At 39.7% G+C, this 72,089-nt stretch overlaps 1 protein-coding gene and 1 pseudogene across 1 annotated transcript; both read left to right on the top strand.

Annotated features, from left to right (window-relative positions):
* The first annotated feature begins 26,110 nt into the window (after positions 1 to 26,110).
* C5H12orf54 (chromosome 5 C12orf54 homolog) lies at positions 26,111 to 48,292 on the top strand. The gene is made up of 7 exons (XM_052641518.1): positions 26,111 to 26,175; positions 31,124 to 31,154; positions 31,865 to 31,903; positions 40,120 to 40,152; positions 44,574 to 44,598; positions 46,772 to 46,814; positions 48,154 to 48,292. The coding sequence occupies exons 1-7, from the start codon at positions 26,111 to 26,113 to the stop codon at positions 48,290 to 48,292; spliced, it is 375 nt and encodes a 124-aa protein (XP_052497478.1).
* An 18,236-nt stretch (positions 48,293 to 66,528) lies between these two features.
* On the top strand, positions 66,529 to 68,649 carry LOC128048113 (glutamate dehydrogenase 1, mitochondrial-like; annotated as a pseudogene).
* Positions 68,650 to 72,089: the final 3,440 nt, after the last annotated feature.

Below are 72,089 nucleotides of genomic sequence, written 5' to 3'. Positions count from 1 at the left end.
TCTGATAATTTTAGTCCATTCCTACTCTATTATTACTATTAGCTATTGCTAATTTACATACTTTATAATACTTTATTCTTCTGCTTGCCTTTTTCCTTAATTTCATTTTTTGTCATTTTTCTTTGATCCCTACATTTTTAAAAAGAAATTTAGGTTCTTATTACATACTTCTATCAAAAGAGGCATATGCAAAGAATTTGAATTTTTTTAGTTTATTTTTTCCAAGATTGGTGTCTTCCTCTATCTTTGCATTACACAGCAGTTAGGATGCACTGGATGAAAATAAGCAAAAACTTAAAAGTTTCTTATCACTTGAGAAGTCTGGGAATGGAGTGGGTAATGAAATTTGGGCTTTATTCAGTATTTCCACAACAAGTAGTTATTGCTTCAATGTGACAATGATATTTTTCCCTACCCCTCATAGTCTCACTGTATCTTCTGTAGCTCCTAGCATCACATTTTATACATATTGTTCAAACTAGAGAGGAGGACAAAGAATATTCTGCCAGAGGGTGCCCCTTAGACTCACTGGTTAATACCATATCACAGGAATACTCTTAGCTGCCAGGAAGACTGAGAAGCTGATTATCTAGGAAATGTGAGTGGAATTTCATGAATGGCTTAGATAATACCAAAGTATCCCCTACTGTTGGGTATCTATTAATAAATAAAATGAGAATTTTAAGTGAAAATGCAAAATAATAAAATAGGCAAGAAATGGTCTCCACTTCCATATGGCATGTTTCATTTCTTCCTAATTTGAATATCCTTAGTATGCTAGAATTCTCACTAATACACTTACCTTTCTATTCATCCTTTCTTTTTGCTATAGATTAAGAACTTGAGTACTTCATTGTATTTTGGGGTACCTAATACATAAGATTCTCCAAGCCAGGCTTCAGCAATACGTGAACCGTGAACTTCCAGATGTTCAAGCTGGTTTTAGAAAAGGCAGAGGAACCAGAGATCAAATTGCCAACATCTGCTGGATCATGGAAAAAGCAAGAGAGTTCCAGAAAAACATCTATTTCTGCTTTATTGACTATGCCAAAGCCTTGGACTGTGTAGATCACAATAAACAGTGGAAAATTCTGAGAGAGATGAGAATACCAGACCACCTGACCTGCCCCTTGAGAAATCTGTATGCAGGTCAGGAAGCAACAGTTAGAACTGGACATGGAACAACAGACTGGTTCCAAATAGGAAAAGGAGTACATCAAGGCTGTATACTGTCACCCTGCTTATTTAACTTATATGCAGAGTACATCATGAGAAACGCTGGGCTGGAAGAAGCACAAGCTGGAATCAAGATTGCCAGGAGAAATATCAATCACCTCAGATATGCAGATGACACCACCCTTATGGCAGAAAGTGAACTAAAAAGCCTCTTGATGAAAGTGAAAGAGGAGAGTGAAAAAGTTGGCTTAAAGCTCAACATTCAGAAAACAAAGATCATGGCATCTGGTTCCATCACTTCATGGGAAATAGATGGAGAAACAGTGGAAACAATGTCAGACTTTATTTTTGGGGCTCCAAAATCACTGCAGATGGCGACTGCAGCCATGAAATTAAAAGACGCTTACTCCTTGGAAGAAAAGTTATGACCAACCTAGATAGCATATTCAAAAGCAGAGATATTACTTTGCCAACAAAGGTCCATCTAGTCAAGGCTATGGTTTTTCCAATAGTCATGTATGGATGTGAGAGTTGGACTGTGAAGAAAGTTGAATGCCGATGAATTAATGCTTTTGAACTGTGGTGTTGGAGAAGACTCTTGAGAGTCCCTTGGACTGCAACGAGATCCAACCAGTCCATTCTGAAGGAGATCAGCCCTGGGTGTTCTTTGGAAGGAATGATGCTAAAGCTGAAACTCCAGTACTTTGGCCACCTCATGCAAGGAGTTGATTCATTGGAAAAGACTCTGATCCTGGGAGGGATTGGGGGCAGGAGGAGAAGGGGACGACAGAGGATGAGATGGCTGGATGGCATCACTGACTCGATGGACATGAGTCTGAGTGAACTCCGGGAGATAGTGATGGACAGGGAGGCCTGGCGTGCTGCGATTCATGGGGTCACAAAGAGTCGGACGCAACTGACTAAACTGAACTGAACTGAATACATAAGAACATATTCACCTCTTTTCCTACTTGTGACTAGATACCTCTATATACAACTATTTTCACTCCTTGCTTAAATTTATAGATGCTATGGACTGAATGGTATCTTCACAAAATTCATACACTGCAGCCCTAAACCCCAATGTGATGCTACTTGGAGATGTCACCTTCAGGAGATAACTAAGTTTAGATGAGGTCATAGGATGGAACCCTCACTCATGGGATTAGGGCCCTTACAAGAAAAGACACAGGGGAGCTTCCTCTCTCTGAATCTCTACCACTCAGACTATGGCATTTTGCTACAAAACTTGAGTTAACAGTCCTTCTCAATCCAAGACAAACCCCTCTACTTATGCTTTAGTTATTATTCCATTCGGTTTCCTCTGGGACTAAGCTCCCTCAAACTTGCTATTTTTTTCTAGTTGGTATTAAATTCTTCCTCCCCATTTGTCTTTACATTTAACACTCAGCACATTCAAACTATTTCCTTTATTTGCATGTGTGTTTCCATAACATGGGCTTCCCTGGTGGTTCAGATGGTGAAGAATCCGCCTGCAATGTGGAAGACCTGGGTTTGACCCTTGGGTTGGGAAGATCCTCTGGAGGAGGGCATGGCAACCCACTCCAGCATTCTTGCCTGGAGAATCCCCATGGACAGAGGAGACTGGCAGGCTACAGTCCATGGGGTCACAAACAGTTGGAGATGACTGAGTGACTAAGCACAGCACATATAGTAGTGTATATGTCAGATTTCAGATTTCCATAACATACACTGTTCTCTAAAGCTACTCTCCCTGTCCCATATACCCTAATACACTAAGCTTCTGACTTAATTCTTGCATTTCTTCATATCCAAGTATACTGATGTAAACTATATTATCTGGCAATCATTTCTACATCAACCATTCTTCTGAAGCTTTTCTGTGTGTGTGTGTTTTTTATAATCTCTGAAGCCAGTATGAACTTGTTCTGAAACACCAAGATGCATAAAACATCATTTTCTATATTTTTAAATGTTTTTGTTTTTAATTTATTAAAAAAATTTTTGTTTTTATTATGTACTATTTCAAACATACAATATTGTAAAGTAATTAGCCTCTAATTAAAATAAATAAATTTAAATTAAAAAATAATAAATAAATAACATCCATGATACACCATATATATTTAATAAATCTTAACTTTTACCAGATTTACTTCAGATTATTTTTTAAAAATAGAACATTACAGATTTGAAGTCTTTTTTAAATACCATTTCCCAATCCCTTCCTTCCTACACATATATAATCACCATCCTAAAGTCAGAGTGTATCTTCCTGTGGTAGGCAGAATGGCTCCCCAAAGATATTCAGTCTCTAACTTCTGGAACCTGTGAATACCTTACATGGCAAAAGGTATGCTTTGTACAGACTTTAAAATAAGGAGTTATCATGGATTATCCAGGTGAGCCCAATCTAATAACATAAGCTGTTAAAAGCAGAGAACTTTCTCCCACTGGCATGAGACTGCTGAGGTAGAAATGGAAATCAGAGATTGGAACCATGAAAAGACCCAGTTCATCTTCTCTTGAGGAGGGAATATGAAGAAAGGATGAGAAGTAATGTGACCAGCCTCTAGAAGCAGAGCCTAGCCCCAAGCTGAGAGCCAGCATAGAAACAAGGGCCTTAGTCCTACAATGTCAAGAAACTGAATTCAGCCATCAGTGTGAACCCGGATAAGGATTCATCCCTGGAACTTCTAGAAAGGAAAGTAGCCCTGCTGACATCGCGATTTCTACCTGCTGAGAATCCATCTAGAGGACCCAGTTGAGAACGCTGTAAATGAACTTCTGAGCTATAGGACCTTGAGATAATAAATAGGCATTAGTTTTAGTTGTGAATGTGTGGTAATTTGTCACAGCAGCAACAGAAAACTAATACAACTTTTTTATGCATGCTTTTGTATTTTTTATTAAATATGTGTCTGTGTATTTAAATTCTACATGTCTCCCACTATATGAAACTTCCTGAAATTACTTTTATTCTGTAAACCTGTTGTAGAAATTCATATAGGTCAATATGTAGAAATAATTTACCCATTTAATTGTTAGATATTACTCTGCTGTAAAGATGCACCACATTCTAGGCACTTTTCCAAAAATTAGAGCAATGTGATGACTTTGGGTATGTTCTGGTTTATCTGTAGACTCTATAGGATTTTCTATGCAGAAAAGCACATCTTCTTCAAATAACCTTTTTTCTTTCTTTCCAATTCTTAAATTTTAATTTCTTTCATTTTCTTATCTTATTGCATCAATTGGGAATTTCAATATAGTATTAAATTGCAGAAGTGAAAGTAGCTATCCCTTTCTCATCTTAACTGAATACAAATTTCTAAAATGTATTACTTAAGCAAACTGTGGAAAATTCTGAAAGAGATGGGAATACCAGACCACCTAACCTGCCTCTTGAGAAATCTGTATGCAGGCCAGGAAGCAACAGTTAGAACTGGACATGGAACAACAGACTGGTTCCAAACAGGAAAAGGAGTATGTCAAGGCTGTATATTGTCACCCTGCTTATTTAACTTATATGCAGAGTGCATCATGAGAAACGCTGGACTGGAAGAAACACAAGCTGGAATCAAGATTGCCAGGAGAAATATCAATCACCTCAGATATGCAGATGACACCGCCCTTATGGTAGAAAGTGAAGAGGAACTAAAAAGCCTCTTGATGAAAGTAAAAGAGGAGAGTGAAAATTTTGGCTTAAAGCTCAACATTCAGAAAACAAAGATCATGGCATCCTGTCCCATCACTCCATGGGAAATAGATGGAGAAACAGTGGAAACAATGTCAGACTTTATTTTGGGGGGCTCCAAAATCACTGCAGATGGTGATTGCAGCCATGAAATTAAAAGACGCTTACTCCTTGGAAGGAAAGTTATGACCAACCTAGATAGCATATTCAAAAGCAGAGACATTACTTAGCCAACAAAGGTCCATCTAGTCAAGGCTATGGTTTTTCCAGTAGTCATGTATGGATGTGAGAGTTGGACTGTGAAGAAGGCTGAGCGCCGAAGAATTGATGCTTTTGAACTGTGGTGTTGGAGAAGACTCTTGAGAGTCCCTTGGACTGCATGGAAATCCAACCAGTCCATTCTAAAGGAGATCAACCCTGGAATTTCTTTGGAAGGAATGTACTAAAGCTGAAACTCCAGTACTTTGGCCACCTCATGTGAAGAGTTGACTCATTGGAAAAGACTTTGATGCTGGGAGGGATTGGGGGCAGGAGGAGAAGGGGACGACAGAGGATGAGATGGCTGGATGGCATCACGGACTCGATGGACGTGAGTCTGAGTGAACTCCGGGAGTTGGTGATGGACAGGGAGGCCTGGCGTGCTGCGATTCATGGGGTCACAAAGAGTCAGACACGACTGAGCAACTGAACTGAACTGAAGCAAAAGTTTATTGTAAGCTTTGTAATTACTCTACTATATTAAGAAAGATCTCTACAATTCCCAGTTTGCAAAGACCTTCATAATGAATAAGTGCTGAACTTTATCAAATTCCTTTTTGCACTATTGAGAGAACATACAAAGCCAGAATAAGAGAAAAATACTACCTTTTAATCATTTACATTATTCCTTTTTAACATTAATTCCAAATATCACATTTTAAAAATAGTGTTTGAGTAACCATTGTAAAAGAGATTTACATTTTTTTCTTTGTAAATGAATTATATGAAGCTCAAGGTTATAAACCTGGGGAGGAATAGAGTAAATGGAATTCCCAGGTGGCACAGTGGTGAAGAGTCTGCCAGCCAATGCAGGAGATGCAAGAGACATGGGTTTGATTCCTGGCTGGGGAAGATCCTTTGGAGCAGGAATGGCAACCCACTTCAGTATTCTTGCTTGGAAAATTCCATGGACAGAGGAGCCAAGCAGGCTGCAGTCATGGGGTCACAAAGAGTGAATTATGATTGAGCACGCAGGCACATAACAGTAAATATGCCAGCTGGTTTGGATCTAATGGCTACAACACCACTTCCTCCTCATGGTAAAATTCCAGAATGGCAAGTTCTGACTGAACTTCCCTGGTGGCTCAGATAGTAAAGAATCAGACTGCCGTATAGGAGACCTGGGTTCTGATTACTGGGAGTTTAGTTTTCAAACCATGGTTTTGACAACAAATGTCACAGAAGCAATTACTGGGGTAAAGAGAATGTTGTTACAGATCTGAGAGAGACATGCGAAAAATAGAAATTTTGGACAGATAGTTATCCAGGTTTTTCTTTCAGGATTCCCAGGTATGGGGACAGAGAAACTGAAGAAAATATTTGAGTTGGCAGGGGATCAAGATGGTGGAGTAGAAGAAGGACTGGGCTCATCTCCTCTCATGAGCAAATCAAACAACTACATATAGAGCAACTTTAGCTAAAATCAACTTGGGAATTAGCAAAACGGCTCTTCTTCTTCATCTTCTTCTTTTTTTTTTTTTTTTTTTTTGCATTGGAGAAGGAAATGGCAACCCACTTCAGTGTTCTTCCTTTTTCTTTTAATTTTATTTTTACTTTATTTTACTTTACAATACTGTATTGGTTTTGCCATACATTGACATGAATCCACCACGGGTGTATACGAGCTCCCAATCCTTGTAAAGAAATGTTCACATGTAGTCTGGCAAGAAGAAAAGAAAGTGACCTGGTCAGGACCCACATGTACAATGGGGGACAAAAAGAAGAAAGGGATATCACATGCTAGGGGATCCTCCCTGGGAAGCGAGAGCTTCGAGCTTACATATTAGGCACATCAGCCCTGATGTCCAACACACAGAAAGACGAGCCCCTTGGCTGGATTGAAAACCAGTGGGGTTTACCAGAAGGCTATAAAAAACCAAGGCTCTGCTCTTGAAGAATACACTCACAGATCTGCTTACTTCTGGTCACATCATGAAGGCAAGAGACTGAAATCTGCCTGGGGATCTAACCAAGACCATCTTAGCATGCACCCAGCCCACACTGGGATACTGCTTCAGCCACTTTTGCTTGGGCACTGCTCCCCACTAAAGGGGAGCCCGCTACTGTCAACTAGAGTGTGCACACTTGGAGGGAACAGAGCCAGTCCAAACCACGACCCTGCCTCTGACCAAGGCAGAGGCAGCCATCACCAGCTCATGCATCCCTGCACACAATCTGAAGGGAGTAAGTCTAGCTTCCCTGTGGAGACCACCATCACTGGAACACATGTCCTTGTGTACACCTGGGGGCAGGGCTAGCTTGTAGTGTCCCATCTTCCCCTCCAGCTTCTACCCATCCTCTACCCAAGGTGTGCACACCAGAGTGGGGGAGAAAGTGAAACCAGCAGAGAAATAACTCAGTCCCAAGCCCTCAGGTACTGACCACATCCCAAACATAGGTGCCTGCCATTCCACCCAGGAGAAACCCAGTGACCTCAGGGTGCCTGCTCCAGAACAAACCTAATGAAGTAGATAAATAATTTACCTGGTAAAAGTTCATAGCAATATGGTAAAAAAGAATTCTAACTGAACTGGGTAAAAGAATAGATGAACACAGTGAGAATTTTAAAAAAGAAATGAAAAATATAAAAGGAACCAATGAGAGCTAAAGAAGTAAATACTTGAAATTAGAAAAAAAAACTAAAGGGGATTAATATCAGATTAAGTAATATAGAACACATAGCAGTCTGGAAGACAGAATAATGAAATTCACTGGATCAGAACAGGAAAAAGAAAAACAAACTTTTAAAAAATGAGAATAGTTGAAGGAAACTCTGGGACAACGTCAAGTGAACTAACATTCACATTACATGGGTCCCAAAGGAAAAGAGATAAAGAGGTAGAAAATGTATTTGATGAAATTATGGCTGAGTATTCACTGAACCTAAAGGAAGAAATAAATATCCAGGTAGAGGAATCACAGAGAGTCCGAAACAAGATAAACCCAAAGAGACTCACAACAAGGCATATCATAATTAAAATGGTAAAAAGCTAAAAGATGAAGATAAGATTCTATAGGGAACAAGAAAAAAATAAAAAGTCACATACCAGGGAATCTCCATAAAGTTAAATTTTTCTGCAGAAACTTTGCAGGACAGAGAGAGTGATGTGATATATTTAAAGTGTTGAAGGAAAAAATCTGCAACCTAGGCTACTCTACCACAAGGTCAGGATTCAAAACTGAAGGAAGAGCTTGTTAGACAAGAAAAACCTAAGAGTTTGTCAATACTAAATGGACCTTACAAGAAGAGTTAAAGGGAGGGTCTTCTTTAAGTGAAAACCCAAAGCCTAAAAGAAATAAGAAATTATAGGAAGAGACAAATTCCACAGGTAAAAGCAAATATATACTAAAGGTTATGGATCACTTAAATAAGTTGGTACAAAAATTCAAAGATAAAAATTGTCGAATTAACTATATCTACAACACACAGTTGAGGGATATGAAGATGTAAAAAATGACATCAAAAACACAAAATGTGGTAAGAGGAGTAAAAAACATAGAGCCATTAGAATGTGTCTGAACTTAAATAACTATCAGTTTAAAACAAGTAGATACAGATAGATAAACATATATGAACCCCATGGTAACCACAACTCAAAAACCTGTTAATACAATAGGTACAAACAAACTAAAGAGAGAGGAGGATAAGCATATCATTAAAAAAACATAAGGGAAAAAATTAAAGCAGAAAAAAGAAACAGTTAGGAATTACAAAAACAAGCAGAAAACAAGCAAAATGGCAAGAAGCACATATCAACTAACAATCACTTTAAGTATCAATGAACTAAATACCCCAACTGAAAGACACAGGGTGGATAACTGGATTTTAAAAAATACCCATCTACGTACTTCTTACAAGAGACTCACTTTAGAGCTAAAGACACAAGAGAAAGTGAGGGGATGGAAAAAGATACTCCATGCTAATGGAAACAACAAGAAAACTGGGGTAGCAATACTCATCAGACAAAGTAGACTTTAACACAAAGTCTATAACATGATACAAAGGAAGACATATAATAATAAAGAGATGAATACAAAAAGAGGATACATTAACAATATTCATAAACATTTTTGCACCTAATATTAGAGCACCTGAATATATAAACTAAGTATTAATAGGTATAAAAGGGGAAACTGACAATACTGTACTAATACTGAGAGACTTTAACATCCCACTTACATCAATGGACAGATCATTCAGACAGAAAAGCAATATGGAAACACTGAAATTAAATGATTCATTAGGCCAGGTGCACTTAACAAATATTTATATGACATTATAATAAAAAACAACATAACACACATTCTTTTCAATTACATATTGAATGTTCTCCAAGATAGAGCACATACTAGACCGAAAACAAGTCCCATCAAATTTAAGAGGATATAAAATACATCAAGCATCTTTTCCTATCACAGTGTATGCTACTATAACTCAAATGCATGAAGAAAAATGGGAAACAAACACAAACATGTGAAGACCAAACAACGTATTAGTAAAAAACTGATTGGTCAATGAATAAATCAAAGAAAATACCAGAAAATACTTTAAGGCAAATGAAAATAAAAAGCACAACTTTCCCAAATTTATGGGATGCAGCAAAAGAAGTTTTAAGAGGGAAGCTTGTAGTGATACAGGTATACCTCAAGAAAACAAGAAAAATTTCAAATAAACAACCTACCTGAACATCTAACGGAATTAGAAAAAAAAAAAAAAAACAAAGCCCAAAATCAGAAGAAGGAAGGATATATTAAAGATCAGAGAGGCAATAAATAAAATAGAGACCCCAAAATAACAGAAAAGATCAATGAAACCAAGAGCTGGTTTTTTTGAAAAGATAAAATTAATAAGGCTTTATTTAGGCTCATTAAGAAATAAAAAGAGAGGACCAAAATAAACAAAATAACATATAAAAGAGGAGAAATAACAACTGATATCACTTTAATCATAAAAGAATCTATAAACAGCTATGTGTCAGCCAATTGAACAACCTCAAGAAATGGATAAATTACTAGAAACACACAATCTTCCAAGACTGAATCAGGAATAAGTAATGTGAACAGAACAATCACTGGTACTGAAATTGAATCACTAATCAAAAAACTTCTAACAGACAAAGAACCAGGACCAGACGCCTTCACAGGAGAACTGTACCTAACATGTGAAGAAGTTAATACCTATTCTTCTCAAACTACTCCAAAAAACTGAAGAGGAGGAACACTTCCAAATTCATTTTATTAGGCCACCATAACACTGATACCAAAAGCACATAAAGACTACATAAAAAGAATACTACAGGCCAATACACCTAATGACTATAGATGCAACAATCCTCAATAAAATATTACCAAACCCAGTTCAACAATGTGTAAAAAGGATTATATCATGATCAAGTGGGATTCATTCCAAGGATGGAAGGATGATCCACAAATCAATCAATATGATACACCACATTAAAAAAAAAAGATAGAAATCAGATGATCATGTCAATAGATACAAAAAAGGCATTTGACAAAATCCAACACTCATTCATGATTAAAAAACTCTCAACAAAGAGTATATTCGGAACATATTTCAACAAAACAAAAGCCACTTATGACAAACCCACAGCTAACAGACTACTCAATGTTGAAAAACTGAAAGCTTTTCCTCTAAAAGAAGGATCAAGGATGCTCACTCTGTTTCTATGTAACATAGTGTTAGAAGTTCTAGCTACAGCAACCAGATAAGAAAAAGAAACAAAAGGCATTCAGATTTGAAGGGAAGAAGCAAAAGCATCACAATTTACACCAAAAAATAGAGTCTATATACATATATACAAAACATATATATGTTATATATATATATATATATAACTCTAACGTCTTCACCCCAAAACTATTAGAACTAACAAATGAATTCAGTAAAGTTGCAGGATGTAAGACTAATATACAGAAGTCTGTTACTTTTCTATATAGTAATAATGAACTATCAGAAACAAAGAGAAACAAGAAAACAATTCCATTTACAATCGCATCCAAAAGAATGAAATAGGGAATTTCCTGGTGGTACAGTGGTTAGAATTCACCTGTTAATGCAGTGGACACAGGTTCAGTCCCTGGTCTGGGAAGATCCCACACACCAAAGGGCAAGTATGGCCGTGCACCACAGCTACCAAGCCTGCACTCTGGAGCCTGTGAGTCACAACTACTGAGTCTGCATGCCACAACTGCCAAAGACCAGATGCCCTAGAGCCATCCTCCACAACAAGGGAAGCCACTGAAATGAGAAACCCACATACTGCAACTAGAGAGTAGACCCCGCACTCTACAACTAGAGAAAGCCCACACACAGCAACAAAGAGCCTGTTCATTTCCAAAAAGGCCAAGCACAGCTAATAAATAAATACATAAAATTTAATTTTTAAAACCAGAATTAAACTTAACCAAGGGATACACTAAATCAAAGAAGGAAAAGACCTATACTCTGAAAGCTAGAAGATACTGATGAAGGAAAATAAACATGATACAAACAAATGGAAGGATACTCCACATTCATGAACTGAGAGAATTAGTATTGTTAAAATGCCCACAGTACTCAAAGCAATCTGCAGAATTCATGCAAGCCCTATCAAAACACTCATGACAATTTTCACAGAACTAGAACAAATAATCCTGAAATTTGTGTGGAATCACAACAGACCTCGATAGCAACTTCTGGAGAAAAATGAATAAAGCTGAAGGTACCAGGTTCCCTGAATACAGACTATATCACAAAGCTATATTAATTAAAAAAAAAAAACAAAACAGTACGACCTTGGCAAAAAGATATATGGATCAATGGAACAGAATATAGAGCCTAGAAATAAACACATATACATGTGGTCAGTTAATTTACAACAAATGAGACCAAAATATACAATAGGGAAAAGACAAGCTTCTTCAGTAAGTGGTGTTAGGAAAATTGGACAGCTACATGCAAGAGTATGAAATTAGAACATTTTCTCATACCACATAAAAAGTAAACACATATATACCTATGACTGACTTATGTTGACATATGACAGGTGTTCAGTCTCTCGGTCATGTCCAACTCTTTGAGACCCCATGAACTGCAGCATGCCAGGCTTCCTTGTCCTTCACTTTCTCCTGCAGTTTGCTCAAACTCATGTCCATTGAGTCAATGATGCCATCCAACCATCTCATCCTCTGTCGTTCCCTTCTTCTCCTGCCCTCAATCTTTCCCAACATCAGGGTCTTTTCCAGTAAGTCGGATCTTCACATCAGGTGGCCAAAATATTGGAGCCTTAGCTTCAGCATCAGTCCTTCCAATAAGTATTCAGGGTTTATTTCCTTTAGGACTGACTGTCCAAGGGACTCTCAAGAGTGTTCTCCAGCACCACAGTTCGAAAGCATCAATTCTTAAGCACTCAGCCTTCTTTATGGTCCACCTCTCACATCCATACATGAAGAGTAGAAAAACCGTAGCTCTGACTATACAGACCTTTCTATAGAGCTTCCAAGGTGGCTCAGTGGTAAAGAATCCACCTGCCAATGCGAGAGATGCAAAAGACATGAGTTCAATCCCTGGGTTGGGAAGATCCCCTGGAGAAGGAAATGGCAACCCACTCCAGTATTCTTTCCTGGAAAATCCCATGGACAAATGAGCCTGGCAGGCTATAGTCCATGGGGTTGCAAAGAGTCGGACACGACTGAGCGACTAACACACACATATGGACCTTTGTAGGCAAACCAATGTCTCTGCTTTTGAATACACTGCCTAGGTTTATCGCGGGTTTCCCAGGTGGTGCAAGTAGTAAACAACTTGCCTGCCAGTGCAGGAGATGAAAGAGACACTGGTTCAATCCCTGGGTCAGGAAGACCCCAGGAGAAGGGCCTTGCAATCCACTCCAGTATTCTTGCCTGGAGAATTCCACAGAGAAGCCCTGGGTGGGCTACAGTCCATAGGGTCTTAAAGAGTTGACTGAAGGGACTTCACACACACACACACACACACACACACACACACACACACACACACACAAGGTTTGTCATAGTTTTTCTTCCAAGCAGAAAGCATCTTTTAATTTCATGGCTGCAGTCACCATCTACAATGATTTTGGAGCTGAAGAAAATAAAGTCTGTCACTGTTTCCATTTTTGCCCATCTATTTGCCATGAAATGATGGGACCAATGCCATGATCTTAATATTTTGAATGCTGAGCTTGAAGCCAGCTTTTTCATTCTCCTCTTTCACTTTCATCAAGAGGCTCTTTTGCTTCTCTTCATTTCCTGCCACTAGGGTGATGTCATCTGCATATCTGAAGTTATTGATATTTCTCCCGGCAATCTTGATTCCAACTAGTGCTTCATCCAGCCCAACATTTAGCAAGTTGTTCTCTGCATAGAAGTTAAATAAGCAGGGTGACAATATACAGCCTTGACATATTTCTTTCTCAATTTGGAACCAGTCCATTGTTCCATTTCCTGTTCTAACTGTTGTTTCTTGACCTGCATATAGGTTTCTCAGGAGGCAGTTAAGGTGGTCTGCTATTCCCTTCACTTTAAGAATTTTCCACAGTTTGCTGTGATCCACACAAAGGTTTTAGCACAGTCAATGAGTTTGACTTTGAAAGTCAGCAGGATTTAACTACAGAACTTCCAAAGGACTGGGGAAACAGAGACCCTTGGCAGGCATAAAGAAAACCTTGCACACACCAGGACCCAGGAGAAACGAGCAACCCCTCAAGAGACTGAGTCAGACTTGCCTGTGAGTGTTTGAGAGTCTCTGGTGGAGGCATGGGTCAACAGTGGCCTGCTGCAGGGTCAAGGGCACTGACACCAATCCTGTGAGGTGCAGCATGCTGGCATAAGTTCTTTTGGAGGAGGTCACCACTACTGCCATTACCCCCTATCGTTTGGCCTGAGGCCAAAGGGAACACATCCCCACCCATCAACAGAAAACTGGATTAAAGACTGACAGAAAACTGGATTAAAGATTGACTGAGCTTGGTCCTGCCCTCCAGAGCAAGACCCAGTTCTCCCCACAGCCAGTCCTTCTCATCAGGAAGCTTGCACAAACCTCTTATCCTCATCCATCAAAGGGCAGACAGAATGAAAACCACAATCACAGAAAATTAACCAAAATGTCCACATGGATCACAGCTTTGTATAACTTAATGAAACCATGAGCCATGCCATGTAGGGCCACCCAAGACAGACAGGTCACAGTGGAGAGTTCTGACAAAATGTCGCCACTGGAGAAGGGAATGGCAAACCACTCCAGCATCTGTGCATTGATGCATGACAGAGGCCAACACAATATAGTGAAGTGATTTTCCCTCAATTAAAAATAAGTAAGTTTGGAAAAAAACAAAAAAACTAAAAATGGCTTAAGTCCTAAATGAAATACCAAAGATCATAAAAATTCTAGAAGAAAATACATGCAGTACACTCTTTTACATAAAAACTAGCAGCATTATTAGAGTCTGTCTCCTCAGGGAAGCTAAACAAAAAAAAAGTACAAACAAATGGAATAAATGGGCCTAATTAAATCAAAAGCTTTTGCACATCAAAGGAAACCATCAACAAAACGAGAAAACAACCCACTGAATGGGAGAAAATATTTGCAAATGATATGTTTGATAAGAGGTTAATATCTGAAATATATAAAGAGTTCATACAACTCAAAATCAAAAAAGAAAACCCAATTAAAAAATAATCAGAAGATCTGAATAGACATTTTTTCCAAGAAGACATACATATTGCTAAGAGGCACATGAAACAATGCTCAACATGCTACCCTTCAGGGAAATGCAAATCAAAACCAAAATGAGGTATCACCTCACACCTGTCAGAATGGCTGTCATCAAAAAGACAACAAATAATAAATTCTGGTAAGGGTGTGGAGAAAAGGGAATCCTCGTTTACTGCTGGTGGGGATGGAAATTGATAGAGTTACTACGGAAAAAAAGCATGAAGGTTCCTAACAACATTTAAATTAAAGTAAAAACTACCACATGATCCAGAAATTCTACTCCCGGATATACACCCAAAGAAAATGAAAACATTAATTTGAAAAGATACTTACACCCTAATGTTCACAGCAGCATTATTTACAATAGCAAAATGTGGAAGCAATCAAAGTGTTCATCAACCAATGAATGGATAAAGAAAATGTGGTAGTGAGACACACACACACACACACACACACACACACACACACGAATACTACTCAGTCATAAAAAGGCATGAAATTTGCCATTTGACATATGAATAAACCTGGAGGGTACTAAGATTAGTGAAGCAAATTAGAGAGACAGACAAACACTGCATGCTTTTACTTATATGTGAAATCTAAAAAAAAAAAAAGAAAGAAAGAAAGAAAAAATGAATGACTATAACAACAGAAACAGACTCATAGATACAAAGAACAAACTAGATATCAGTGGGGAGAGGAGTGAGGGGAGGGGCAATATGGAAGGGGATTAAGAAGCACAAACAGTTCAGTTCAGTCACTCTGTCGTGTCCAACACTTTTCGACCCCATGGACTGCAGCATGCCAGGCTTCCCTGTCCATCACCAACTCCCAGAGCTTGCTCAAACTCATGTCCATCGAGTCGGTGATACCATACAACCATCACATCCTCTGTAGTCCCCTTCTCCTGCCTTCAATCTTTCCCAGCATCAGGGTCTTTTCAAATGAGTCAGTTCTTCACATTCAGTAGCCAAAGTATGGGAGCTTCAGCTTCAGCATCAGTCCTTCCAATGAATATTCAGGACTGATTTCCTTTAGGATGGACTGGTTTGATCTTCTTGCAGTCCAAGAGACTCTCAAGAGTCTTCTCCAACACCACAGCTAAAAAGCATCAATTCAGTATCAAAAGTATCAAGAAGCACAAACTATTACATATTAAATAAATAATATACAAGGGTGTAATGCACAGCACATGGAATATAGCCAATTTTTTATAGTAACTTTAGATGGAATATAATTTATAAAACTATCAAATTACTATGTTGTACACCTGAAACTAACATTATAAATCAACTATACTTTAGTTAAAAATAAGGAAGAAAATCTGGAGTTGAGCAGCAGCAGAAGCACATGAACATCCAGCGCACAATTATACAGAAAAAAACGAACAGCCACAAAATTGTGTGCAGATTATAGGCAATACTCTTTCATAAAAAGTATGAAAACACACACACACACACATGCATGCACACAAAAAAAGCCTGGTTCTTTTTCTCAGGTTTAAAATATGTCATTTCTGGTCTATTTGAATGAGTTGCTTGCCTTTCTACTACTCAGTTTTCCTATGTATAGAATACTTAACAATCATAGTAACTGCTTAGTGCATTTTTGCAACTCAGTTTAGTAATTTTTTGCATAATGAGAATAACAAAAATAACTAACACTATTGCATCTTTCGGAGAAGGCAATGACAACCCACTCCAGTACTCTTGCCTGGAAAATCCCATGGACGGAGGAGCCTGGAAGGCTGCAGTCCATGGGGTCGCTGAGGGTCAGACACAACTGAGCAAATTCACTTTCACTTTTCACTTTCAGGCATTGGAGAAGGAAATGACAACCCACTCCAGTGTTCTTGCCTGGAGAATCCCAGGGACGGGGGAGCCTGGTGGGCTGCCATCTATGGGGTCACACAGAGTCGGACACGACTGAAGTGACTTAGTAGCAGCGGCAGCATTGCATCTTTACAATGTGTCACATGCTATTTTAAGTCTTTTACGTTATCTTATTTCTTCTCAAGACATTTATAAAGCATGTAAAGCTCTCAGTTTGAACTGAGGTGTTGGAGAAGACTCTTGAGAGTCCTTTGGGCTGCAAGGAGATCTAACCAGTCAATCCTAAAGGAAATCAGTCCTGAATATTCATTGGAAGAACTGATGCTGAAGCTGAAGCTCCAATAATTTGGCTACCTGATGTGAAGAACTGACTCATTGGAAAAGACCCTGATGGTGGGAAGGGTTGAAGGGAGGAGAAGGAGATGACAGAGGATGAGATGGTTGGATGGCATTACTGACTCGATGGGCACGAGTTTGAGCAAACTCCGGGAGTTGGTGATGGACAGGGAAGCCTGGCATGTTGCAGTCCATGGGGTCGCAAAGAGTCGACATGACTGAGCAACTGAACTGAACTGAAAGCTCTTAGTTAATACTATGTCAGGAGTTATACTCAACAAGGTCTGGAAAGTTTCTGCTTATCTCAACCAAGTAGGAGAAACACATTTACTTAAGCAGTTCAGTCAACAAAGACTGTTGTCCAGACACACTGTAACAAGGTATAAACTTAATATTAACAGCTATAATAGAATACAATAATTTATATCCTAACAGTGTGACAAGACTCTTGTGGGAATTATAAGGAGGGAAAAATATCACTTCTATCAGATGCTCAGGATAATCACTAAGGAAAGATACTATTTGACTCTGCTTTATCTAGATAAGCAAGTCTTAGGAAAAGAAGTAAAAGAAAAAATCGTCCAGGCAAAAGGTAAACAGAGAGAACATACAATGTTTAGATGAAGACCATGGATTTTGAAGTTAAACACAGTTCAACTAGAATGTCTACTCAGCTCCTCACCTGCCTTGTGACCTTGGGCATGCTATGTCTCTTTCTGCTGTTTTCTTGCCTAGAAAATGGATGTGATGATTATAACCTATCATAGATTGGTTGTGAGGATTAAATGAGTTGTGCATCAAGCACATTGTCTAGCCCATTAGTGTTAATATATATCCCTTTAAATTGCCATTCACTGTAAACAGTAAGGGATTCCCAGGTGGCACTAGTGGCAAAGAACCCGCCTGCCAATGCAGGAGACATAAGAGACAGGGGTTCAATAGCTGGGTCAGGAAGAACCCCTGGAAAATGGCATGGCAACCCACTACAGTATTCTGGCCTGCAGAATCCCACGGACAGAGGAGTCTGGCAGGCTAATGTCCACAGGGTCACAAAGAGTCAGACACAACTAAAGCAAATTAAAATGCACGCATGTAAACAAAAAAGTGAAAGTAGTTCAGTCACGTCTGACTCTTTGCGACCCCATGGACTATATAGTCCATGGAATTCTCCAGGCCAGAACACTGGAGTGGGTAGCCTTTCCCTTCTCCCAGGGATTCTCCCAACCCAGGGATTAAACCAGGGTCCTCCTGCATTGCAGGCAGATTCTTTACCAACTGAGCTATTAATTGCTAGATTTAAAAATATATATATTATCAAGCAGAACTAACCATATTAAACACATATATTAATTATAAGATGTGTCTTAATTTCAGAAATACTAAAATATGAAAAATGTGCATCTCAAAATCAAGGAAAGTATATTATCATCATTATGAGGATCATTATGCAATAAATCTTTAATGTAATTCTGTGTATTTAGATATGATCTTATTGATAAAATCATTCCATTCTTAGTGGTTTCTGGAAATTTTGTAGTTCTTAAATCACAACTTATGGTTAATGTTTAGTTTTCTCATTCACGTGGTCTCTCTGTAAATGTTCTCAGCACACAGTGGACATTCCAAAGATCATGGAGTTAATATCTGATCAACTTGGGAGTGGTTGAGGGTGAGAGGTGCTCATCACAGTCCCATCCTAGAGCTCAAAGGAATAAGCATTTGTCTCAATGCCAAATGAATGCCAAAAAAGCATTTTTGCCTGAACTTTATAGCTGATAGCTCACTTTCTCCGTGTGTCTGGCAATCCTATAGAAGTAATCAGTACAGCGGTGGTTACCAAACTTTTGCGAGCATCTGAGTCACATGTTAAAAGCAATTGCTGAACCCCGCCCCCAGAGTTTCTAATTCAGTAGGTCCAGGGGCAGAGCCCAAGAACTTGACTTTCTAACAACTTCCTCGGCAGTACCAACGCATCTGGTCTGAAGACTACTCTTTGAAAACTACTGATGTGGAGAAAGTTGAGCCTCCAGAGCCTCAGCCAGGGGCAATCTTTCTTTGGGGGGCCCTTGGCTCATCTAAATCTCACTCTAGTGGGATGGGTAAGTCTGCCTCAAGGCCCAGAAGACTCGTGTCTCTCCAGCCCGCTGCTTGCTCTAATTTTAGCTCCGTTTTGTTTGGCATTCTCTGCATCCAAAATGACACTGATATATTGTCCTGGGAAGAAGTGACTCTGATCCCATTGAGCATTATTAACCATAGGAAAAGATGACTGGGGAGAGAGACTTCCAGGTGTCCCAGCTGTTGTCACTACAACTGCCCTTGTTGTCCCTGCAGGCTCCGGCAGCTTCTGCTGAGGGAAGCTGCTGAGAGAAGTCTGTGGAAACAGCTTATATCTCACATATCACAGGAAGCTGCTGAGGGAAGTCTATGGAAACAGCTCCCCAGCATCTGAACCCAGGAATTACAGCTTGAGGGTGAGAATGTAGCCTTCCTCATCGAGAGACTTCTGAAGAAATTGGCCAGATGCTCACTTTGTCTTCAGCTTTCTCTCAGCAAAAGTACCAAAATTTAAAAAAAAAAAAAAAAAAAAGAGGGAATGCTCCTGAGGCTTTCCTAAGGAGCCTCAGCCTGACCTGCCATTGCCAATTACATACACAAATTGCCTTGAGCCACACTCACTGCAATCGTTCAGAAGCTAGCTGGGAGAATATTCTGGATTTAGAAAATATCTGTTGACTGATACACAGGAATTAGAACTGTCAAGACCCTGAACCATAAACATGTAAAACTTATAACTCAAATAATTAAGTGTAAATATAGCATTTTATTTGGGTGGAGGGTGTTTGGTCGGAATAGACTTCTCTTTCTCATAATTGTTCACATTCACCTTCTCCTGTTTTGCTGTTGTAACCTTCACTGCTTTGATGACCTTCATCCCTGATTGACTTTGTCATTTACTGCATGGTTCATCCAAGCATTACTGCTTCACTGCAGAACAGCAAGAGCCTTCCCAGGGGGCTCAGTGGTAAAGAATCTGCCTGCCAAAGCAGGAGATGCAGATTCGATCCCTGGGACGAGAAGATCTCCTAGAGACAGAAATGGCAACCCACTCCAGTATTATTGCCTGGGAAATCCCATGGACAGAGGAGTCTGGTTCATGAGGTCGAAGAGTCAGACACAACTTAGTGACTAAATAACAACAGAACAGCTACTCAAGGGCTGGGACCATTCTCCTCCAGTTATTCACTCCCAGTTTCCAACCTAGTGCTCAAAACACATGAGGTACTTAATAAACATTTTAAAAAATAATGAACTAATGTTAACATCAACTTTCTGATCTCTAGTCATTATCGTTTTATCCCTGATACCCTTTCCACAAGTGTACCTCAGTTGCTTTTTAAATTTTATACCATATGTAAAATAGATAGCCAAAGAGAATTTGCTGTATGACTCAGGGACTCAAACCGGGACTCTGTAACAACCTAGATGGGTGGGATGGTGAGTGAGGTTCAAGAGGGAGGGGATATATGTAAACCTATGGTTGATTCATGTGAATGTTTGGCAGAAACCAACACAAATTCTGTAAAGCATTTATCCTTCAATTAAAAAACACATAATTTAGAAAGCTTAGAAAAGATCTCTATCCTCGTGATAACTGCTCTTTGTATTTCAGAAAACAGACTGAGATGGCTCAGCATGGACAAACATACTCATATACTTCCAGTCTTCACCAAAACATGTAAATCTCTAATCAGGTTTAATTCGATTTTTAAACAGATTCCAAGCACTTATTAGAGTTTTTCATATCTTTTGTCTTATTTCTACTGCTGTGCTTTTCCAAAGCATGTCCAAGTATACTGACATTTCCTACCCAGCAATTCTTTTCTTAAACCCTAATTCCTCTGTAAGCTGGTTTTCATCTACCCTTTTCTTCAGGAACTGCATACTATTCATTCACCAAAATCTTATTCTTAGCAAATTTTAACTACCTCTTTGTGGGGTTAAATGGTGCCTGCCCCCCACCAAGAGATAAGTCCACTCAAAACGTGTAAATGTGAAAAAGGGTCTTTGTAAACATAATTATGTTAAGTATCTCAAGATTAGCTCATGTTAGATTAGGGTGGGCTTTAAATGCAATGACAATTGTCCTTAGGAGAGAAGGGGAGAGCCAGACATATCAGAGGAGAGAGTCATGTGAAGATGAAGGCAGAGGTTGGAGTGATGCACCTACAAGCTAAGGAACTCCAGCGGTTTCTGGAAGCTGCTAGAAACTAAAAGAAAAGCACGGAACTCATTTTCCCATTGCGACTCCGGAAGGAAGGAACTTTGCCAACACCTTGACTTCAGACTTCTGGGTTCCAGAACTTTGAGAAAATTTCTGTTGTTTTATGCCACCAAGTTTGTGACAACTTATTACAGCAGCCCTAAGAAACTCATACATCATACAATGGAATACTAATTAGCAATTAAAATAAATGAAATATTTTGCCAGCTTGAAATAAAATTCACATGTAACACTGTGTTCGTGTAAGGTGTATAACATGAGGATTATATATATATATATATATATATATATATATATACGCACATTTTTACATATACACACAACCTAGGTAACATATCTTTCACCTTACATAGCCACCTTTTTGTGTGTCTGGTGGCAACATGCAAGATTCTTTGAGCAATTTTTAAGTACACAATACAGTACTGTTGACTATAGCCATCATGCCGTACATTAGATCTCCAGAATTTATCTTGTAACTAGAAGTTTGTATCTTTTGACCAGTATGACTGCAGCCCCTCACCCCCAGCCCCTGACAACCACCATTCTACTCTGTAACTTTGATTTTAGAATTTTAGATTCCACATATAAGTGAAATCACACAGTATCTTTCCCTGTTTGACTTAATTTCCTTTAGCATAATGCTCTGAAGGGTCATCCATGTGACCACAAAAGGCAAAATTCCTTTCTTTTTTATGGCTGAATAAGAAAGAATGAACTACTGAAATAATAATGTTGAATGAAGTTCAAAATAAAATACTGAATAAGAGTTAATGCAAAAAAAGTGCATGTTGTATAATTTTATTTACATGAAGTTCTAGAAAATCCATACTATAATGAGAGAAAGCATATCAATGGTTGCTTGAGGATGGAAAAGGTGAAGATGACAGACAGGAGCATGAATAAGCATTACAAAGGGGCATAAGGAAACTTTTTGAGTCATGGACATGTTCACTACCCGGCTTTTCTTTTAATTTATTTTTAATTGGAGGATAATTGCTTTACAATGTTGCATTGGTTCCTGGAGTACAACAATGTGAATCAGTCATAAGTATACATATATCCTCTCCCTCTGAAGCCTCCCTCCCACCTTTCCACCCTCCATCCCTATCCAACCCCTCTAGGTCATCACAGGTGGCTTTTAATAATGATTTCATGGATGTACAAATATGCCCAAATTTGCCAAATATGTGCTGTTTATTGTGTGTCAAATATAGTTCAATAAATTTCTTTTGAGAACTAAACTTTTTAATTTAATCTGAATTTAATCTTTGTGTGTGTGTATGAGAGAGATCACGCGTATTAAGCACTGCCAACTTAGTTACTTTTCTCCTTCTCACTCTTGGTGACCATATCATGGCAGAAGAAGGGTTCCTCTCCTCTGCGGGATACCCCTTGTATCCTTACCAATGGTTTCTATCCATTTCTTTGGGAGAAGCCTCTGTACTGTTGATTGGTTAATCATTCAACATACATGTGAGTTGTTTCTATATTCCAGACATGGTTCTTAGCCTGGTAGATATAATCAATACTGAATAAGACAAAAGCTTTCATGGTGCTTATGTTCTATGAGATGAGACATGCAGACAAACAAAACTAATAGGAATTTATATTAATATGGCAAGTGATGATTAAAACAAATGTAAATCAAAATAAAGGGCTAGTCAATGGCAGCAACTGCTGCCTTAGATAGGAGACACAGAAAAACCTCTCTGAGAAAACATCATTTGCACAGAGACCCGAAGTAACCAAGGTCACCAAACTCATGTTTGGGAGAAGAATGTTCTGGGAAGAAGAGACAGCAAGAATGGAAATCATGAGCCAGATGCATGCTGGGCACACTTGAGGAAAAGCAAGGAAGCCAGTGTGACTGGGGCAGAATGAGCAAGATGGCAATGTGCAGGAAATGATGTCTAACGGGTAGGCCTGACTTGGAAGCTCTGTGTATTTTGTTCAAAGTGTGATGCAAAGGGAATACAGGGTTTTGAGAAGAAAGTTATGTAATCTGTATGCCTTTAAAGATGATCATTTTGGCTGCTGCAGGAAAATAATGGACAAATTAAAAGGCTTCAGCAATAGTCCAAAAGAGAAATGATATGGCTTGACCTGGATGAGAAATGACCAGATTCAAGATACAGCCAATGGGATTTTCTGAAGTGAGACAGAAAAAGAGGTGACTTGATGATTCCAAGGTTTTTAAATTAAGCAACTGGATGAATGGTGGCACCATAAAATGTGGTGCAGAGGAACAGGTTTTCAAGGTGGGCAGAATCAAGAATTCAGTTTTAGGTGGTAAAAGATTTGGAGTGTTTAGAGAGAACTAGGAACTTGAGTTAGGCTGTGGCATGTGTCTGGCCTTGAAAGACTAAAAGTTCCTGTGTGTGGAGTCATGGAGGGAGGAGCTCAGACTTCTTGTGAAAACTGATGCAAACAGGGAGGCAGGTCATGATGGGAATGGCCCCAGTGGCCTCTGAGAGGGAGGGAGTAATCTCTAATCAGAGCTTCCAGTGACCAATCTTTTAAGAGTTCATAATAGTAAGAAGGTGGTATTCCAGGAGAGCCTATGGTGGTCTTGGTGTGTCTCATTAGTAGCACTTAAAGCTCTAAAATCTCTTCAAAGCTAGGGGTGGGTAGTATAATAGATCTTCCCTAAATACTGCTGAAGAGAGGTAGGGGCAAGCAATGTCCATGCCTTTATCCATGAATCTACAATGATCTTTTGCTACAGGGCTCGTACACTGTGAGTCCTCTTCATATGTGAGACCTCTCCTCCTCCACTCTGTAATTTCTGCCTGAGGGATAGTCTGGATCTTTTCTGCCTGATGGATAACCTGGGAAGGCTGTGGGGAACTGGAAGGTACCATGTTAGTCCCTGTCTGCCTAAATACACACCACACCACAAGTCCCATTTTATCACAATCTCCTCCTGTTGGCGCAGCACCCTCTCTGAGTCTGTTCTTCCTAGGGTTCCAGTTGCAGGGAATAAGTACGTCCTTGGCCCCTTCTGTTCTCAGATTTCTATACATATTGGGAGATTTCACATGTGTGTGTATGCATGTTCAGTTGTATCTGCCTCTTTGCGACCCCATGGACTGTAACCCACCAGGTTCCTCTGTCCATGGAATTTTCCAGGCAAAAATACTAGAGCGGATTGCCATTTCCTACAGGGGATCTTCCCAACCCACAGATCGAACCCATGTCTCTTGCATCTCCTGCACTGCCAGGCGGATTCTCTACCACTGTGCCACCTGGGAAGCCCCAATTTACATATACAATCACCAAATAGTAACAGGTTCCTCTCAGAGCTGCATGTCTACATCTAACTTTTCTCTAATACTCATTTCCTGCCTTCTTTTTAGCACTATTACACCTATTTTTAATATCTATAGATTAAAACCTTTTTCTGCAGAGAATTGTTTTCATCCCTTCTAAAACTTTACAGCCACAACAATTCACCAATCTTTGCTGCTCTTTCAAGTCAAAGACTTTTGGAATTCAAAACAAAACCATTTCTCTCAAGGTGCTGTGCTCAGTTGTGTCCAACTCTTTGCGACCCTATGGACTGAAGCCCACCAGGTTCCTCTGTCCATGGGATTCTCCAGGGAAGAATACTGGAATAGGTTGCCTTGTCCTACTTCACAGGATCTCTTTGACCCAGGGATCAAAGCCAGGTCTCCCTGCATTGCAGGCTATTTCTTTACATATGAGTTACCAGGACCTACTTCCAAAATCAAAAGACCTAACTCTTTAGACCGTATTTTGAAATTCAAAATAAAACATGGATTCTTCTGGGCTCATTCCTACCATCTCTCAGGAATACAGAATGTCTAAGGCAATGGGTGGAGGTCAATGATGTAACAAAAATTCCCAGAAATTAAAATTTCTCAGTATTATCTCACTATTGTATCATTTGTATGAAATGAAGCCTGGGTTGAGGGTGGGAGGAGAGACTCAGTTGTCTCAGATCTATGAGGTCACAGCTGAAGTCACAGAAGAGTTGAAAAAGGCTAGGTTGATAGGTGAGATGATAGGAAGCTGTTGTGAGATGCGGCTCAAGGAGGAGAAATTCTAGGAGGTTAGGGGTGGGGAGAAGAGCTATTTGGGGTGCCCAGTTGGGTAAGTTTCTGGACATAATTTTCTTATTAGTTCCTGACTCAGATTTGGAGATAGGAAGGATGGGAGGAGGGGTTCTGGGAAGCAACTTCTCAAAGAAGGATTTAAGTCTGAGTCACTGATTTGATCTCTCAGCCCCAAGTGTTTTTGACAGTATCAGCTGTGGGGTTTCCCTCTTGCCTACAAAACGCTTGAAGTCTGGAGCTCACAGACCTCCAGCCTGTGGTGCTACTCTTAGCTGTCTGACTAGGATGGAGGATGGGCTGGGAAATTGTCCATTCTTGAATTTATTATATTACTACTTCCTAATCTTGTCTTAGAGCCACTGTTACCTCAAGCAGCCACTGGCCCACTCCCTACCCCAATCCCAGCCAGCTATTATTTTTTCACTGAGTTTCTCTTTTCTCTACCCACCTTCTAACTGGAATTTCTTTACCTGGGGCAAACACTTCTTCCCTCACACCCTTATCTTTACACATATGTGTACATACACATACACACACATTCACACAAACACACTGACCCATTCAAAATACAGGTGCTTCCTGAACTACTGAGACATCTGTCCTGGTAGTTCTCCAACAGGGAAGTCTCCTCTCGTCATTCACCTGCCCCCTTCCCCTATTCATTTACCCTTCTTCAGGACGTGGAGCTCTCTCCATCTTCAGCTCCAGAGCATTTGGTTTCCCTTCGGACTAATGGCACAGCATGCCTTCCAAGATCAAGAACAAGAGGGAGGAAGGAACTCCAGGCAGCAGAAAAGGTAAATGGGGCTAATGATGACCTTCAAAGGTCCTTAGATTGGATATTCTCTATGGGAGAAGAATCGAGGTCCTCTGTCTCCCATCCCTGCCATGGCTGCACCTATTTCCTGGTTGGGGAAAGTTGGGACTTTCACGTGTCCTTTCTCCTCTCCTTAATGGAAGGAACAAAGCAAGTCATTCTCATTCTAATTAGAAGGTGGGCATCAGTCTGAAATTCCTGTAGGAGGAGTTAGTTGTATATACCACCAAGGGGCATTTATTTATCCCAAGACCAACTTTCTCTAAGACGTTCTTATTTCCTCTACAATGTAAATCAAGGCCAGATGTCCAAAACTTTGCTTTCCTTGTCCTAGGGTACAGAGAAGGGCCAGAATCTGCAAGCAAAAACTGACACAATATTGTAAAGAAGTTATACTCCAATTTTTAAAAAATCTACCTAATGTTTGATTATATTTATAGGACATTCTGAAAATGGTACAACTACACTGAGAAGAAATAGATCAGTGCTTAGTCACCAAGGTCTGGGAGTAATGAAATGCATAGTACCACTATTTCCAAATGTATTGAGATGTTTCTCATCATCAAAACTAAGAATGCAGGAATCAAAAAATCACAGGATTCTGTGTAGTAAAGACATTAAAGACCAAAAAAAGAAAAAGAAATGAGTTTAAAGGAATTCAGGAAGAAAAAGTTAAAAGTATCTTCTAAGATTTCTAGGTGGCATATCTTATTAAGGTGCTCATAACAATTAACAGAGCCTCAAGTCTGAGAGCCACTGAGGAACTGCAAAGCCTGACACTTGGAGGAAGATAGAAACAGGTTCTAAGAATATGAGGAATAGTTATGTAGTTCCACTACAGAACTATGAGGAGAAAATAGTCAGTAGATATGGAGTCACTGAGAGTTCTATTTGGGAAAGCGCATTGTTGTTGTTCCTGTTCAGTTGCTAAGTCACATCCCACTCTTTGCCACCCCACGAACTGCAGCACGCCAGGCTTCTCTGTCCGTGACTATCTCCCTGAGTTTCCTCAAACTCATGGATGCCTTTTAATCCTTTTTGTTGCCTAATTGCTCTGGTTAGGATTCCCAATATCCTGTTGAATAGGAGGGTGAGAGTGAGATTCCCTGTCTTTCCCTAACCTTGTAGGAAAAGCTTTTAGCTTTTTGCCATTAAGTATGATGTTGGTTATAGGTTTGTCATATACAGCCTTTATTATAGCAAGGTGAATTTCTTCTATAACTAATCGTTGAGAGTTTTACCTTGAACGGATATTGAATTTTATCAAATTATTTTTCTGCATCTATTTATAACATTATATGATTTTTATCCTTCATGCTGTTGATTTTGGGCTTCCCTGGTGGCTCAGCTGGTAAAGAATCTGCCTGCAAAGTGGGAGACCTGGGTTAGATCCCTGGGTTGGGGAGATCCCCTGGAGAAGGGATTGGCTACCCACTCCAGTATTCTGGTCTGGAAAATGTCATGGACTGTAGCTTCTGCACTGCAGACAGATTCTTTACTGCTGAGCCACCAGAGAAGCCCGAGTAGGTTGTATATTTCTAGGAATTTATCCATTCCTTCTAAGATATCTAATTTTTTGGTGTATAGTTTTTCATAGTAGTCTCTTTGGTATTAGCTGTGATATCTTTTTATATTTTTATTTAAGTCTTTCTTTTTATTCGACATATTTGTTGTTTGAGTGCTGTTTAATTTCCACATGTTGTTGAATTTTAAGAATTTCCTCAAGAGTGAGATTGCTGGATCATACGCAGCAATATTTACAATGGCCAGGATATAGAAGTAACCTAAAAAAAAGAGAGAGAGAGAGAGACTTTCCTCTTGATTTCCAATTTAATATCATTGTGGTAGGAAAAAATACATGATATGTTATCAATATTAAGTTTGTTAAGCTTGATTTGTGGCCCAGCATATGACCTTGCCTGGAGAATGTTCTGTGTGTGCTTGAGAAGAATGTGTATTTTGTCATTATTGGATGCAGTGTTTCGTATAGATCCATTTTGTCTATAATGCCATGTTTGTTATTTCCTTCATAACTCTGCCTGTATGATCTATTCATTATTGAAAATGGGGTATTGAGGTCTGCTCTTATTATTTTTGTCAGTTTTTCCCTTCGGTTCTGCTTATACTTGCTATATATATATTTAGGTGCTTCAAAATTGGATGTATATATATTTACAACTGTAATATCATCTTGATGAACTATTATATAATGACCTTTGTCTCATATGACAAAGCGTACAGTTTTCGACTAAAAATCTGTTTTGTCTGATATAAATATAGCTAGTCCTGCTGTCGTTTGTGTACCATTTGCCTGAAATATCTTTTCTCATCCCTTTACTTTCAGCCTATGTGCGTGTGATAGCATATAGCTGGATTGTTTTAATCCATTTAACTCATCTGTTTGACTGGAGAATTTAATCCATTTATGTTTAAATAATTATTAATATGTAACTATCAGTAATTACCATTATTACCATGTTGTTGTATTCTATTCTGTAGTTCCTTTGTTTCTTCCTTCCCTTCTTGCTATCTTGTTTTGTGATTTATTGAAATTCTGCAACAGTTTGCTCTGATTCCTTTTTTTAAAAATATACATTTATTTATTTTAATTGGAGGCTAATTACTTTACAATATTGTATTGGTTTTGCCATACACCAACATGAATCCACCACAGGTGTACATGTGTTCCCCATCTTTTGTTTATCTTCTAGAGGTTTACATTACCATGAGACATATCCTACAGTATGTCTTTTTAAGCTGGTAACAGCAACTGCGTACAAAAACTCTACATTTTTTCATTTCCCTTCACATTTTATGTTATTGATATCACTATTTAGACCTCTTTATAATAAGTATCCATTAAAAAATTATTGTATTGATAGCTATAGCTACTTTTAATACTTATAACTTTCACACTAGCATTACAAATGATTTAAGCACCATCCTTACAGTATTTAAGTCTTCAAATTTGACTATATATATTCCACTTCCAATGAGATTTATACTTATGTTTTCCTCCTGCTGTTTAATATCCTTTCAACTTGAAGAACTTCCTTTAGGGTTTGTTGTATGCCAAGTCTAGTCATGACCAAGCTTTTGTTTGTCTGGGAAAGTCTTTATCTCCACTTCATTTCTGAAGAGTAGCTTTGCCAGGTAAAATATTCTTGGTTAGCAAGTTTGTTTGTTTTTGATACTTAGCTTGTATCATCTTACTCCCTCCTGGTATACAAGGTGTCTGCGGAGAAGTACTTTTTTGGGACTTCCCTTGTATGTGGTAATTCACTTTTCCTTGCTGCTTTCCAAACTCTATTTGTCTTTGACCTTAGACAATTTGATTATAATGTCTCAATGAAGATTTCTTGATGTTCAGCCTCCTTGGAATTTTTGAGCATCATGGATCTAGATGTTAACTTCCCTACCAGATTTGGGAATTTTTCTGTCATTATTTCATTAAATAAGCTTTCTACCATTTTCACTTTCCCTGTTCCTTCTGTGGCTTTCAAAATGCCCATATTATGTCATTTGATGGTGTCCCATAGTCATATAGGCATTCTTTACTCTTCTCAGTTCTTTTCATTTTTCTGAATTTCAAATTATTTGTCTTCAAATTCAATCATTCTCTTTTCTTCTTGATCAAGTCTGCTGTTGAAGCCCTCTATTGAATTTTTCATCACAGCCATTGTATTCTTCAGTCCCAAGAGTTTCTGCCTTGTTCTTTTTTTATAGTTTTCATTTCTTTGTTGAACTTCTCATTTTGCTGTTTTCTTGATTTCCATTCATTGGTCATCTTCTCTTGTGGCTTAAAGATTCTTTAATATAACTGTTTAGAATTGCAACTGATCTCCATTCCTTTGAGATCCATCACTGGATCTTTTTGTTCTTTTGGTGGTGTTATGTTTCCTTTATTCTTCATGTTCCTTGAATTCTTGCAGTGCTGTCTCTTTATTTGAAGAAGCAGTCCTCTTCCAGTCTTTACTGACTGGCTTCAAAAGTGAAACACCTTCACCAGTCAGCCCAGCTAAAGATTTTGAGTCTTTCAGGTCTTTCCTATGGGTGCACTCACCTCTGTTTTCTCGTTACCTCTTGAGGAGAGGCTTTCTCTTAATCCCAAAAAGTCAGTCTGGGTACTGAGAGCCTCCTGTTTACTTTCCCCAGAGTATTCAAGATTCTTTCAAATGTTCCTTCTCTCATTCTCACATAGTTGTGCCAGCTGCTGATATCTACATACTGTCTGAAGAGGCTTTCACTTGCTATCTGCAGAGGCTAACATGTTACCATCTCAAGGTTATGTGAAATACTAGGAGCATTTGTCAGTCAGTTGAGGGAAGTCGCCGACAGGTGAGAAGTCCCATAGTGTTCTGGATAACACTCTTTGTGGAGTTCACCTAGCTCTAATAGGTGAGCTGCAGCTGGTTCTGGAGATCCATGCAGTGAATGCCATAAGTGCCCACCCCTTTCTTCTGTTCCCAACTCCCCCAATACTATTCAGCTGTGCCAATCACCTTAGCCATCTGGGTAGGATGAGACAGAAGTGGGCCTCCTAGTCAATGTCTTATAAGCCTGGGAAATCAGAGAGCTAATTCCACTTTCACTTCCCTCATAGGAGAAATCACAGGTTGAGAGGGTCCCTACTGGTACTAAGCTATGCTGCCTTTGGGGAGGAGTGTCTTGGTTGGTGGGGGAGGGGGGAGTGAAACTGTCTTTCTTACCTTCTGCAATGCATCTATTCATGGACTTCTTTTTCTTGAAAGAGGTTTTGGAAGCTCCCCCCTGGACTCCTGATTTCCCAAAAGGTATTTCCATCCATGGATGGTTGTCAAAATTGACGTTTATGCTGTAGATATGAGGGCTGTAACCTCCTATTCTGACACTTTGTTTATGTCACCTATCTAGTGACTCATCAGATTTTTATCACCCTTTCTTTCCAGAAAATCCTTTGAAGACACAATGAGACCAAAGGTGGGTGAGACTTCCAAATATACTGGTTCCTTTGGGCTTGCCTGGTAGCTCAGATGGTAAAGCGTCTGCCTGCAGTGAGGGAGACCTGGGTTCTATCCCCGGGTTGAGAAGATCCCCAGGAGAAGGAAATGGCAACCCACTCCAGTACTCTTGCCTGGAAAATTCCATGGATGGAGGAGCCTGGTAGGCTACAGTCCATGGGATCGCAAAGAGTCTGATATGACTAAGCAGCTTCACTGGTTGGGAATCAAGGTTCCTAGGGAAAGCAGAGGTGAAAAGGATGTGGCCAGGGGGTGGGAAAACTGTCTAACAAGAACCATATCTTGGAAGACTTGGGTGCTGTAGCTCAGAATTCTCTTGACCAAGTGGTGAGTCATTGTGCACCAAGACTAAGTAACATCTTCAATGCCACAGCTACACTAGATGACTTCAAAAGCAGGCAGGCTATATATGAGGGTGTTAATAAGGTAAGTTAGCATAGGAGTCTGCTTATATCTGTTACCCAACTGGCTAGATTAAGAGATGACAAGGGATATGGGCTGAAAAATGACTCAGTGGGGCCGAAGGAGACTTAGGGCTGCCTGACAAATGGCATGCCTTCGAGTGTCCATCTCAACTCCAAAAATGCCTCATATTGTTTCATGATGTGTCAGTTCAGATTCTGGCAGAGTTAAGGTAATGTTCCCAATATGTGTATCTTATTTCAACAGGCGGTAGAATTAACGATCACTGAAACCCTGTGGGATCAGGTGAGTACAGAGGGGTCCTCTTTGACAGCATAGTGAGAGATGAGAGAAGGGAGGGAAGCTTAAGAAAGGAGCACATTTCCTTCTTTCTACATGCGTAATTTGCTGATTGATGATAAGGAATTCCTATCGCACTCCCATCTTGTTCTACTATTCATCTAGTCCCAAATCCTCGAACACTCCTTGCGTCTGTGTATCTCAGTGCCCATTCTCAACATCCACTTCTCCATTGGACAAGCCCTTTCAATTATGTTTTCTCTACCAGCATTGTATAAGCACTGTACAATTAATAATTTAAATCTCATCCACTAGCAAGTACCTTAGGGCAAGTACTGAAAAACCCATATATTTTAACTCTCAGATGAGAGGAAGACAATTAACCATTTTGATATGAAAATTAAAGATCCTAACTCCATTTCTTATTAGAAAGAAATATTTTACCTCCAGAGCCACTCAGATGATATGACAAATTGTCTACCAATAGCCCTAGATTCCTATGGCATAAAAACTAAAGATTTGGCCGTTCCAGAATGAGGTACCTTCAAAATTAACCTCTCAAAAATAAATACGTCAACCTAGAGTTCAGTTCAGTTCAGTTCAGATCAGTCGCTCAGTCATGTCCGACTCTTTGTGACCCCATGAATCGCAGCACGCCAGGCCTCCCTGTCCATCACCATCTCCGGAGTTCACTCAGACTCACGCCCATCGAGTCCGTAATGGCATCCAGCCATCTCATCCTCGGTCGTCCCCTTCTACTCCTGCCCCCAATCCCTCCCAGCATCAGAGTCTTTTCCAATGAGTCAACTCTTTGCATGAGGTGGCCAAAGTACTGGAGTTTCAGCTTTAGCATCATTCCTTCCAAAGAAATCCCAGGGCTGATCTCCTTCAGAATGGACTGGTTGGATCTCCTTGCAGTCCAAGGGACTCTCAAGAGTCTTCTCCAGCACCACAGTTCAAAAGCATCAATTCTTCGGCGCTCAGCTTTCTTCACAGTCCAACTCTCACATCCACACATGACCACAGGAGAAACCATAGCCTTGACCAGACGGACCTCAGTTGGGGAAGTAATGTCTCTGCTTTTGAACGTACTATTTAGATTGGTCATAACTTTTCTTCCAAGGAGTAAGCGTCCTTTAATTTCATGGCTGCAGTCACCATCTGCAGTGATTTTGGAGCCCAAAAAAATAAAGTCTGACACTGTTTCCACTGTTTCCCCATCTACTTCCCATGAAGTGATGGGACCGGATGTCATGATCTTCGTTTTCTGAATGTTGAGCTTTAAGCCAACTTTGTCACTCTCCTCTTTCACTTTCATCAAGAGGCTTTTTAGCTCCTCTTCACTTTCTGCCATAAGGGTGGTGTCATCTGCATATCTGAGTAGACACGTTTAATTTCATTCATTTGAATGAAAAGTTAACTCCATAAAATGACCAATTTCTGCATAATTACTAGTGAGCTGTTGTTTCTGAGGGAAACATGCCAATTGTTTCTGGAGTTCCTGTTTGTAACATGATTATGATGGTGTCATTAGCACAGAAGAGGATTCTTTCCTTCCATCGATTATGGCAAAAAGGTCTATATAAAGACATTAAAAGACATAGAATTTGCTTAAGTCATTCATATATAATTTAAACATAATTTCAATAGGTGGGACATCATTCTGTTTTGATTATTTATATCAATAACCTCAGATATGCAAATGACACCACCCTATGGCAGAAAGTGAAGAGGAACAAAAAAGCCTCTTGATGAAAGTAAAAGAGCAGAGTGACAAAGTTGGCTTAAAGCTCAACATTCAGAAAACGAAGATCATGGCATCCGGTCCCATCACTTCATGGGAAGTAGATGGGGAAACAGTGGAAACAGTGTCAGACTTTATTTTTTTGGGCTCCAAAATCACTGCAGATGGTGACTGCAGCCATGAAATTAAAGGACGCTTACTCCTTGGAAGAAAAGTTATGACCAATCTAAATAGTACGTTCAAAAGCAGAGACATTACTTCCCCAACTGAGGTCCGTCTGGTCAAGGCTATGGTTTCTCCTGTGGTCATGTGTGGATGTGAGAGTTGGACTGTGAAGAAAGCTGAGCGCCGAAGAATTGATGCTTTTGAACTGTGGTGCTGGAGAAGACTCTTGAGAGTCCCTTGGACTGCAAGGAGATCCAACCAGTCCATTCTGACGGATATCAGCCCTGGGATCTCTTTGGAAGGAATGATGCTAAAGCTGAAACTCCAGTGCTTTGGCCACCTCATGCGAAGAGTTGACTCATTGGAAAAGACTCTGATGCTGGGAGGGATTGGGGGCAGGAGTAGAAGGGGACGACCGAGGATGAGATGGCTGGATGGCATCACGGACTCGATGGACGTGAGTCTGAGTGAACTCCGGGAGTTGGTGATGGACAGGGAGGCCTGGCGTGCTGCGATTCATGGAGGTGCAAAGAGTCGGACACGACTGAGTGACTGAACTGAAACTGCTTTGTTACTGATTTTCTTTAGAGAATTTTTTTTTTACTGCCTGATTTTTATTTATTTTAAGGTAACATGTGGTTGATTTTATTTATTTATTTTTATTATTTTTTATTATTTATTTTATTTTATTTTTTATTTTTTTTACTTTACAATACTGTATTGGTTTTGCCATACATTGACATGAATCTGCCACGGGTGTACATGAGTTCCCAATCCTGAAACCCCCTCCCACCACCCTCCCTATATCATCTCTCTGGGTCATCCAAGTGCACCAGCCCCAAGCATCCTGTATCCTGTATTGAACCTAGACTGGCGATTCATTTCTTACATGATAGTATACATGTTTCAGTGCCATTCTCCCAAATCATCCCACCCTCTCCCTCTCCCACAGGGTCCAAGTCTCTTCTACACATCTTTGTCTTCTTTACAGTATTTTAATAAAGATTCTGAAGAAGAATAAATGCCAGATTCACTCTGTGGCATCAGAGATTACCAACATGATTTTTTAAATGCTTCAAAATGTTCTACAGACCACCAAATTTATTGACAATAATTTAAATCAGAATAATGGCCAGCAGCAGAAACATATTCATGGAGCTTTCCTGTCCTTTAACTTCATATATTTGAGAGATTCAGACCCATTATTGGAGAGGTCTGAGATGTTGAAAAGAAAAGAAAAGAATATGAGTTTGTACTTCGATGTGAAGAACTGCCCTTTCTGTGGTTATGAAAAACATAGTGTTTTAACATCATTTCAAGGAAATTAGATCAAATCATTAGAACTGTTTTAAAGAGAACAAGTTGAAAAAAAATCTTCTTTTATAGAAGACAGATTAATCATATGTTTGGTAATGTATGAAACTGTTGAATCTATCAAGAGAGTGTTTTGGGTTCTGAAAACTTCTTGAGTTGAAAAAGAAATACATGTTCATTAAGTCACCAATGGGATTTTGTTGCCTTCAGTCTTCTAACTGAGGCAATGCCATGAGCAGTTACTCTCAGAATTTATAGGATTAAGCCCTGCATTTTGAAATTGCTTTAAAATAGACTTGTATTTAGAGAATGTGAGAGAAAATTATTTTAATTCTATAAAAAGGGATATCTTTTTCACTTTGATGAAATTTCCTTGCTTTCCCAGAAATAGGAAAATGACAACCAAGGTGACAATTCTCAAATATAAAAACACAAGATTTCACTTTTTATTTAAATGGTCTATTAGTGCAGAAGCTAACTATGCTCATTAATAGCCAAAGCAAACTGCTATAAACTTTCACAGAACACAGATATTCACTTGGAGTTTCTGAGACCTTTCCAAAATTATCAGCTATTTCAGCTTCCCAATTTTGACATTCTAGTTGCATACACATTTAAACTGTGATATAGAGATGACAATTAGAGGAAAAGTGATCACTTCTGAACCTATAATAGCAATCATTCATAAGAAGCTAAGCAGAAAAAGACTTTAAATCAAAGACTATGAATTCTTTAAATTAAAAAAAAAGTAAGTGAAAGTCTCCACAGCCTCTCTCCTGCAAGGCCCCACAGAACAACACTATGTAACATAATCAACTTTTTTATTCTCTGTCTTTCAATGACTTTTCTGATAAGTTTTACAGAAAGAAAAAAAACAATTAAAATGTTGTACAAGAATAACTAGTGTTCTTATAATTATTGTATTACTAAAGAGTTGATTATATAATGGTCAGAAAACCATCCTATGGGGAACTAGTACATAACTGGATACTTACAACATAATAAAAGAATATAAAACATATATAAATATATAACAGATTTATATAAATATATGAGATGAATATAAAACTGCAGGTGGTGACTGCAGACATGAAATTAAAAGATGCTTACTCCTTGGAAGAAAAGTTATGACCAAACTAGACAGCATATTAAAAAACAGAGACATTATTTTGCCAACAAAAGTCCATCTAGTCAAAGATATGGTTTTTCCAGTAGTCATGTATGGATGTGAGAGTTGGACTATAAAGAAAGCTGAGTGCCAAAGAATTGATGCTTTTGAACTGTGGTGTTGGAGAAGACTCTTGAGAGTCCCTTGGACTGCAACAAGATCCAACCAGTCCATCCTAAAAGAAATCAGTCCTGAATATTCACTGGAAGGACTGATGCTAAAGCTGAAACTCCAATATCTTGGCCACCTGATGTGAAGAACTGACTCTTTTGAAAAGACCCTGATGCTGGGAAAGACTGAAGGCAGAAGGAAAAGGGGATGACAGAAGATGATATGGTTGGATGGCATCACCAACTCAATGAACATGAGTTTGAGTAAACTCTGGGAGTTGGTGATGGACGGGGAAGCCTAGCATGCTGCAGTCCATGGGGTTGCAAAGAATCAGAGACAACTGAGTGACTGAACTGATAAAGAATGAACATAGGGTTGATGAGAAGCAATAAGCTGATAATTGGCACAGCCCATCCCACTGACTATTCAGATGCTATATGCTCCCTTATAAGCATGTGAAAGTAGGAAAGACCACTAGACCATTCAGGTATGACCTATATCAAATCCCTTATGATTATACAGTGGAGATTACAAATAGATTCAAGGGATTAGATCTGGTAGACGGAGTGCCAGAAGAACTATGGACAGAGGTTTGTAACATTGTACAGGACACAGTGACCAAAACCATTTCAAAGAAAAAGAAATGCAAGAAAGCAAAGTGGTTGTTGTTTTTTTAAATTTAAATTTATTTATTTTAATTGGAGGCTAATTACTTTACAATATTGTATTAATTTTGCTGTACATCAACATGAATCTACCACGGGTGTACACGTGTTCCCCATCCTGAACCTCCCTCCCACCTCCCTCCCTGTAACCATCCCTCTGGGTCATCCCAGTGCACCAGCCCCAAGCATCCTGTATCCTGCATCGTACCTAGACTGGCAATTCATTTCTTATGTGATATTATACATGTTTCAATGCCATTCTCCCAAATCATCCCACCCTCTCCCTCTCCCACAGAGTCCAAAAGACTGTTCTATACATCCGTGTCTCTTTTGCTGTCTCACATACAGGGTTATCGTTACCATCTTTCTAAATTCCATATATATGACAAATGCTAACAAGTATGAAAGGGGAAATTAACAATAACACAATAATAGTGGGAGACTTTAATACCCTACTCACACCTATGGATAGATCGACTAAACAGAAAATTAACAAAGAAACACAAACTTTAAATGATACAATAGACCAGTTAGACCTAATTGATATCTATAGGACATTTCACCCCAAAACAATGAATTTCACCTTTTTACCAAAGTGGTTGTTTAAGGAGGCTTTACTAATATCTGAGGAAAGAAGAGCAAAAAGCAGGGGAGAAAGGGAAAGATATACCCAACTGAATGCAGAGTTCCAGAAAAAAGCAAGGAGAGATAAGAAAGCCTTCTTAAACTAACAATGCAAAGAAATAGAGGAAAACAATAGAATGGAAATGACTAGAGGTCTCTTGAAGAAAGATATCAAGGGAACACTTCAAGCAAGGATGGCATGATAAAGGACCTAACAGAGGTAGAGATTAGAAGAGGTAGCAAGAATACACAGAAGAATTGCACAAAAAAGGTCTTAATGACCCAGATAACCATAATGGTGTGGTCACTCACCTAGAGCCAGACATCCTGGCATGTGAAGTCAAGTGGGCCTTAGGAAGCATTACTACCAACAAGGCTAGTGGAGGTGATTGAATACCAGCTGAGCTATTTAAAATACTAAAAGATGATGCTCTTAAAGTGCTGCACTCAAAATGTCAGCAAATTTGGAAAACTCAGCAGTGGCCACAAGACTGGAAAAGATCAGTTTTTATTCCAATCCCAAAGAAGGGCAATGCCAAAGAATGTTCAAGCTACCATACAATTGCGCTCATTTCACAAGTTAGCAAAGTAATGCTCAACAGCCTTCAAGTTAGGTTTAGCAGTACATGAACTGAGAACTTCCAGACGTACAAGCTGAATTTCAAAGAGGCAGAGGAACCAGAGGTCAAATTGCCAACATTCGCTGGATCATAGAGAAAGCAAGCAAGTTACAGAAAAACATCTACATTTGCTTCATTGACTATGTTAAAGCCTTTGACTGTGTGGATCGCAACAAACTATGCAGATAAAGAAACGGGAGTACCAAACCACCTCACCTGTCTCCTAAAAAACCTGTATGCCAGTCAAGAAGCAATAGTTAGAACCAGACATGGAACAACAGACTGGTTCAAAACTGGGAAAGGCTCTATATTGTCACTCTGCTTATTTAATTTTCTATGCAGAGTGTATCATGCAAAATGTCAGGCTGGGTGAATCACAACTTGGAATCAAGATTGCCAGGAGAAATATCAATAACCTGAGATATGCAGATGATATCACTTTAACAGCAGAAAGTGAAGAGCCTCTTTATGAGAGGGTAAAAAAAGAGAGTGAAAAAGCTGACTCAAAACTCAACATTCAAAAAACTAGTAAGATCATGGCACCCGGTCCCATCACTTCATGGCAAATAGATGATGAAAAAGTGGAAACAGTGACAGATTTTATTTTCCTGGGCTCCAAAATCACTGTGGACAGTGACTGAAGCCATGAAACTAAAAGACACTTGCTCTTTGGAAGGAAAACTATGACAAACCTAAACAGCATATTAAAAACCAAAGACATCACTTTGCCAACAAAAGTCCATATAGTCAAAACTGTGGTTTTTTTCAGTAGTCATATACAGATGTGAGAGTTGGACCATAAAGAAAACTTGAGTGCCAAAGAATTGATGCTTTCAAATTGCGGTGCTGGAGAAGACTCCTGAGAGTCCTCTGGATTGCAAGATCAAACTAGTCAGTCCTAAAGGAAATCAACCCTGAATATTCACTGGAAGGACTGACGCTGAATCTTTAATACTTTGGCAATCTGATATGAAGAGCTGACTCACCTGAAAGCCTGTGATGCTGGGAAAGATTGACAACAAAAGGATATGGGGATGGTAGAGGATGAGATGGTTAGATAGCATCACTGAATTAAAGCACATGAATCCGAGGAAACTCCAGAGGACAGAGGAGCCTGGGGTGCTGCAGTCCAAGAAATTGCAAAGAGTCGGACATAACTTAGTGAATGAACAACAAAGCATGTTAAAATTCCTGAATATCAACAAAAACAATTCTATATTTTAACTGAATAAGATATACCTATCTGTCTTAAAGTCCTCATCCTTTCCCCACAATGAGAACTCAGACTACCAATAGTCACTGTATCCGTCTATGTCTGGATGAAGAATATAGGTACATGTTTAGTTTTAGAATCTGCCAGAGCTTTTCCCATAGTAATTGTACACTTCTGTACGTCTTCCAACAATATATGAGAGTTTGAGCTTCTCTATGTTCTCACCAACACATGGTCTTGGTCTACTGGTGTGTTATAACCTAAATGCAAATGTGTTGATTTCCACAGCTATGTTTAGCTTCAGAACAAACACCAATGAAATGAAGTACAATAGTGGCTTTCGTTGACATTCCTTTCACAATTCGTCCTTCTTTCAATAACTTCCTGTATTTTACCCACCTACCATATGAAGAAATGGTGGCCCAGAAATATGAATGAGAGTGGAATTCAATGGGATTTATTTCTTTGAGCTAGGAAGCCATAGTCTGTTGGCATTCATACTCTATAGCCTAATAATGACTGAGAGATTCTATATATAAAATCCCTTTGTAATAAAGTCTGTAACATTAATTTTCCATAATTTTTTGTCTTCTGTCAGGTGCTAATGGCCTTTAAGGATATACAAAAGGAGGTGAGATTAAATGTCTATTCTCTAAATTCCCTGACCATATCACTTCTCTTGCTTCTGATTTTCCTATACTCTTCTGTGCTGTTAACTTTGATCAAGCTTTTAATTTCATTTCTTTATCTAGGGATTTCTCCCTTAAAAGACTAGCACTCATTTGTCAGTCTAGTAAGTAAGACCAGAAGATGCCTAACAATTCCCTTATGAAAATATGATAATACAGAGAGAAAATCCTATCTATCAGAACTACTCTCAGCAAGAATACTATGCAGTTATGTGGAACAGGTGACTGAGTTGGGAGGATCCAAATGACATGGTAAATTATTAGGATCGTATGTTTATTAATTACAGGGTAGTTCAAATTAGAGTCAGAGCTAAACCTGGCTCTGCAACAATCCTCCTCTTCTGCTCTTTCATGCAGGTCCTAGTATTTTTTCTATACAAACACTAATTAAATATCTAAAACTATAGTCCAAAAATGGAGTATATTATTGGCCTACCCCAGACAATCAGTTACTACATTTGTTTGCTCAAGGTGTTGATATGTCTCAGTCCTGCCAAGGTTGGATCAAAAGGACCTGAAAGAAACTTCCTCTACTTCACTAACTGGATCACTCTTAGCCTTTGAACTAAGCCTTTTTCTACAGTCCAAGAAGCCATGCCATTGTATCCTGCTGCTGTGTCTGGAACTTGCTCTAGGAAAAAACTACAGAAGCCTCTGCCTCCATCTGGCTGGAGGTAAAAGGGAGAAGAGATCAAAAGCTTGGTATTTTCACAAAGCATTCCTTGGCCTCAGGGCACCTCCACGTTACCCAGAATTTTAGTCCCCTGAGTCCTTCCTAAGTGTCCTCCAAGCAGGACTTGAGTTAGTGAGAGGAGGAGGTTTGTCCATAAGTGGGACTCACACGTGTTGATTTCATCCTCACAAGGCCCATAAGCAAAGTTAAATGTCCCACCTGACATCTGTGCTGAAGCTCTATTCTAGGTCTAGTGGTTCTTCATGGGGTTCATCAGACACAGTCTGATGGAACACCTGGGCTGGTGCAGACTGTTATGTCAATCTGACAAACACTTTCAAACATATAGGCACACTGAGAGAACAAAGTCAAGCAAAATATATCTGGGAGAGACAGAACTAGAGAGCACTTCCTTGCCCCAGGGCACTGTTATGTAGAAACACCATCTAGCCAGCTCCTAGGAGCTCAGGGGCCCCAAAGTACATAGCATCAGCAGCTATTTACTCTGGGGTGAGTAAGATGGAATTCTTTAAAAAAACAGATACTTAAAGGTTCATCTCAGAGAACCAATGCGTACACAGTGAGGAGTCAGTTCAGTTCAGTGGTTCAGTCATGTCCGACTCTTTGCAACCCCATAGACTTTAGCATGACAGCCTTCCCTGTCCATCACCATCTCCCTGAGCTTGCTCAAACTCATGTCCATTGAGTTGATGATGGCATCCAACCATCTCATCCTCTGTTGTCCGCTTCTCCTCCCACCTTCAATCTTTCCCAGCATCAGGGTCTTTTCAAATGAGTCAGTTCTTCACATCAGGTGGCCAAAGTATTAGAGTTTCAGCTTTAGCATCGGTCTTTCCAATGAATATTCAGGACTGACTTCCTTTAGGATGGACTGGTAGGATCTTCTTGCTGTCCAAGGGACTTGCAAGAGTCTTATCCAAACCACAGTACAAAAGCATCAATTCTTTGATGCTCGGCTTTCTTCATAGTCAACTCTCACATCCATACATGACTACTAGAAAAACCATAGCTTTGACTAGATGGACCTTTGTTGGCAAAGTAATGTCTCTGCTTTTTAATATGCTGTCTAGGTTGATCATAGCTTTTCTTCCAAGGAGCAAGGGTCTCTTAATTTCATGGCTGCAGTCACCATCTGCAGTGATTTGGAGCCCGCCAAAATAAAGTTTTTCACTATTTCCATTGTTTCCCCATCTATTTGCTTGAAGTGATGAGACTGAATGCCATGATCTTCATTTTCTGAATGTTGAGTTTTAAGCCAACTTTTTCACTCTCCTCTGTCACTTTCATCAAGAGGCTTTAGTTCCTCTTCACTTTCTGCCATAAGGGTGGTGCCATCTGCGTATCTGAGGTTATTGGTATTTTTCCTGGTACTCTTGATTCCAGCTTGTGCTTCATCAAGCCCATCATTTCTCATGATATACTCTGCATATAAGTTAAATAAGCAGAGTGACAATACACAGCCTTGACATAATCCTTTACCGATTTGGAACGTCTGTTGTTCCATGTCCAGTTCTAACTGTTGCTTCCTGACCTGCATACAGATATCTCGGGAGTCAGGTCAGGTGGTCTGGTTTTCCCATCTCTTAAAGAATAATCGCCAGTCTATGTCCGATGCATGATACAGCATGCTTGGGGCTGGTGCACGGGGATGACCCAGAGAGATGTTATGGGGAGGGAGGTGGAAGGGGGGTTCATGTTTGGGAACGCATGTACACCCGTGGTGGATTCATGTCAATATATGACAAAACCAATACAGTATTGTAAAGTCAAATAAAGTAAAAATAAAAATTTTTAAAAATAATTAATTAATTAATTAATTAAAATTAAAATAAAAAAAAGAATTTCCACAGTTTGTTGTTATCCACACAGTCAAAGGCTTTGGTGTAGTCAATAAAGCAGAAATGGATGTTTTTCTGGAACTATCTTGGTTGTTCAATGATCCAACGGATGTTGCCAATTTGATCTCTGGTTCCTCTGCCTTTTCTAAATCCAACTTGAACATCTGGAAGTTCATGGTTCACGTACTGTTGAAGCCTGGCTCAGAGAATTTTGAGCATTACTTTGCTAGCGTGTGAGATGAGTGCAATTGTGCGGTAGTTTGAACATTCTTTAGCATTGCCTTTCTTTGGGACTGGAATGAAAACTGACCTTTTCCAGTCCTGTGGCCACTGTTGAGTTTTCCAAATTTGCTGGTACATTGAGTGCAGAACTTTCACAGCATCATCTTTTAGGATTTGAAATAGCTCAACTGGAATTCCATCACCTCCACTACCTTTGTTCATAGTGATGCCTCCTAAGGCCCACTTGACTTCACATTCCAGGATGTCTGGCTCTAGGTGAGTGATCACACCATTGTGGTTATCTGGGTTATGAAGATCTTTTTTGTATAGTTCTTCTGTGTATTCTTGCCACCTCTTCTTAATATCTTCTGCTTCTGTTAGGTCTATACCATTTCTGTCCTTTATTGAGCCCATCTTTGCATGAAATATTCCTTTGGTATCTCTAATTTTCTTGAAGAGATCTATAGTCTTTCTCGTTCTATTGTTTTCCTCTATTTCTTTGCATTGATCACTAAGGAAGCCTTTCTTCTCTCTCTCTCCTTGCTATGCTTTGGAACTCTTCAATCAAATGGTTATATCTTTCCTTTTCTTCTTTGCCTTTAGCTTCTCTTCTTTTCTTTTCTCAGCTATTTGTAAGGCCTCCTCAGACAACCATTTTGCCTTTTTGTATTTCTTTTTTTGGGGGGTGGTCTTGATCATTGCCTCCTGTACAATGTCATGAACCTCCATCCATAGTTCTTCAGGGACTCTATCAGATCTAATCCCTTGAATCTATCTGTCACTTCCACTGTATAATCATCAGGGATTTGATTCAGGTCACACCTGAATGATCTAGTGGTTTTCCCTACTTTCTTCAATTTAAGCCTGAATTTAGCAATAAGGAGTTCATGAACTGAGCCACAGTCAGCTCCTGTTCTTGTGTTTGCTGACTGTATAGAGCTTTTCCATCTTCAGCTGCAAATAATGTAATCAATCTGATTTCATTATTGACCATCTGGTGATGTCGAGGTGTAGAGTCTTTTCTTGAATGAGGAGAGTGAAAGTGAAAAGAAAAGTGAATGTCACTCAGTCATACCCTACTCTTTGTGATCCCATGGACTGTATAGCCTGCTAGGCTCCTCTGTCCATGGGATTCTCCAGGCAAGAATACTGAAGTGGGTTGCCATTCTATTCCCCAGGGCATCATCCCAACCCAGGGATCAAACCTAGGTCTCCTGCATTGCAGGTGCGTTCTTTACCATCTGAGCCACTACGGAAGCCTGAAGAGAATGAAAGAGGCCAGAAAACAGCACAGAAAAGCCAGAAAGAATAAAAGAGGAGAGGTCATTGCATGAATCATTATGACTGTAGGTAATGAACTGTGTATCTCCCACCCCTAATAAGGCCAGAGTTTGTCCTATTCATTATTCAGCAAACATTTATTGAATATACTATATGCAGTGCATTGTGTTTGATGTGAGGTAACTTTCTTTCAGGAAACTTGGAATTTCATTACATTCCCAAGAAGCCCACATGTCTCACACAGACATCCCTATAATCTTACCAAGTCTAGCTGGTACACTGAAGAGAACAGTGGCCCCTCACTCTGAATTTCTCTCATTTTTTTCAGCTGCAAGAAGATGCTCGGACTCGAGGTAAAAGCAATATTTCAAGGTTTGGGTAAACCAAGGGTGAGGGGAGGGAATAAGAACAAGTTCATATCAAAGTCTCAATGTGGGAGCTTCTATTTGGCTGAAAGCTGGAGACTGGGCCCCGCTAGTCTCTCCTCTTTCTGGTTCAGTTATCTGGACAGGGACAGCAGGATCCCTTTCTCCCTTGGAATGGCTTTTGAGAGCCAGAGGACACTCTCAGCCCTGTCAGACATGGCACTTGTCAGGAGAGGAGAGACAACAATCGGAGGGAAGCTTCCCAGCTCTGTGTTTAGGGTTTAGGAGGCACTGAAGAGCAGGGAAGCCAAAATGGAATGATTATTTAGAGGGATCAAGTTATAGTACTCAAATGATCATATGCAGATTTTAAGTTTCAAATTAAAACATGCAGTAGCTGTGCTTAGTTGCTCAGTCATGTCCAACACTTTGCAACCCCATGGCTGCAGCGCACCAGGCTCCTCTATCCATGGGGATTTTCCAGGCAAGAATACTGGAGGGGGTTGCCATGCCCTCCTCCAGGGGCCTAGAATTATAGCATAAATTTAGGCATAGTTGGAGTTCCTTCCTTTCCAAAAAGGAACTTATAAATCAGGGCTTTTCAAACATTTGAATGTATACAAATTACCTTGGTACTTAATTCAGTAGGCCTGAGACTCAGTTTCTTTGTTTCTAAGAAGCTGTCATGTGATGCTGGGACCTGTGGTTCATGGATCAGATTTTGAATACCAAGGATATAAATGAGTTCACTGAAATATCCTCTAATGTCACAAACACACACTACTATATATAAAACAGATAACCAACAAGAACTTACTGTATAGCACAGGGAACTCCACTCAACATTCTGTAATAACCCATATGAGGAAAGAATCTGAAAAAGAATGAATATATGTATACGTATAACTGAATCGCTTTGCTGTACACCTGAAACTGACACAACATTGGAAATCAGCTACTTTTTTCATTTTTAATTCAATGTATATTTTATTATTTGTCCGTAAGAACACTTATAACTGATCATCTAATTTGGGTTAAATGTATCGCTGTGCTTAGTTCCTTAGTCGTGTCTGACTCTGTGATCCCATGGACTATAGCCCACCAGGCTCCTCTGCTCATGGCATTCTCCAGGCAAGAATACTTGAGTGGGGTGCCATTGCCTACTCCAAGAGATCTTCCTGGTCCAGAGATCAAACCCATGTCTCTTATGTCTCCTGCACTGGCTGGTGGATTCTTTACCACTAGTGATACCTGGGAAGCCCAAAAGTATCACTACTCAGTTTTGTCTTTTGAAGTGTTCTCCAAACAGGACTTGCTCAGTGATGTAAGCTATTTTGTTATCATTCTGTAGCATATGCTGTCTCTGTATGGTTTGGAGGTGATCTTATCTTTGGAGGTTCACATAAGATTAATAGCTTTCAGTGAGTGGTGTACTGGAAGTATCCATAAGTTACCACTCAGGAATCTCTGCTGAATTCTGAATATCAGTTTCCATTCCTCGGGCCCATGCAGGGCAGCAGACAGGACCAAAAATATGGAAATATGGCCAACCAGAATCCATCTTGAGGTACAGGGAAAACTTCTTGGCTGCCGAGCCGTAAGGGTCAACAGGTCAAAAGGGTTAAGTTTATCTGTGCCTGAAAGATGTTCTTTACTCAAGGCAGGCTTTTTTCCAAATAGGTCACTACAGGCCCTGGAATACCTGCTTGATGACCCAATGTAAAAAACATGGATTTAGGATCTTGATCGTTGTTGTTGCTGTTTTCTGCTTCCTAAAAGGTGGGTGGGTGGGCGAATTCAGAATAAGACGAGAAGAACTCATCTCATTGTATTTTCCATACTAGAAAAGGAGACAAGGACCTAATCTAGTGTCAGTGCCCTGGGACTGAGGAATCTGACTAACTCCAAATGCCCAGAGCTGGTTAAGCAGGGATCTGGTGGCCACAATTCGATATATACTTTGTAAGTGACCAGATGTCCAGTATCACATTCTGCAACTACCTCTGACAGGCCTATAGTTCTTTAGCTTCTCCACAAGTTCTGGGATCTCCCACTTTGACTGGCCATACTCCAAACTAAGGATGTGAGCAGGGCTCAAGGCTCCTAAGGAGATACTTTCAGACCCCTGCAATGGAATGACTCCTTCCTGTGTCCCACTCAGGGATGAGCTCCGTGACACCCACATCATCTGCATCCAAGACTGGGTAAGTGACCGTCTTTTGAGAGTCCCTAAGGGAGATAGAATCCACCTGGATATGGGGGTAGTGACTAGGAATACTGCCATCTCTGAGCCTTGCGTCTTCAGAACACTGTACTTCCAACATATCTCTCAGGAGATGGTCCCCTACCACTCTCAATTAATGGTGAACTACAGAGCCAGGGCTTCCTCCTTTATCCTCAGCCCCACCAGAAATCTCTGGAATTTCAGGATCAGTCTGCACCTCACCATACAGATTTTGGGAGATTCTATTCACTCAATTTAAGGGAAAAAAGGAGACGCAGAAAGAATGACTGATAAGAAAGAAAAGCCACACATACACACACACACACACACACACACACTCACAAAGAGTAAAATGAGGAACTTAGAAAGAGAAGCACTTAGAAAAAGAAAGTTTTAAAAACTTGAAAGTCCAATGCCTCAACATTGGGAGATGTCCATTTATTTTCCATCCAAAAAAAAAAAAGACTAGGAGAAAAAAGATCAGGCTATACCACCAGAGATTTAATTTAGACACTGCTGCTAAGTAGCTTCAGTCGTATCCGACTCTGTGCAACCCGAGACGGCAGCCCACCAGGCTCCCCCGTCCCTGGGATTCTCCAGGCAAGAACACTGGATTGGGTTGCCATTTCCTTCTCCAATGAATTTAGACACTAGGAAACACTTTATGAGAGCGAAAACTGAAAAATAGTACTGGGTGGTGAGAGAGCAGCAGCATATTCTGCAGAGGACTTCAGAAATACTTTTAAAAATCACTTTGACCTGTTTCAGATACGGTTCCACCTGAACCAGGAAATGGATAAGGTGAATTTCCTAGATCCCTGTTTCAACCCAATTTGATCCTATTCTAGAGAGCTGACCCTAGTGAAGTAAAAAAGCATTCCTCTTGAAAATATATATCACTATAGTGTAAACTGATCATTGCTGAAACCATGAAAGGACTAATGGACTGGAGATCTCATATTTACATAAATATTAAATGTAATTATTATAAACCTTTACATATGAGGAGCACTTTTGATTGGTCAAAACCATATTGGATCAATGATTTTACTTTATTTCAGTATTCCTCTCTGAGGCAACCATGAGGAATTTACCTGAATTTCCTGATGAAAACATAGTCTCTGATAAGACAGATCTCCTAATCCCATTAAGGGTACTCTCTTATAGGACATAAGATCAGCAGGGAATTGCAATTCCCAGAGCTGGTGATGCCCATTCCTGGTGAAGTCTGACGACAAAATAAATCCTTAAGGAGGGGTCCCCGGGATGGGACCTCTCTCCCTCATACAGTCACAGCCTCCTCTTATTTGGTACAGAAGCACCAAGACTTCAGATGCTGCAACGACCCCAAAGTTGCGAAGACTGCTGCCAGGCACTGGAGAGCAGCCATCAGGGATCCAGGCCCCAAACCTGAAAGGACAGTCCTCTGATCAGTCAGCTTGCGACCCTAGACCCTAATCCAACAATCAATGAAGAAGACCACCTTCAGGTATTTCAGATCTTTCCCCTGAACTCCACCCTTCATATCCTCAGGAACCCAGGCCTCATCAAGTCCTCACTCCAATATGGCAGAGTAGCAAACTCCATCCCCTCTCCAAAGCTGGGGTTACCTGAGGAACAATCAGTTGAGAAGGTAGAAGCCTGAGGGCAGGGCCAAGTTGGAATCTTTCAGTTTCTTGATTGAGGAAGAGCCAGACAGAGTGAGTCAGGTACAGATCTGTATAGGGAGGAGTGTTCAGAAATCGAGAGAGACAATTATGGGATAGAGAAATGGAACAATAGAAAGTTGAAAAACACACTAAGAAGCATGAGGTCCATTATCCCCTTCGGGAAAGTGCTCTGGAAACCTACGTTATTTTGAGGGCTTAATGCAGAATCAAGAGTCAAACACTGTAGGTCCACAATAGACTCCATTGTCAGGATTTTCATTAATAAAGCAGTTAAGTAAACGGCCCTCAAAGGAACTGCTTAAGTGATAGCCCATTTCCTCAACCTTTCAAACTCCTTGACTCTCTAGTTTCATCTGACACCTAATCTCATATAGAGAAAGAGACCATTCTCAGATATTTATCTGGGTCACAGACTAAGCTAGTGATACTCTCTCTATGGCCCTATATAAAGCTTACTGGGAACTCCTGAAAACAGAACCTGAGTGACGAGTGACGGAGAAAATCAATGTGCTTAGTGTACACTCAGTGTCTAAGTACAGTGACTCTGTGTATTTTCCTGAATAGTCCCGTTTCAAATATTTTATCTCGTTTCCCCCGTATAGCATCAAAATATAGAATGTCCCAATATTTTGGCAACAAGATCACAGCTTTCTGCAAGAATACATACACTCACAAAACCTCTGTCATCATTTAAAACTCACTTTTGACTCATAAATTAAGGCAGAAAATGTCCTTTCTCCTCAGTACAACATAGGCAGCAAGTGTAGGACAGCAAAGCGTGGGCACCTACACAGAAAGAAACCAGCGGGTCTCCTCCCTTGATATCCTGGGAAACAGTCATGAGGGCAGAAGGATCATCTGTAGGACTGATTTTAGTTTCAGTGCCATCTTCCTGGTAAACTAAATCTCTTTTATTCTCATCCATATGACTGTGAAATCTAGGGCACAGCTTTGGTTGCCTGAAAAACCAAGTTATTCAGCAGGCATCACCACTGATCTGGAAGAGGGAACGATACTCATGGACGGAGATGCCAAGGTCTATGGCTACAACCGGGAACCTGGAAATCAAGTGAGACCCACACACATCACAACTGCCAAGCAAAGAAACCAGCAAACAACAACTGATAAAAATAAATGTAGTGTAAAAGACGTCTATCCTATTGGCTCTTACTGGGTAGTGGAATGTAGCGCTTGAATGTCCAAGTATGGTCTTGCATTTGGTTCAGAGAACAACAGCATAGGTTAGGAGAAGATCTGGATTAGAAAGTCACAAACCCATTTTAATTTTACCCAACTTGTGGACTCATAGGTCTCAGTTTCCTCCCCTATAAATAAGGAAACATAACTAGAAAATGCTGGAGGCTCCTTTCATTTCTAATATCTTGTGATCAGACTAGCCTCACAGTCTATGACTCCAACATGGCTATCCCCCGAAACTACAGAAAAAGCCAACTAGTCCAAAAATACTTCCTGCAAGAAAAAAACTACTTAGGATATTTATCAAAGATGTTGCAAACATATATAAAGCATGTATCATGACATAAAAGGTAGAGTTTTTAATTCTTACTTGTTCTTTTCCCAGTAAAATTTATACAAAAAGAAAATAACATATTAAAAATGATACAACATAGAATTTAAAACCAGTGGTGAGAATTTGTCACAATACCAGTGAAATAATAAATAAAAATCCATTATAACAATAAAATAAGTTTTAAAAAGCATCACCTCATTAGATACTGACTTGGCATTTGTTGAGAGACAAATGTTGAGTTTTTAAATTGAGACTACAAAAGTAATGGAAATTTTTTCACATGATAGAGAAACCCCATAATTTCAGGGTTGTATTGAAAACAGAAACTATACAAGGATCCCTTATATTTTCATGCTAATTCAGAACTTTTTTTTTTAAATTTTACTTTATTTTACTTTACAATACTGTATTGGTTTTGCCATACGAAGAAGTATTTAAAATGCTTTCAGTGGTTTTCCCAGTTCCCAGAGCAGATAAATATAAATCCCTGTAAGATATTTTATAGAAGTTGATAGCAAAATTCATCAAGAAAAATGGGCAAATTTTTAATATAAATGTATTTATTTTAATTGGAGGTTAATTACTTTAAATATTGTACTGGTTTTGCCATACTTTTAAAAAAGGAGTATTGATGAAGTTACCTTCAAAATTTTACTTCTGAAAGTCAAGAGAATGAGAAGACAAGTCACAGATTGGCAGAAAATATTTGCAAAAGACACATCAGATAAACAAAAATATACCAAAAAATATTTAAACTCAACAATAAGAAAATGAACAACTCAGTAAAAACTGAGAACAGACGGCTCACTAAAGAAGATATACAGATAGAAAACAAGCATATAAAAAGACACTCAACATCAATGTCATTAGGGAACTTAAAAATAACAATTAGATACCACGAGACACCTATTACAATGGCCTAAATCTAAAAACTGACAATAAATAAATGGTGAGAATGTAGAACAACAAGAGCTCTCATTCACTGCTAGGGGGAATGCAAAATGGTAAGGCCACTTGAAAAGACAATTTGGCAGTTTCTTAGAAAATTAAACTTACTTTTACCATATAATTCAGCAATCATTCTCCTTCGTATTCCCCAAATGAGTTGAAAAGTTATATCCACACAAAAATGTACACATAGATGTTCACAGCAGCTTTACTCATAATTCCCCGAACTTGGACGCAAACAAGATTTCCTTCAACAGGTTAATGGAAAAATTAACTGCTATATTCAGACAACGGAACATTATTCAGCTCTGAAAAGCAATGAGCTATCAACTCATGGAAAGGCATGAAGGAAATGCATATTACTAAGTGCAAGAAGCCAATCTGAAAAGGCAGCATACTGTATGATTCCAAGAATATGACATTCTGGAAAAGACAAAACTACAGAGAGGGTAGAAAGATAACTTTGGTGTGGGATGTTGATAGGAGAGGAAGTTGTGCATGGGTCAGGGAAGGAGTATAAGGCCTGTACTTGGTGCTCAATTTTGCTTTGTATCTAAAACTTGTCTTAAGAATATTTTAGAAAGTATAGTGGACCACATTGTCATGAGGCTGAAGACCAACAGAATGTTACCCAGGGTGAGGAAAATGCTAAACCCTCTTGGTTAGCTGACTCACATTTCAAAAGGTAATACAACATCAAAAATGTTAAATTTGCAGGTGATACAGTTTCTGAAGACCAGGAGGCTGTGGAAGAATTTTTTTAATACCTATTAAGTGTTACACAGGGAAAGGGTTATGAGGAAGAGAAAGTTTTCAACACTGATGAGACTGACTTGTTTTACAAGGATGTTGGCAAATAAACATATATAATAAAAATAAACTCCAAAGCCCCTGGTTTAAAATCACTTAAGACTGTGCAATTAATTATTTGTAAGTATATATAAGATGTCTTTAGGCAGAAACACATAAAACAAGGTTATGTACTGATCACCTGGTGAAAACGTGGACTGAAGGTTTACAGGAATCTGATCTTGTATTTCCCCTAGGAGCAAAAAGTCTGTATTCACTAATTCAATGTTCACAGTGACTTTACAGAACTATCATGAATAATTAGAACTGACTGTGCTTATAGTTGTATAAAAACCAGAAGCAACCAAGATGTTCTTCAGTAGTTGAATGGATAAACTAGGGTACACTCAGACAGGGATGTAATTCAGTGATAAAAAGAAATGAGCTATCAAATCACAGGGGCTTCCCTTGTGGCTCAGCTGGTAAAGAATCCGCCTGCAATGCGGGAGACCTGGGTTTGATCGCTGGGTTGGGAAGATCCTGTGGAAAAGGGAAAGGCTACCCACTCCAGTATTCTGGCCTGGAGAATTCCATGGACCATATAATCCATGGAGTCGCAAAGAGTTGGACACGACTGAGCGACTTTTACACAGTTTATCAAACGACAGAGGGGAAGAAAAACACAAACCTTAAATACATATTGGTGAGTGAAAAAAGTCAGCTGAACTCTATTTTCTATTTTTATAATCTTTTAGAAAAGGCAAAACTATACAGACAGTAGATATTAGTAGTCACTAGTTTAGGGGAAAGTGGTAGGGGGCTGAATAAGTGAGGCATAGGACTTTTAGGGCAGTGAAACTATTCTGTGTGGTAGTATAATTGTGGATACATCACACTAGGCATCTGACAAGGCCTACTGAACTTTACAGCAAAAAAAGAGTAAACTAGTGTATACAAATTTAAAAATATATCATTAGCAGGATGGAAAGCAGAATGTAATCAAGCAATTTAACTGTATTATAAATGTATGAAACAAGTTCACTGAAGTGGTTATGGGGAAAAGGGGCTGATCTAAATAGCTCTGGAAATTAGCAGAATCTGTAAGATGTATGACTAAAGACAAAAGCAACTACACATAGCACAGTACCTTAATTGACAAACTTGTTTCCCACAGTTCAGTTAAGTTCAGTTCAGTCGCTCAGTGGTGTCCGACTCTTTGCGACCCCATGAATCATAGCACGCCAGGCCTCCCTGTCCATCACCATCTCCCGGAGTTCACTCAGATTCACGTCCATTGAGTCAGTGATGCCATCCAGCCATCTCATCCTCGGTCGTCCCCTTCTTCTCCTGCCCCCAATCCCTCCCAGCATCAAAGTCTTTTCCAATGAGTCAACTCTTCGCATGAGGTGGCCAAAGTACTGGAGTTTCAGCTTTAGCATCATTCCTTCCAAAGAACACCCAGGGCTGATCTCCTTCAGAATGGGCTGGTTGGATCTCCTTGCAGTCCAAGGGACTCTCAAGAGTCTTCTCCAGCACCACAGTTCAAAAGCATCAATTCTTCAGTGCTCAGCCTTCTTCACAATCCAACTCTCACATCCATACATGACTACTGGAAAAATCACCGCCTTGTGGGAATGGGTTAACAATTCTGATGCTGCTATTCATGTATACTGGAATTAAATAAATAAACAGCAGGTGGTAGGAACCAAGATTCTCACTGTTGAAATGGGAGATTGTAGATATGCAGGGAAGACTAGAATGATCCATATGATAACAGAGTTGGAAACATCAGTATGAACTCATGTTTAGCTTAATACAGTTATAAATGGTTTCATACAAAAATATTTATAGATATGTTTATACAGATGGGTTAGAATGCACACATATATTTTCTTGCTATCAGTTGAGAGGGCCTGAACATATTAGAAGCAACAAATCACATCGACCTCTCAGATCTTGGTTTCTAGTATCAGTAGCCATTGCAAAGAACCAGTGCTCCTTGAAGAAATGGCTTATTCTAGGGATAAAACAGGGAATATACAAGATGAATTTGAAGCATCTTATAGTACCAAAGAGTATGCAAATGCTAAAAAAACACAAAGACACACACACACACACACACACACACACAAATAAATAATGGGTGTTTGTCAAAGGATCACAGGAACCAATTGAAAGAGGTCTCAATGACCAAAGCCAGAACAATTTGAGCAAAAAATAGAGTAGTACTGGATTAAAACACAAAATATGTGATCACAATAATGTAAATAAATGACCGAACAGTTAAATGGTGAAGAAGAAACAAATCTCCCATGCAGAATTTCAAATAATTTATGCAAATACATCACCCTCAAGGAGGTAAAGAATAACCTCATTCCATAACAATAAGGTGTACATAGTAACTTCCTTCCAAAGAGAACAGTAGCGGGGTCGGGGGCGGGGAGCCAACTTGGAGGAAATAACAGTAACTACAATGTGTAAATCTGAAAAATACCAGCTGAGACACGTGAGCTAGGTAACCTTCAACAGTGATAAGGTTTGTTGGTTGTGTGTACTCTTGAGATGACATGATGAAAATGGTACTTTACCTTTGTGATCTTCCTCCCTAAAACCTTTAACCCCAGTCTAATCATGAGGAAAACATCAGACAAGCTCAAATTTAGGGACATTCTTCAAAATATCTGACCAGTATTCATTGGAAGGACTGATGCTGAAGCTGAAACTCCAATACTTTGGCCACCTGATGCGAAGAATCGACTCATTTGAAAAGACTCTGATGCTGGGAAAGATTAAAGGTGGAGAAGGGGACGTTAGAGGATGATATGGTTGGATGGCATCACCGACTCAATGGACATAAGTTTGAGTAGGCTCCAGGAGTTGGTGATGGACAGGGAAGCCTGGCGTCTTGCAGTTCACGGGGTCGCAAAGGGTAGGACATGACTGAGCAACTGAACTGAACTACTTAGAACTGTCAAGATCATCACAACAAAAAAAAGCCTAAAAAACTGTCACAACCAAGTAAGTCTTATGGCGACATGACAACTCAATATAATGTGGTATCCCTGGATAGGACCCTAGGGCAACCAAGAAAGAAGACATTATGTAAAACCTAAATAAATCTGAACTTTTAAACTATGGAGCTCAATGAATAATTTTCAATATTGTTTCATTAATTTTAATGTATACTGCATTAATATAAGATGTTAATAGGTGAAACTGGATTCAGGGAGTATGAAAAATATCCTATCTTTTCAATTTTTCTGTAAATAGTTACTTCAAAAATAACTGTTCTGAAAAATAAAGTTAATTTAAATGTTAAAAGAATAATAATAAATACTGATAGTTAATAGGTTTCTCACTGTAAATTCTTAAATGTATTTTAGAATTTTTTGTATACATTTTTACATTTTATGGAAAAGGGAATGGCACCCCACTCCAGTACTCTTGCCTGGAAAATCCCATGGACAGAGGAGCCTGGTAGGCTGCAGTCCATGGGGTCGCTAGGAGTCAGACACGACTGAGTGACTTCCCTTTCACTTTCCACTTTCATGCATTGGAGAAGGAAATGGCAACCCATTCCAGTGTTCTTGCCTGGAGAATCCCAGGGACGGAGGAGCCTGGTGGGCTGCCATCTATGGGGTCGCACAGAGTGAGACATGACTGACGTGACTTAGCAGTAGCAGTTACATTTTACATCGTAAAATCTATTTTTCTATAGATTTTACAAATGTATTTCTAAAATACATTTTTTATGTATTTGTCTACAAAGGATTTAGAGACAAATAGGAGCCAAGTTTCTCACTGTTAGAAAAGAGAATACCAAATTCGGAAAGGCTGAGATAAATCTGTGTGTTTATATAATACATTTATATAAATGTGTTTATAATTATACACAAACACATTTTTCCTAGCTCTATCTGCTAAGAGAGTCCGGAGGCAATGATATAACAGTGACATGATGATGACTCACCTAGGATCCAGAGCTTATTTTCTAAATATATTTTCCCTTTAAGAAACCAGGCTATCTTGGATAAAGACTGATCCAAGGCTAAGGCAAGGAAAGGACAAGATGAATCTTCCTGTGCTCTGGAAGGAACTGATTAAGTAATGATAAGTGTGTTAGTCGCTCAATCATGACCAACTCTTTTGCGACCCCATGGACCATAACCCGCCTGGCTCCTCTGTCCATGGAATTCTCCAGGCAAGAATACTGGAGTGGGTTGCTATTTCCTTCTCCACAAGTAATGATGGGACACAACAAAAGGAAAGAGAAGCCAACTTGGAGGGAAACCCACTGGGCATATCTGAGATAACAGCATAACAATAAATAATAATAGTAATTGATTCTAATCTATGAATAAAATAAGAACCCATGAGTATGTACTGAGAAAATGAGGAGAGAGAGACATAGAGATAGGAAGATTATAATTGCAGAAGAATGTAAACTAATAAAGAAGGAATGAAGGAGTTAGTTAGGAAGTTATTAAACAATATTTATCTATGGGGTAAAACTTTAATGAGACTTCCCAGGTGATACTAGTGATAAAGAACCCACCTGCCAATGCAGGAGACATAAGAGACACAGGTTCGATCCCTGGGTCAGGAAGATACCCTGGAGGAGGGCATGGCAACCAAAGAACAATATATTTATATATTTATATAGTCTTGAAATACCTCTCTGCAAATTAATTACAAAAAGAAAGGCTACTTTACAGTGAAGAAACTATGTAACACCATGCTATACATTTTTAGGTTTTACACACACACACACACAAGGGGGCTTCCCTGGTGGCTCAGATGGTAAGCAATCCACCTGCAATGCAGGAGACCTGGGTTCAATCCCTGGATCAGGAAGATCCCCTGGAGAAGGGAATGACAACCCACTCCAGTATTCTTGCCTGGAGAATTCCATGGACAGAGGAGCCTGGTGGGCTACAGTCCATGGGGTCACAAAGAGTTGGACACAACTGAGCAATTAACACTTTCATTTTTCATATATAAATACACACATATTTATACACACAAATATCTAATATATCTAACATATGTAATACTTATATTTTATAAGTATTTTATATTTTATATGTAATATATATATCCTAATTTACAATAAACATATTTTTATAAAACAAGCAGGATAACTTGAAGAAAATAAGAGCTAATACTTTATGTGCCTGAAATGAATGAACAAAACTGATTACAAGTTGTGAAAATTAAAGGAAAAAATTAAAACATATCTAGATTACATTTTTACATTTTATCATTATGGTGGTATACACATATTTTCTACCATAATTATATTAATCCCACCATATATAAATTTGACATGTATGTCATTTAGATTACACTCTAATGTTAATTAGAGAGAATAGAAATAAGACTAATCTAGAGAGTTTGAGCAGAGAAGGCAAAGGCAACCCACTCCAGTACTCTTGCCTGGAAAATCCCATGGATGGAGGAGCCTGGTAGGCTGCAGTCCATGGGGTCGCAAAGAGTCGGACACGACTGAACGACTTCACTTTCACTTTTCACTTTCATGCATTGGAGAACGAAATGGCAACCCACTCCAGTGTTCTTGCCTGGAGAATCCCAGGGGCAGGGGAGCCTGGTGGGCTGCCATCTATGGAGTCGCAGAGAGTCAGACATGACTGAAGCGACTTGGCAGCAGCAGAGAGTTTGAGGGATCCAATTTGGGGTCAATATTAGAACTTTTCGATAACAAAATGCTCTGTCTTAACTAGAAAACCAGTGGGAGGGATGTAAAAACAAAGCATAACTCTATAGAGTGATCTTTCCAAAATGAAATATATTTAACGCCCCAGCTTACAGCACTTCAGTGATGCTCCATCACCCACATAACCAAGTCCAAGTTTCTTTACATGGAATAAAGAACACTTGATTAACATGTGGTCCAGTCTAAATTTATACCCTCATAATATTCCTCACCACTCTGTCAAAAATTCCCACTGCAGGCACAATAGCTTACTTTCTGTTCTTAGAGCAGGTCACATTTTTCATCTTGGGACAATGGATATAGAGTGCTATTACTCTATCCTCACTTAGAATTTACGTCAGTTTTCTAAACCTTGGCATAACTCTTACTTATCCTTCTAGTCTATCTCACATATCACTTTCTCAAGGAAGCACTTCCTTATCTGCCAAATTGGAATACAATTCCTAAAATACACCCTACTTACAGTGATATATTTCTTATGAAATTATGCTTTGTAGCACTTGTGTTTATGGCTCTGGATAAGGCTCCCTTGATTGGAATTTTAGCTTTGCTATTTAACAGCTGTGTAATGTAGTGCAAGTTAGCTTGGCATTTTTGGTCTTAAGCTTCCTCACTTAGAAAACATAATTATTATGCTCTTCATAGTCATACTATAATATATAGTATATACTCCTCATATTTTGGCCAAAATCACTGCAGATGGTGACTGCAGCCATGAAATTAAAAGATGCTTACTCCTTGGAAGAAAAGTTATGAGCAACCTAGATAGCATATTCAAAAGCAGAGACATTACTTTGCCAACTAAGGTCCGTCCAGTCAAGGCTATGGTTTTTCCAGTAGTCATGTATGGATGTGAGAGTTGGATTCTGAAGAAGGCTGTGCGCCGAAGAATTGATGCTTTTGAACTGTGGTGCTGGAGAAGACTCTTGAGAGTCCCTTGGACTGCAAGGAGATCCAACCAGTCCATTCTGAAGGAGATCAGCCCTGGGATTTCTTTGGAAGGAATGATGCTAAAGCTGAAACTCCAGTACTTTGGCCACCTCATGCGAAGAGTTGACTCATTGGAAAAGACTTTGATGCTGGGAGGGATTGGGGGCAGGAGAAGAAGGGGACGACCGAGGATGAGATGGCTGGATGGCATCACTGACATGATGGACGCGAGTCATCCTGCAGTCCATGGGGTTGCAACAGTCAGACACAACTTGGTGACTGAACAACAACTCCGGGAGTTGGTGATGGACAGGGAGGCCTGGCGTGCTGCGATTCACGGGGTCGCAAAGAGTTGGAGACAACTGAGTGACTGAACTGAACTGAATGCAAAGAGCCAACTCCCTGGAAAAGATCCTGATTCTAGGAAAGACTGAAGGCAGGAAGAGAAGGGGACGACAAGGATGAGATGGTTGGATGGCATCACCAACTCAATGGGAACTGGGGCAAACTCTGGGAGATGGTGAACGACAAGGAAGCCCGGCATGCTGCAGTCCACGGGGTTGCAACAGTCAGACACAACTTAGTGACTGAACAACAATTCCTCGTATTATACTCCTCATAAAGAGTACTGAAAGAAATAATACATGTACATGTAATAAGTGATAAATATAGTTCATAAGAGGACGCCATTCTATTTTAATGTTCATAAAAGTAGATATAAATAACTTTTGGACCCCTGACACTGCTGTGATGAAACAATTTGGCCTAATATGGCAGCTTAGCTGGTAAAGAATCTGCCTGCAATACAAGAGACCCCAGTTTGATTTCTGGGTCGGGAAGATCCTTGGAGAAGAGATAAGCTACCCATTCCAGTATTCCTAGATTTCTCTAGTGGCTCAGATGGTAAAGAATTTACCTGCAATACAGGAGACCTGGGTTTGATCCCTGGGTTGGGAAGATCCCCTGGAGGAGGGCATGGTAACCGACTCCAGTATTTGTTATGAGTTCCCTGGTGGCTCAGACAGTAAAGAATCTGCAAATATGCCTGCAATCCAGGAGACCTGGGTTCAATCCCTGTGTCGGGAAAATGCCTATCTTAAGTGAAATCTCAATGAAATTTAACATGGTAAGAGAGTTTCCTTAAGATCTCTATTGTTCTTTCTTCGTGGCTCAGATGGTAAAGAATCTGCCTGCAATGCAAGAAACCTGAGTTCAATTTCTGGGTTGGGAAGATTCCCTGGAGAAGGGAATGGCAATCCACTCCAGTATTCTTGACTGCAGAATTTCATGAACACAGAAGCCTGGTGGGCTACAATCCATGGAGTTGCAAAGAGCTGGACACATCTGCACAACTACACTTTCACTTTGACTTTTTTCAAATTCATCTTATAGTTTCTTTTTTTATCTTAATTTTATTTTTTTAATATAATCTGTTTTAATTGGAGGCTAATTACAATATTGTATTGGTTTTGCCATACATCAACATGAATCCGCCACAGGTATACACGTGTTCCCCATCCTGAACCCTCCTCCCTCCTCCCTCCCCGTACCATCCATCTGGGTCACTTCAGTGCACCAGCCCCAAGCATCCAGTCAATGTTTTTAATAGAATTTTAGGGTTTTGAAAACGTTATTAGAATAGTGCACTAGTATAAAATGAATGCATTGGGTAAAATTACACACAAGGGTGTTTAAATAACAGTTCTTGACAGTCTGAGGTTTAGATAATTCTCTTCTAACCAATCGATACTTTATAATGGAGTTCAATTGAACTTGGCAGTCTTTGGCTAAATTGTAATAGTGTACCTAGACATTCAGTACAGAAAACAGAAAACACTTTTGTTTTCATTTTTTATTAGTAAAAGAAAATGAGGAATTGTCAAGGATTTCTTTTCCCCTTCCTCCACCATTTTATTTTTGTATTGGTGAACTGGAGAAAGTATTTTTACATTTATGATCTGCAGAAAATTTATAAACCCGTATGTGATACTTTTAAAAAGTGGAGAAAAGGGAACCCTCCTACACTGTTGGTGGGAATGCAAACTAGTACAGCCACTATGGAGAACAGTGTGGAGATTCCTTAAAAAATTGCAAATAGAACTACCTTATGACCCAGCAATCCCACTGCTGGGCATACACACCGAGGAAACCAGAATTGAAAGAGACACATGTACCCCAATGTTCATCGCAGCACTGTTTATAATAGCCAGGACATGGAAACAACCTAAATGTCCATCAGCAGATGAATGGATAAGAAAGCTGTGGTACATATACACAATGGAGTATTACTCAGCCGTTAAAAAGAATTCATTTGAATCAGTTCTGATGAGATGGATGAAACTGGAGCCGATTATACAGAGTGAAGTAAGCCAGAAAGAAAAACACCAATACAGTATACTAACACATATATATGGAATTTAGAAAGATGGCAATGACGACCCTGTATGCAAGACAGCAAAAAAGACACAGATGTGTATAACGGACTTTTGGACTCAGAGGGAGAGGGAGAGGGTGGGACGATTTGGGAGAATGGCATTCTAACATGTATACTATCATGTAAGAATCGAATCACCAGTCTATGTCTGACGCAGGATACAGCATGCTTGGGGCTGGTGCATGGGGATGACCCAGAGAGATGTTATAGGGAGGGAGGTGGGAGGGGGGTTCATGTTGGGGAATGCATGTAAGAATTAAAGATTTTAAAATTTAAAAAATAAAATAAAATAAAAAAACCTATAAATAGAAGTCTACTTTTCCAGAGCATGGATTTAATACAGTGTGGTTCCCTAGGATACATTCTGCATAAAAGTCTTACAATCCTTGGGGCAAACACAGCACCAGTTTTGTAACAGTGAAGAGCAAATCTGACTCCATATGAGATCTGTTTCTTTTACTTTAACCTTTGTATTCTATTGCCTTTGCTGCCAGATAAGAATGCTGCCTATATCCTGAAATATATAGGATAGCCCAGTCTCAAGATTCTGATCTTTTATTTTTCCATTCATCCAGAGATTAAAAGTTGCAAAATAAAGGATAACATTAGTCTTGCTGAAAGTTTACAAGTACAGCATGACCTCACCTGTGGGGGTAGCTGTAAGAACAAGGGATTCCCCCACCAAGAAGTTTACAACAACCAACCCTCCTTCACCTTGCTTTTAAAAATGTTTTGCTGAAACCCTTTTGGGTGTTCAAGGTTTTGGGGGACATGAGCCACTAATTCTCCTTGTATGGCCCTGCAGTAAACCTTTCTCTATTTCAAACTCCAATATTTCAGTTTGCTTGGCCTCACTATGGATCCAGCACACGAACTTGTGTCTGGTAAGTTTTTTCAAACCAGAAATAGGAAGTTGGAAATGTGTTTTTATTGTTAACAGAAAATATTTAAAATATCACAAGTATGCAAGAAAGATACAGAATCTGAATAGCCACAGTCCAACAGTTATCTTGGCACCAAGTGTGTAGTACTTGGGCACACTGAAACAAATGCCTTAGGATTGTCTGTCTTTTGCTGAACAAGCCTCAGCTATATACACTCAGAGAGTTGAATATTTATGAGAGAAATTAATAGAAGCAATCACTCAAATGTCATCCCTAAATAGGGACTGGTACTTATCCTGATATTCCTAAAGGACTTTGTTGAAAGATTTAGAAACCTGGGATATGAATACAGGAACACTATCAATGCATTTAATTTTTCTGGGCATAAGAGAAAGGTGCAGAGGTGGACAGAGTGCGGTTTGCCAGATCCTATCAAACCAGATATTTTCATCTTTCTTTCTCCTTCCCCCACCCAAACATTTGAAAATGAAAAGATTTAGACTTTCTGTTTAAGTCACCTCACACTGCCCAATTGTCACAGAGGTGAAGGTGGATCATCCAGAGAAAAGCAACTAAGAGCCGAATGATAGAGAAATATAAGACAGCCCAAACTGAGACTTTTGGGGAAGCCAAGGCTTTAGTTTAAAAGTTAGGCCATCATTCTAGAAATCTCATGTTTTCTGAGTTATAAAGAATGTAGACACCTTACTTCTGATCATGCAGGGCCAGCTTTATCTGATCAACAGTCCCCTTGAGAACTAGAAAAAGATAAATGAAAAGGAAAATGCATTTGTTTGAAAGTACTGGAAAGTCTAACAAGTCTGTCAAGAGTCAGATAATAAGACCTCACAGGGAAGAGAAGAATACTGGGATGAGCTGGATCTTCTGCATTAACTGTCTCCTCAAGGCCTCTGTCTATTTGCAAGTGGCACATGGCCAAGAGACTGAGAAGCCTAGCAGAAACTAACAGCTAAGAGGCTGAGAACATTAGCTGAGCTTTTGGCAGTTGATGGGTATATGGACACAAAACTTGAAGTTCATGGATACCAAAGCAGCCAGGATTTATTGGGCCAAGATTCCCCAGAAAAGCAAAATGTTTTAAGGTGAGCCTGACATTCTGCATCAGTTTTCCCCAGGAGATACGTTTATGCCATATGCACCACATGATAAGAGGATAACAAGCTGAATAGAAAGTAGAGGCTATGGGGCTGAGAAGCCAAGCAGATCTATCTGTAGAGCTGAGGACCCACCAAGAAGGGGTGAGTGGTAATTATTCCTTTAGTTAGAACCATGGAGGGTCATGGAAGCACTATACCATAAGAGTAAGACTGAACAAGAAATAGAACAAAGCGAAAGTCATTCTTTCCTGTACTAAGATAGGATAAGCCAGACTCTCAATTTCATTTCTAAAAATGTCAGATATTCCTTAAAACAGGACTAAACGAGTCAAAAAAAAAAAAAGAAAGAAAGAAAGAAAAAGACCATAGGAACAGACTCACTGGAGATCTCAGATAGTAGTTATTAGACATGTGTTTTATTCTTTTCATATTCATTCATCCATTTGTTTGTTCAATAAAATTTGCCTTTTTTTGTATCTTTATATAATTGACAAATAACATTGTGTGAGTATAAAGCACACAGCAGGATGATTTGATACACATGTATATTGTGAAATAATTACCACAATAACGGTTCTGTCCCTGGGTCAGGAAGAATCCCTGGAGTAGGAAATGGCAACACACTGCACTATTCTTGCCTGGAAAATTCCATGGACAGCAAAGCCTGGCAGGCTACAGTCTATGGTGTTGGAAAGAGTCAAACATGATCAAGTGAATGAGCACAGCAAGGTTAATTAACACATTCATCACCTCAGGTAATTACCATTGTGTGGATATATGCTGAGGACAGTTAAGACCTACTCTGTTAGAAAATTTAAAGAATGTAATACAATGTTAACTAGTCACCATGCTGTACATTAGATTCCCAGAATTTATTCATTTTATAATTTGAAGTTCATACCCTCTGACCAGCAACTCATTTCCCCCAATCTTCAGCCCCTGACAACCACCAATCTTCTCTCTGTTTCTAAGAGTTTAGATTTTTTAGATTCTATATATAAGTAAGATTATACATGAAGAAGGCAATGGCACCCCACTCCAGTACTCTTGCCTGGAAAATCCCATGGACGGAGGAGCCTGGTGGGCTGCAGTCCATGGGGTCACTAAGAGTCGGACACAACTGAGCGACTTCACTTTCACTTTTCACTTTCATGCATTAGAGAAGGAAATGGCAATCCACTCCAGTGTTCTTGCCTGGAGAATCCCAGGAACGGTGGAGCCTGACGGGCTGCCATCTATGGGGTCGCACAGAGTCGGACACGACAGAGGTGACTTAGCAGCAGCAGCAGGTTATACAGTATTTCTCTTTCCCTTTTTGACTTATTTCACTTAGCTTGCTGCCCTCCAGGTCAATCCGTTTTGTCACAAATGGTAGGATTTCCTTTTTGTGGCTGAATAATACTCCATTGTATAGATATACCACATTTTCTTTAACCATTCATCCACTGGCATACACTTAAGATTGTTCCCATGTCTTGGCTCTTGTGAATAAACTGCAGTGAACGTAGTAATGCAGATATCTCCTCAATTAATTATTTCTCTTCCTTTGGGAATATACTTAGAAGGAGTATATACCCAGAAGGAGGATGCTGAATCATACATCAGTCCTATTTTTTTCATTTTTTTGAGGACCCTCCATACTGTTTTCTATAATGGCTATACTAATTTATATTCCCAACAACAGCGCACAAGGGTTCCTTTTTTTCCACATCCTTGGCAACACTTGTTATCTATTCAGACATGCATTTTTTAAATGACTTTGATTAATATGTTCAAGAAAATATATGAAAAAATGGAGAATGTCTCTATAGGACTGGATTCTATAAAATATAACCAACAGTAAACTCTAGAGCTGAAAAATATAATAACCAAAATTAAACAGATTAGAAACAGAAGAAGATAATAAAACTAGAATGTGGGTCAACAAAAAATATCCTAACTGAAAGAGATTTTTTTTTAAAGAGATAAATATAGCATAAAATCATCAAAGTCTTGTGGAAAATAGTAAAGATCTAACATATTTAGAATTATAGAAAGAGAAGACAGACAGAATGGGACAGAGCAATATAATTTCATATGGAAATGCAGTTAAACAGAAATTGAAAAATTAGAAAAGTGAAAAGGGGACATTATCATAATACAGAGATAGTAATCACAGGAACTGGGGCTAAAGGAACAAAGATAAGAGGTTGGATTATTAGCAACTGAAAGCCTGCAAGAGATTCTCTGTGAGCTGGGACTCAGATCCCTCAGGGGGATGCTCTCCATCTGTGCTGCCATCTCAGGAGCTCAGAGAAGGGGGTGTCTTATGGAGCTGGGAAGGGGCGCTTTCTTGCTGCTTCTATGTCTGAGAGGGCATGGGAGACTAGTTCCAGGAGTGCTGAAAAAAGCTGAAACTGAAACCCCAGCTATTGTGGTGGGCACGGGAGGTGATGTTAATAGAAAATTAGTAGTCTGCCTTTAGTGCCACAGCCTAAGAGCAGTGGTATGGCCAAGAAGAAATATACTTTCCATATTCTGCACATCGCAAGCATAAGCGTGGGTTTAGAGACAAGAGTAGTTCAGTAACCACTATGAACCTCCAGAAAGATCAATACAAAAGAAACCACATCTAGGCATTCATAATAAAATACTGAAAAACAAAGACACAAAGAACAATTTTAAAACAGCCTGAGACAAAAGACAAATTGCCTTTAAACAGTACAGAGACAGGCTGCGACCTGGGGACCTTTGCTGCAGTGTTTGCACCTGAACAAACATCTCCTCCAGTGACAGAATACATAAAGGACTGAAATTAACTGCAAGCGTGTGCAACTGGGGCAAATCAAGAGCAACAAGATACAAAGAGACCAAAACCCAATTGCTACTTCTGAGGCGTCAGTAGCAAAAACAGGCTATGACCTAGGACCCCTGTAAACAGCACCAGCAAGGGGGTGGGCAGACCATCTAAGTCATCCACTGGCCTGAGCCATGTGTCTGCCCCTACCCTCAGCCCATTTAAGGGACTAGGTCACCCCACCAGCTCAAGGAGTGAGCAAGGGCCCCTGTTACTTCTTTTCACTTCCTCCAGCTGCAGCAAGTCCCAGTAAAGCCTTGCCTGAATGTCTTGTCTGACCTCACATCAATTCGTATTGATTAAATAAAGAGTTTAAGAATCCAGGCTGGTAAGGGTATCACCTTTAGACATGGGGCAACTGTGGTCCAGGCCTGAAACTGTGTTTTAGGACTTGTTTGACCTCCTTCCCCGCCTGTTATTCTTCACAGGGTGAGGGTCTTGCAGAGTTAACTGGATACAGCCAACCACAACCAGCACACTCTGCAGCTCCTGCTCCAAAGAGCTGGGCCTCAGAAATCTCTGCCCAAACAACCTCAGGTCGCTTCTGGGTCTCAGGGCCCTCTTTCCACAGAGGCTCACACACCAGGCCAGAGGAGTGAGCATTGAGCTCCACGGTGTGTGCTGAACTATGCAATCATGTACAGACTCCCTCACTTCATGAATGACCCAAGGGCCTCCATTTGTACCTTTTACTCGGGAAATAAGTAAATGTGAGCCAACATTAGACTGAAATTGATTTCCCAACAGAAATGACGGAAGCCTAAAGACTGTGGGTTAATATTCCAGAAAGCATGAAAGAAAATAAATGCAAATGCGCTCTATGATCAAAATGTACTTCAAAGGGAAAGAAAACATACCTCATAAAGCCCTGGCGAGGCGAGGAGAGACGAGGCCCACGCCCTGCGCGCTGGATGCCTGGTTCCACACCACTGTTTACCGTGTGGTTTGGCACCAACAGACGGATTCGGCTCCTCCAGATCAGGTGGCCGGTGGCAAGAACGAAGAGGACTGTGAAGAAGGTTCGAGCTTAGAAGGCAGCCTGCCCCAGAGCCAACGCAAGCACAGCTCTCCTCATGGCCCCTCTGCAGCACTCACCGGTGCTTTGGCCCTTGGCCTCCGTCCAACCACGCGAGCCGGTTCCGCCCACCTGGCGGCACCATGGCAACCGTGATGAAACTTAAAGCTGGTTTCTTCAAGCTGGCTCCTTCGGCCATGGCGCTAGGATAATGGAGGACAAGCTGGTGGAAGTCCTCGAGACCTGGGAGAGTGAGGAGCAGAAGCCGTGCGTGGCACCCTGAGAATCATCAAACCCCGCAAGCAAGTGCATATCTGGTCCATCCCCATCCTGTGCCAGTGCGGCTCCTGGGAGGTCACTGAGGGCTACTGGGTCCAGCAGAGCTTAGCATTGCACACCCTTCAAAGTAAGTATTGGTTAGTGCGAAGATGCGAGTGTAGATAAAGTAAAAGCTTTGGTTTGCCTGATGATGTATAAATGTGCTATGTTGATGTGCCATTTGGCGGCGCTAAAGCTGATGTTAAGCTCAGTCCCGGGAACCATACTGATAATACAGTGGAAAATATCACAAGGAGGTTCACCACGGAGCTGGAAAAACAGAGCTTTATTGGTCCTGGCATTGATGTGCCTTCCCCAGTCAGGGCCACAGGTGAGTGAGAAAATGTCCTGGATTGCTGATACCTGTGCCAGCACCGATGGGCACTGAGATATTAATGCACATGCCTGCTATTACTGGTAAATCCATCAGAGTGGCATCCACAGAAATATCCCTGCCACTGGTCATGGTGTTTGCCATGGGACTGAAAATTTCCTCAATGAAGTTTCTTACACAAGCATTTTACGAATACACTGGGGTTTGGAGCTAAAACATTTTTTCAGAGATTCAGCAATGTGGGCCTATACTGTATGGCATATTTACATCATATTGATGCTAAATGTGTTGATGGTGGTGCAGTCGATGGGAGCATATGAAATTCAGATGGCACTGACCCAAAGGAACTAGAATACTTCAAATTGCAACATGAATCAATTCTGGACTTCCCCAAAGCAAAACCCTTGGAAGGAAGCATCTTAGAAGCAGTCTGTGACATACCAGTCCCTGCAGCCAATGAGAAGCAGTTGACCAAATCCAGTGCACTGAAAGCAAGGATCATTGCTGAAGCTGCCAGTGGGTCAATAACTCCAGAACCTTAGGTTTTTCTGAGGAAGAACAGTATGGTTATTTCTGATCTCTACTTGAATGCTAAGGGCTTCCCTGGTGACTCAGACAGTAAAGAATCGGCCCACAATGCAGGAGACCAAGGTTCGATCCCTGGGTCGGGAAGATCCCCTGGAGAAGGGAATGGCAACCCACTCCAGTATTCTTGGGCTTCCCTGGTGGCTCAGATGGTAAAGAATCTTTCTGCAATGCAAGAGACCTGGGTTCAATCCCTGGGTTGGGAAGATCCCCTGGAGAAGGGAATGACAACCCACTCTGGTATTCTTGCCTGGAGAATCCCATGGACAGAGGAGCCTGGCGAGCTACAGTCCACAGGGTCTCAAGAGTTGGACACAACTGAGCAACTGACGCTCACACACACACACTTGAATGCTAAGGGAGTGGCTGAGGAATAGAGTCATGTCAGCTATGGCCGTTTGACCTTCAGATATGACAGATTCTACCCACCACTTGCTCACATTTTTTCAAGAGAATTCAGAAAGAAAATTTGGAGGCTGTGGTGGAAATAGTCCCATTGCACCCACAGCAGATTCTAAAACAGAGTGCCAGGTACATCCAAGAAAGATATTGTGTAGTTTGGTTTAGCTTACACTATGGAATTTTCTGCCAGGCAAATCATGCCCACAGCCACAAAGGATAACCCAGGATTGGCTGCCTATGTCAGTGCCATTGAGAATGTCTTTGGGGTATACAATGAAGCTGGTTAACTTCTTCACTACCCTATTGATCTATAACTTCTGCTAAACTATCGTAAGTTCTATAACCACAGATATCTTTTTGTTACGGACATTATTCTCAACAAGTCAACCCAAATCAGCCCTTTAAGAAAGAAATTAAGGTTTAGAATATCTAGACAGGTTGAAGAGTGTGAAAGTATTACAGAAATTAACTGTGCCAGAGGGCTGTTTGGAATATCATACCTTTAAATAAAAAGACTCTTTTCATCTAGTCATGTTCCCTTGCTCCATAGCTTGTTCTCAATATGTTAGTTACCTGTTGTTTGACCTCAGTAATCAGTTGCTTGCAATATTTTGCTCTGGCCAAGTCTGAGATGGGACTGTAACTTTGCATTTAAGAAGTGGGTGTTTAGCATTTTCAGAAAGTGGGATGGTCCGTAAGTGAGTTTTATTACTTCACATCAGCAAAATAACTCAATTTCACAGGTTGCAAGCAAAAATAACAGTTGTTACTCTTTATGCAATCTATTATTTTAGAATGAAATAAGGACACGATGCTGTGATAAAATTGCCTTTAATCACTTAAGCCTATACTGGAAGCAATGAATGCTTATAAACATGAATTTGGAAAGCTAGCATTTTTATGATATCAGCAGTATCATTTGTAGCTCATCAGTTCTGTATTGTTATCCTACAAACATAAAAAGCTAGATGGATAATTGCTACAGTTTTGAATATAACAACTATCCATCTATAGAAGATAGATGGTGGAGGCTGTTTTTGTTAGGCTCTTTGAATTTGCTAAATGCAAATATGACATGCAGTCCAAAAAATGCAGTAATCTCCTTATCATGTTAATTAGTTTTTCATTTCTCTAATTACCTATTGAATTCAAGTAGAGTATAATAATTCAAGTAGAGTAACCCAGAAAAATACTACTTAGTCTCCTTGTCTGGAGTCTGCCTGGCAGCTCTAAGCACTGCCGATGTCCCCAGCCCTGCCTGATTTTGTATCCCTTTTCTTTTAGAGGCCTCACATATACACACAAGCTTAATTGACACAGTGGAGCTTAAAATATTGAGTTGAGTGTTTTGTTTGGGATTTTCTGGTTAAGGCCTTTTGAACAGCAGAATATCAGTGAAATACTAGACATTATTTATGTAATGAATGAGTTATTTTTTAAAAACAGTCATTCTCTTTCAGAAATTTCTAATTACTTTGTAACTTTATGACTTAACCTTAATATGTTAGTTACCTGTTGTTTCACCTCAGTAATCAGTTGCTTGCAATATTTTGCTCTGGCCAAGTCTGAGATGGGAATAAAAATAACTGTTTAAAATTTACCTTTTCAAAACAAAAAAAAAATGAAAGGGAAATATTTTCACACAAGAAATAGCTGAAGACATTTGGCACCAATATACTTTCCCAACAGAAATAACTGAAAGTATTTATACAGAAGGAATAAGTTCCTAAATGGAAACATTTTGAAACAGAGGAATGAATTTAGAGCAGCTGAAAGTTTGAATATGTAGGTAAATTTAAATGGCTATTGATCTCATAATAACAATAATGTCTTGAGGTATTATACACACATGTACATATATATACATACATACACACATAATCAAAATACATGATAATAACTTTACAAAAGGCTGGAGAGGGACAAAAGTTTAAAACTATGCTGAGATCTTTATATTGTCCCCAAAATACTATAAAGTACTCATTTACGGGATGCATATGCCAATATAGGACTTCCTAGGTGGCTCAGTAGTAAAGAATATGCCTGCCAAGCAGGAGACACAGGTTTTATCCTTGGGTCAGAACTATCCCCTGGAGAAGGAAATGGAAACCCACTCCAATATTCTTGCCTGGAAAATCCCTTGGACAGAGGAACCTGGTGGGCTACAGTCCATGGGGTCACAAAGAGTCGGACATGATTTAGTGAAACAACATCAACATATGCTAATATCCAGGGTAACAACTAAAACAAGGGTAAAATTTTGTCTCTTAATGGAAAGAAAAGATTTTTTCTTTTTTCTTTTTTAATATAAATTTATTTATTTTAATTGGAAGTTAGTTACTTTACAATATTGTCTTGGTTTTGGCATACATCAACAGGAATCCACCACAGGTATACATGTATTCCCCATCCTGAACATCCCTCCCTCCTCCCTCCCTGTACTATCCCTCTGGGTCATCTCAGTGCACCAGCCCCAAGCATCCAGTATCATGCATTAAACCTGGACTGGCGATTCATTTCATATATGATATTATACATGTTTCAATGCCATTCTCCCAAATCATCCCACCCTCTCCCTCTTCCACAGAGTCCAAAAGACTGTTCTATACATTGGTGTCTCTTTTGCTGTCTTGAATACAGGATTATCGTTACCATCTTTCTTAAATTCCATATATATGCATTAATATACTGTATTGGTGTTTTTCTTTCTGGCTTATTTCATTCTATAATAGGCTCCAGTTTCATCCACCTCATTAGAACTGATTCAAATGTGTTCTTTTTCATGGCTGAGTAATACTCCATTGTGTATATGTACCACAGCTTTCTTATCCATTCGTCTGCTGATGGACATCTAGGTTGCTTCCATGTCCTGGCTATTATAAACAGTGCTGCAGTGAACATTGGGATACATGTGTCTCTTTCCATTCTGGTTTCCTCAGTGTGTATGCCCCGCAGTGGGATTGCTGGGTCATAAGGCAGTTCTAGTTCCAGTTTTTTAAGGAATCTCCACAGTGTTCTCCATAGTGGCTGTACTAGTTTGCATTCCCACCAACAGTGTAAGAGGGTTCCCTTTTCTCCACACCCCCTCCAGCATTTATTGCTTGTAGACTTTTGTATCACAGCCATTCTGACTGGTGTGAAATGGTATCTCATTGTGGTTTTGATTTGCATTTCTCTGATAATGAGTTATGTTGAACATCTTTTCATGTGTTTGTTAGCCATCTGTATGTCTTCTTTGGAGAAATGTCTATTTAGTTCTTTGGCCCATTTTTTGATTGGGTCATTTATTTTTCTGGAATTGAGGTGCAGGACTTGCTTGTATATTTTTGAGATTAGCTGTTTGTCAGTTGCTTCATTTGCTATTATTTTCTTCCATTCCAAAGGCTGTCTTTTCACCTTGCTTATAGTTTCCTTTGTTGTGCAGAAGCTTTTAAGTTTAATTAGGTCCTGTTTGTTTATTTTTGCTTTGTTTTCCAATATTTTGGGAGGTGGGTCATAGAGGATCCTGCTGTGATTATGTTGGAGAGTGTTTTGTCTATGTTCTTCTCTAGGAGTTTTATAGTTTCTGGTCTTAAGTGGGCTTCCCTGGTGGCTCAGAGGGTGAAGTATCTGCCTGCAATGCAGGAGACCTGAGTTTTATCCCTGGGCCAGGAAGATCCCCTGGAGAAGGAAATGGCAACCCAATCCAGTACTCTTGCCTGGAAAATCCCATGGACAGAGAAGCCTG

Source organism: Budorcas taxicolor, chromosome 5, assembly GCF_023091745.1.
Source record: "Budorcas taxicolor isolate Tak-1 chromosome 5, Takin1.1, whole genome shotgun sequence".
Lineage (NCBI taxonomy): Eukaryota > Metazoa > Chordata > Mammalia > Artiodactyla > Bovidae > Budorcas > Budorcas taxicolor.
The sequence above is the reverse complement of the archived record's forward strand: the minus strand, read 5'-3'. Positions and strand labels throughout refer to the sequence as shown.

What these genes read in the sequence shown, in the direction of transcription:
- C5H12orf54 (XM_052641518.1), top strand. Translation starts at nt 26,111, where the DNA reads ATGGCACAGCATGCCTTCCAAGATCAAGAACAAGAGGGAGGAAGGAAC. An exon ending in AACTCCAGGCAGCAGAAAAG is followed by an intron (nt 26,176 to 31,123) that starts GTAAATGGGGCT and finishes CTTTCTTTCCAG; the next exon opens with AAAATCCTTTGAAGACACAA. An exon ending in AGAAGATGCTCGGACTCGAG is followed by an intron (nt 44,599 to 46,771) that starts GTAAAAGCAATA and finishes TGTCCCACTCAG; the next exon opens with GGATGAGCTCCGTGACACCC.